The 72089-nt window shown below is 37.0% G+C and overlaps 1 protein-coding gene and 1 pseudogene across 1 annotated transcript; both read right to left on the reverse strand.

Moving 5' to 3' along the window:
• Positions 1-9666: 9666 nt before the first annotated feature.
• LOC110884055 lies at positions 9667-25316 on the reverse strand (annotated as a pseudogene).
• Positions 25317-50948: 25632 nt separating this feature from the next.
• On the reverse strand, positions 50949-52050 carry LOC110884054 (zinc finger protein ZAT10). Its single transcript, XM_022131726.2, has one exon. It carries the CDS (start codon positions 51970-51972, stop codon positions 51244-51246), a length of 729 nt encoding a protein of 242 aa, XP_021987418.1. The 5' UTR covers positions 51973-52050; the 3' UTR covers positions 50949-51243.
• Between the last annotated feature and the right edge of the window lie 20039 nt (positions 52051-72089).

The raw sequence follows: 72089 nt of genomic DNA on the forward strand, positions 1-72089 counted from the left end.
GCCGAAAGTAAAAAGAGTTACCATCACTCATGTTTGTGTCAGAAATTACCAACCGCCAGGATCTAACAGTTCTGTTTTCAGTAACTAAATCTTGGGCACGGGGGAGTGTTGAGTGAGCACGGCCCCGTGTTCAGCTTACTGTCTAACTTAAAACAAGATTGCCAGTTCCAATGATTGGGCACGGGGCATGTTCAGCGGGCACGACCCGTGCTGAGCTATGCAGAAGCTGAAAAACTAAGAAAATCCTAAAAAAATAAAAAGAAAATAAAAAAAAATGATTAGGCCGTTGATTCCTAACTTTCTTAAAATCCTTGTGTCCCCGGCATCGGCGCCAAAAACTTGATGCGTGCAAGTGTGTATATATTATAGGTATATATTTTAAGCCCTTTTTACACTTTTTAGCCAAATTTTAAATTTATAAAACACGATATTTACTAACACTACACACACATATGGGCAAGTGCACCCATCGTGGACGTAGTATAGTGTTGGTAAGATACCGAGGTCGTCCAAGGACACAAGAGCTTTTAGTACCGGTTTATCCTCAACGTCTAATCAAATCAAAATGTTAGAAAAGATTTTTAAAAATAAGAAAATAAAACTAACTAAATGCTGAAAAATAAAAATAAAAATAAAAACAGATAGACAAGATGAATCACTTGGATCCGACTCGTGTATAGTGTAACCTTTGATTATTTTCGCACTTTTGCATTTGTTTAAGAGATTATCTTAGTTATTGTAGTAGGCCCCTCTTTTGAAGGTGACGTTACCCTCAACCCAGTAGTTTGAGTCAGCAAGGATACAATCCTAAAGGGTTGGATTATTGAAAGATAATTAATTAAGTTATTAATGCAAATTATGGTAGGCCCCTCTTTTGAAGGTGACGTTACCCTCGACTAAGTAGTCTGAGTCAGCAGGGATACAGTCCTAAATAGCCGGGTTATAGTATTAATAGTAGTTTAACTTATGAGGGGGTCAAAGAGTTTGGATCCCCGCCATCCAATACCTTTGGGTATTGAAGGAGATCATACTAAATTTGACCCAGGTCCCTTGCAGGACCTCTAAACGCTGAACAAGGGCAAGACTCTTACCAAACCGTTCCCTTAACCCCCGACCAGGTAGCCAACATACCTCCATATAGACCGTGGAGATATGAATGGTGAAAATCTTTTATTTTATATAGACAATAAAATAATGTCAAGACACCACGGACAAACGATAAGGAAGAATCACCTTCAACATAAAAAAACTAGTTATTAAAGTCATTAATACAAAACCAAATAAAAAGTGCAAAAGATTAAAAATAAAAAGTATTACACTAGACACTTGTCTTCACCAAGTGATGTAAGAGACTTAGGCAAACATGGCCTTTGATTGTCAAGAACTCTTACGATCAATTTTGGATCCCGAGATGACTCACACACTCTGTGATGGACAATGGATGATGGTGGTGGATGATGGTGTTATGGTGGTGTGGGTGGTGGGTGAAGTGTGAGAGAGGTGGTGTGCCAAGGGATGAGTTGAAATGGCTCCAAGCACTCCTATTTATAGGCTGAACAGAAGCCTGAGCACGGCCCCGTGGCCGTCTGACACTCTCTTTCTTCATTAATTGTAGTTCACAATTACAATAAATGCGCCTGCAGTACTCTGACCACGCCCTCGTGTCCGCTGGGCACGGCCCCGTGGTGGGCAATAGAAGCTTCTATTGGTTTGTCTTTTCTGCTGCTTCTTGGGCACGGCCCCGTGCTCGCTGAGCACAGGGCGTGTTTAGTCTTCTACTTTCTTTGTTTTGCTTGGGAGGATGCTGTCGAGGGGTCGGGCAATCCACTTTTGTCCCTTTTCCTGTATTTATGTTAGATTTTGGTGTCTTTTTGCTTCTTTTGTTAATTTGAGCTCATTTAATCCTGAAAATACAAAAGGAAGACAAAAACACACTTTTTCCAACATTAGTACTAAAAAAGGGTTAGTTTTATGCCATATTTGATATAATTTATATGTTGTATTTTGCGCGTATCAGTGTCATTGATTATGTCGACTTTCCTGTTTAGTTCTTCGTTTGTTCTTTGTTCTTTGAGTGACCACATCGAGAATTGTGTTTTAACATCGCTGGTGTCTGACCAGTGGTAGAAGCTCAAGTTTGCCATGTAGATTTTTTATTGGTTTTCTTATTTGGAACAATTTTTGACAGAAAGTGATTTGTAGGACAATTTGTTGATGTTTTGAATCAAAAGTAATCATCGGTCTTAGATAAAGTTTAAAAACGCGTCTACATGGTAAATCAAGAGGTTAATTGTAATTGTGATAATCTGCTTTTGTTCTTTGAATTTCGAAATTTTGTCCCTTGGGTTTCTTGGTATTTAATTTTATAGTTTTCCCATAAAAGTTGGGGTTTAAAAAGCTTTTTGCATTAAAAGACTGTTGTTTTGAAATATACATTAATATGTTTATATTAAATGTACACGTTATTCCAATTACAAATTTCAGTATATAAACTCATAGTCATTTCACCTGTTTTTTAGAAAATCTTACTACGAAGATATCATACTTTCAGGAATGTCGAGTAATATAGTTTATTCAAATGGCGTCATTCACAAATGCAAAATCAGATGATTTAAAGCAGCGTTTTGTCAGGAAAATCGAGGAACAGGTGTATGAAGATAGGGCTACTCTTCAAGAGCTGAAGAAATATTTTGATGGATTGCAAGTTGGCCTGTTCACTAGAGAGCAGGTTTCCAGAGATCTTATGCGGATGCCTTCAACTTCCGTTCGTGAGCTTTGTGTTGTTAGTAATATAGAGTGCGGTGATAGAGACGTAGAGTTCATGGCGATGCTGAAGGACATACATCGAGAGGTTCAGCAATCGATAGAGTTGAAGCTAAAGTTTCTTAATTCTTGTTGTTATTGTTAGATTTGAACTTTAATGTTGTTCAGTATGTGATGTAATTATTCGACTGTTAATGTCATGAATAAATGAATAAATTTTAATCTTATGAATCTATGTTGCGTTTTAGTTTTACTTATTTAGTGTTTGAGTTTGATTTAGATTATGTTGATGTTGAATTGTGCCTAAACATCTGTTTGGTAAGTCAACAGAAGTTTAATAGTATCAAGGGTTGGTTTGATGGTGAACAGATAATGTTGATGTTTAATTGTGTCTGAACATCTGTTTGGTAAGTCAACAGAGGTTTAATATTATCAAGGGTTGGTTTGATGGTGAACAGATTATGTTGATGTTGAATTGTGTCTGAACATTTCTTTAGTAAGTCAACAGAGGTTTAATCTTATCAAGGGTTGGTTTAATGGTGAACAGATGAATGCAAAGATAAAACAAATGTTCAGAATTTGATCATTGATAGTAGTTTTTTGAAGTATCTGTGCTCCTGCAAATTACAGAGAGTCAATATTTGGAGTTGTAAAAGGTCTGTTGTAGTTAAATTTTAGTAAAAGAGAACATCTGCTGATGATGAAACAATTGTGTACGTTAACGACTGTTTGATTTACCTCTGTTGACTAAATGAATAAATTTTAATAGTATTAATCTTTGTTGTCGCATCTTCATTTTAATTATTTCAGTCATTCCTAAGTATTATTATATAATTTTGTTTATCAATAACAGTTTTTTGGAAGAATTTACCGTATATTTTGGTGTTGTAAAAGGTGATGTGTAGCTAAAGTCTGACAAAAGAGAGCATCTGCTGATGAATAAATGTCTGAAGAGAAAGGTCTGCTATCGGTCGACAGATGTTAACTAACAACAGATGATATTCAATCTTAAAATGCTTAACAGAGGATTTGATACTAACAGTGGTTGGGCTAATGATGAATAAGTATTATTATATAAGGTCTGCTATAAGTATTATTATATAATTTTGTATGTGAATAACAGTTTTTTGGAAGAATTTAAAAGACAAAAGACAACAGAGGTTCTGACGTGGACAGTTGTTAGCTAAAAATAAAACAACTGCTGAAAGTTATCATCTGTTCTCATAACTTATGTTTATCTAATGACTGTTTGACTCACACTGTTCCCAACGACCAACAGACGTTTCCAAACACATTTTGTTAGACATCTTTTAGATCTCTTTTATTAAGTTTCTTAAATATCTTTTAATGTAAATAACAAATTCAATAAGGGGTGTATGTGTAAATTTTTCATCTGTTGAAAATATGGGAAAACGAAAACACAACCGTCATTATTTCTTTAGCATCATTACACATCAAACATCTATCATCTGACTTCTTTCAGAAATCTCTTCTTCCCAGTCATTTTCTAGGGTTTCAACGTTCTTATTATCCGTCTTCTACACTTCAATTACTGGAGGTTTTATTGTTTTTTCTTCAACAACTGGTATGTACATTCATATTGTAATGAACTTTATATTGTTTAACCGATTTTAATTTAAATCCTATCTTGCTACAAATACGATTTTAAACGTTTATTGCTATATATTCAAGAAGGGTTTAGTTAGGTGTTTGATTAATTTGTTGAGAACATATTAAAATAGTTATTATTTGCAGAAAAATTTTAACTCATACTCTGTTTCTAAGATTAATTTCAGTAGATACTCTGTTAATACAAAAAGTTAATGTTCATCTTCGAAGCCAACTTTTTTAATTTCAATCTTTTAACATCTTTACTGATTCAGGTTTTATCATGTGTGCTACATTTGTCAAGTTTCTTGATAACCCAGAATCTTTGAAACTGGTATAACATGTTTTTATATACATAATTTATTTTTATTGAGATATATATTTAACAGTTGTTATGGTTTATATTTTCTTACACTACTTAAAAATGATATACAGGGGCCTTTGCTAATCAAAAGTGGGGAGATTGTTGGCAAAAAAATAAGTTGCGAATCTATCATGAGTCTGGAAAAAAATGGGTTGTGAGGGTCAGAACAGAAAATTCAACGCCAATAATAACTGACGGTTGGGACAGTGTTGTTAAAGATCTCAATTTGTCGAGGGATACTTTATTGGTTTTCAGACCGTTAGGTATTTTGGGCTTGAACTTTCATGTTTTGTTGATGGCATGTGTGGTGAATCTTATTTCACGTTTAATCGTTATGCAAGATTTGGTTTTACGGTATGACTATTGATCTTAACTTGAAACCTTTTGCATGTTAAACGTGTCAACACTTATTCTCATAAGTTACCTACTTCACATATAGTATTCATTATTTTTAATTTTATGCAGGTAATCGAAGACTGCTTCATTAAACAATTTTACGTGAACAGCCCACCAAGTGGCAAATTTCAAATCTATTATAAGGGTTCCTATTGGAATGTTCAGGTGTCTAAGGTTGATACAAACTTTGTATTTGCTAGAGGATGGCCTGAAATGTTTAACGATGTTGGGATAGTTGAGGATGATTTGCTTGTGTTTAGCATAATTGATGATGTTGTTTTTGAGGTCGTAGTTTATAAAGATGAGACAGAGATTTGCTTTTCGAAGAAACCTGAATCTGACGATGATAGTGTACTTGAGATATCGAAGGCTGATTATGTTGAGAATGTATTCAAGGTACGTATGTATTTAGCATTAGCAGTGAAAGTTTTAATTATTTTAGCATTATATTAATTATTTTATTAATGTTGACCAGGACATCTATGAGGATGAAGAAGTTGAGTCTGTAGGTGAAGGAAGAACCATTACTCAGGTACTTACTAAATTATTAAAATTATTTATTTTTAATTTAACACATATAAGAATTTAATGTTTTTACAACTATTAGTAATGTTGTTTACTGATGTTACATTTATCCAATAATGTATTATTTAGAAGAAGTTACCAACCAATGCCGAATGCACGTCGAAGAGACGCATGTCTTCACGATTGAATAAAACACAAGATGTAAGTTTACCATCTTAAAGATTGTTATATTACTATGGTTATTAAAGTTACTCTATTACAACAGGTTAAGAAGAAAGGTAAAGTTACTTCTGAGAGAAAGGAGACGGTCAAGAATAGGACTAAGGGAAATGCTGCCTTACCTGTCGACACAAGTGATCATATTGGATGTTCTTCATCTGCTCACAAAGTTAAGGTATCTATACTCGCCACTGAATTAGTATATCTTATATAAACTGTTTTTTTTGTGCATATATTCAACATTCCTTTAATTCACATGTATATGTTTACTTTTTCATCATGGGGAAGTGAGCCGCCAACGTTCAGAAAAAGCTAAACTGTAGAAATAAGATTACGAAGACTGCAAAAAAACATTCTGGACATCTTCTCGATCCTGAGTTCTTTCATTTTGATCACAAAGGCGACTATAGGCTGGTATACCATTTTTTATAACAAACTAATGATTTATGTTTATTTGTCTGACTATTATTTTTTTCTACACAATACATGTAGCGTCTTCCTGTTGAAGTTGCCAGACGAGTAGGTCTTTCTGTTGATCTTCATCCTTTGAAAGTTCAAAACATGGTTGGAGTTGTGGAGGTTTATAATGTTAAGTCGGAGTTAAATGAATTGAAGCCACGTTATGCGTTGGACGGTTGGCAAAAGTTTATGACTGAGAATAACTTGAGGTTTGGTGATATGTTGCACTTCACATATGTGTCTTCGCAATAGAAGATCGTGTTAAATCAAGTTACCTCACTTTAACAACGACATTTAAGTATGTTCTGATATCAGATATTATAACTATGAATTTTTTGATGGTGATGTTGTATGTTTTTTTTTTAAATTATTAACTTGATGTTTTGTTGCTATGTATAGCTAACATGATAAAACAATGTTATTAGCTCTTTATGTTTTATATATAGATGATATCATGCTTCTTTTTGCTAATAGTAACTGCAATTAGTAGAAACTTGGTTTATTAATCGCAAATGTGACATTCTTATGCATTTATGGGTTTATGAATTCAGAATAATGGATGGATATATATGACTGTATTTGGCATGATGATGTTGTGTTTCATGTTGTAAAAACTAGGGAATTGTCAGATAATAGATTGCTTTGCCCGATTAGATTATGTGTTAAATTATAGTTCTTTAAGTCATTGTTTTGTTTTCTTGAATTTTATGTAATTTTGTAAAGAAGTATAATAACAAACGGTGGTTTGAACCCATATTTGGCTTTTGGTCAATAGTTAATGGAAACCCATGTTAGGTTCAACAGTGTTTTGAAGAGGAAAACAGTGTGAGAAGACCGTAGATCTGATTAAATTAAACATCTGTTCTGTAGGATCGAATTTTGACCCGAATGAGTCGTTCAGAGGTGTTCTTCTCTGTTTCAGGTGCGGAATAACAAGAAACGGAGGTAGAAATAGCTGAATCTTTACTTAATCTACTGATTTTATTGATTTGACAACGTTTACAGCTCGATCTTCACACCGGCAGCACCTCGGTATGGAATTCAACAACGTTACAACTGAGTTCGCTTATAGGGTATATATAGGGTTGAAGGTTCCGCTTATACGTACATGTCCACAAAAGCGGAACCTCATGTGTACGTATAAGCGAACCTAACTAGTACACATAAGCGGAACTATTCTAATGACCCTATAAGCGAAACTATTTCTCAAAACACATACATTCTCCTGTTTTCTCGTATATTGTGTCCTAATCTATACAATACAACATATGACTCGATCCAAGACGAAGTCGACAGATGTAGTGCACCAACAGACTCCCCCTCAGATGTTGACGAAGTCGTTCATCGAGTCATGACAAATCCGTGTCTTCACATCTTCAGTCTTGATCAGTCTCTGGGCTTTTCTTTCTCTCTATCTACAGACTCCCCCTCTCGATTTGCTGGTATTCCTTTGTTCTTCAGCACATCTTCAGGATCGTTGTCTGGCCTTCACAGGTTCTCAGGATTGATCAGCCTGATTCAAACAGAGGTCTTCAGGAATAGAAACCTGGCACTTTATCTTCAGATTCAAGATCAAAACCTGGCTATACCTGCACATATTCTTATCCAAGCAATAAGATTTCTAAATTTAACAACTTGAGTGCACCAACACTAACTCCCTCTCAAATAACTCTTCCTCAGACTATGATGAACCACTTGTTGATTTGACAACTATATTTTGATGATTTAAAGTACTCTCCCTCAAAATAATGTCATCATGTTTAGCACTCGGAATTTTGAAAATCAGCTTTCCTACATCAGTTGTCGAAAATCTTTTTGAATTTTTCAAAAGATTTATGCTAAAACACACCCAAAATCTTTTTGAATTTTCTAAAAGAAAGTAAATGACACCACTTGGAAAAGCATGAGGATGTAGAAATGAAATATTTACAAACATATTTTTGTGAGTTCGTGTAAAAGGATCATATCAGTTTATGAGACATGTCACTAACACCGTTAAGATTGACTACATTTTCAGTTCAAAACAATTCACCTAGATTGTCAGTATATCGATCCACTGAAATTTTCACACAAAGTTCAATTAATCCAAGATACGATGTTAATGTCTTAGATACTGACTTATTCGTGTGTCTCACTACTTGAATATACTCCCGTATCCAGATCCCAATATTCAGTCTTACAGGTGAGTATACCACAGCTGATATCTGTATAGGGGTTAGATGCGAGGGCCGTGAGAGCTCAGGTCGATACTTTCGTATGCGCAGAGAGATGACGGCTTCGACTTTTCGGTGTGTCCTCTTTAGAGGATCTTTTTTATTTCAACAGCAACGACTATCAATTTTATTGTTTCATCAGCTTGCTGAGGGCGATGCTATGTTTCAATCATTTTGCGGAAAGCATTATCCGGGGACTAGGTCAGTACTTCCATACAGCAGAAGTCCCGGGATAATACCCCAGATATCACTGAGCATAAAGACCTTGTATCTCAGAATAAGGGACCTTTCAAACAAGATTTCAGGGGTTACCTATATATCCAAGTTTGTGTTAACCCACAGAACAAGCAAGTTTGAAATTTAGTTTATATCTCGTCACAACTTACTAAGTGTGTAAAAACCTACTGGCACATCCTCAGTGAGATTGTTTATCACATTTTATCTTTACATTTCTTTAGCATGTTGTGACAGCCCACTGATATACTATAATTTCCTCTTTTCACAACGAAACTCATTTTTAATTTTTTCATGTTTTTGTCTTTTTCAAATTTTCAAATGTTTTTGGATTTTCTGAAATTTCCCTACTCCCCCTAAAATGCAAACACATTTCAAAGGAAATTTGAAAACTACTAGACTTTTGACCCACTTGAAAAATAAAAAGTAACACAAACTGTACAGAAACTTGACAACTGACATCGAATCACATCAAATCACCATTCACTCGCATAAACAATCAGAACTTCCCCTATCAACAAACCATTTTCTCATTTAGATCTCAAAACACTTAAGTTTGTTTTAATCAAAATGATTTTTCCGGAAAATGAGTTTGTTTTTACCACTTGTAAGTTTACCACTTGTTTAAGTACGGGAACATGGTTCATCATCTTGTCAGTTTTATCCAATGTAGTAAATCAAGTACAATTTAATGTCCTTGATTCACTGTTCACAGTTCAGAAACCTCTGTACCACTTGTAAAAAATGACTATTTGTAAGGTCACAAACAATACCACTTGTAGGTATGGCAAACCAATACCACTTGTAGGAATATTACGTCTACATTTTACCCATCAAAGTGCCGATTCCTGCTTCGCACTTACCAACCTGGAAGCTCCGGCGTAGTCATTCAACCTGTAAACATTCAAATATTATCAAAAATTTTCATACACAATCATCAAAACATGAATGATGCCGATTCATGATCCACGATATAAACTTGGGATCTCCGGCGTAGTCCTAAGACTTCTATGGGAAACAAACTTCCATCCAAGTCTTTTCAGACTTGATGGCTTTCAACTCTTGTGCAGTGGGGTTGTATGTTGCCTTTTTAGTCGCATAAAAATCTTTAACCCCCTTTGCTTTCCCATTCAACATTTTACCAAAAATTTTCTTTACACTTCCATTAAATGTTTTCTCGACATCAAATTCTTTTTTCTCAGTGTAAAACTGTTTTGAAATATCAACTTTTCCTTTTTTCTTTTTAACTTCTTCAAATTTCAGTGATGGAAACTCATCATCAGTCACTGAAATTTTCACCTCACCTTGTGGCTCTTCTGGCTTTGTGGAACCAGATTCATCGCCGACATTCACATCAACTTTCTTAACAACCCACATTTGGTTGTTTTTTCCTTTCTTTTCATACATATTTTTCTTCGAACATTCACCAACCTCATACGTTGAGTTTTCAAAAATTTTAAGCCTATTGGTTGGTGGTTCAACATCAATAACTTTTTCTTTTAATTTCTGAGAAACTCCCTGTTTTGTCTTTGCATTCTTTGAACAATTCCATGCAATGTGACCAGCTTCATTGCACTTGTAACAAATACGAGTCTCTCTTTGATACAACACTTCAGTTCCATTCTTTCTCTTCTCAGCAAGAAACTCTTGATTTGACTGTCTCCAAAATGGTTTCTTCTGTTCCTCATCTGAGCTTCCTCCTGACACAAATTCTGTTTTTGTTTTAGATTTTTTATCATTTTTATAATTTTCTGGTAGAATAAAACCAAGACCTTTCTTTTTGTAGCTACGATTTTGGTTAGGTTTCTTTTGAAAACCAGAACCAGATTTGTAACCTTTTTTCTTGTTTAACCGTTGTTGAACTCTTGAAGTATATTTTTTAGATTTTTCAAAACTTTTCAAAACTTTCAATTCAGGAATATTAATTTCAATTAGTTTGAAAGTTTTGTTAATCAATTCTGTTTTAATACTCATTATTGGGAACTCTTTGTTGTAATATAATTTGTCAGAACCATTCAAAGTATAAACAACTTTGAATGTTTCATCATTCAAATTTGCTTTTGATAACAAAAATTCTTTACTATAAGACCGTTTAACCGACGAATTTTGACTGTTGACTGACGAATTTGACCCTTCAGACCCAGATTTTGACTCGGACTCCTCATCAGTATCCAACACCTGATCGACCACCTTTTTTATTAACTCAGACTCATGATCGGTATCGGACGAGGTAAACGTGACATCAGTGTTATCTGGTAAAACGTTAGTTGTGTCGGTTTTTAGCTTTATATTGACTGCTTTCTCAAGTTGCTCCTCGTTTGGTTTTCTAGGAGAATACCCTTCCCAAATTGGAGGCGGGCACTTGTTATAGCTAACAGTCAGTTTCTTACCACAATCTTTCTTTTTCTTTTGCTTCTCGTCTTGAAAAGCTTCCATTCCTGCAACAGTTGGGTAAATACGATCAATGAGATAATCAGAACTTGAATAACTTTGTAATAAACGTCTAATTCTCTCATTCTCGATCTTCTCAGTCTCCAACTCTTGCTTCCACTTAGCACTTTCTTCAATGTAAAAATTGATGGCTTTTTGCTTTGTCATCATTACAGCATTCATCATCGTCAGTGCTTGTTCTCTCTCTGAGTTTGTCTTTTGGAGACCAGTTACTATTTTGTTCAAGACATCATAAGATTCTTTCACATAGTTGAGGTTGAACAATAACTGCTCCTTCTTCTTCTCATACTCAGCAATGATGTCGTCTTTTGCAACACATTCCTTGCAACCTTCCAAACATTTCATGCAAGGCTTGACGACTTCAACAATCTTCTCAACCTCGATTGTTTTCACCACTTCTATCACTTTTTCTTCTTCTTTCACTTTCTCAGCTTCAATTACTTTCTCATCTTCAGCAATCTTCTCAGCAACACTTTCAACATTCTGAACATCGTCTTCAGATTTCTTTTGTTGTTCTTTAGCAGCTCTTTTCTCCTTCAGTTTCTCCAAGCGATCTGCAAAATAGAAATGAAAACTTTCAGGAGAAAGATGAGATTTTGCAACATTTATATGTTTCTCTTCCTCATCATCACTGCTACTATCAATTGTTGATTGATCAAACTGTACAGATTTTTCAGAATCAGCATCTGATACACCAGAATCAGATGGTGTTTGATCAAATACAAGTTCTTTTTCCGAAGTAACATCATTCTGAACACTCTCATCTGCACTCTGAGCACTCTGAGAACTTTCATCAGCACTTTCTAAACTTTCATCAGACATGACATACTCCTCTTCCTCACTCTTCACATTCTCACCAATAGACTTCATCCAAGTAGCAAACATATCTGGTTCTCTGACAATCTTTGTAATGAAAGCTTTGAAGTCTCCTTTTTCATCAACAAACATATCCCAGCTGAAACCTTCAGGTAGTTGTTCATCATCTTGATCAACTAAACAGGCTTTGCTATCAGGAGATATGTAGTTGCTCCAGTTGAAGTTCACCAAGCATGCTCTCTTTGAATCCTCAATATTTCTACCATGAGCCGTCTGTGAATCTTGTGATTGACCAACCTGCTGATAAATGGCTTTCCGGTAGTAGTCGTCTTTTCCGAACGGATTCTGAGCACCACTAGCTTCTCTGTTCTTGTATTCCCGTTTGAAATGGCCTTTCTCCCTGCATCGAAAACAAGTAACTTTAGATTTATCAAAACCTAAAGTAGATACATGAGCATCAAGAAAGTTATTTCTCCCGGTAATAGTCTTGAACTTTTCAGCGCGCCTAAGAACACTAGCAAGACACCATTTGATATCCATTAGTTCCATCTCTTCGGCGTCTATTTGATCGTAATCCTCTTTGGTGAGCATATGATTTCTGATCCGACCAGCTACAAGACCCTCATATGATAACAGTACAGAACCAAGTAGAGCCATGTGGCCATGTGGTCTTTAGCAGTGTCTTTTGAGAAGCTTTGACCTTCTGGAAGATTTAGAGCAATGTTGCATTGAATCACGTAGCCATTTCCTGTTTTTGTGCTTTGAGACTGAAAGCTTGTGTTTGACTCTTTAGGATTGACACTCGGATATGATGAGAATCCACTGCTGCTTTTGCCAGAACCCTGATCAGCCTTTTCTGATGAATCCCCAGCACTGAATGCAGTTTGGATTTTCGGACTTCTCTCAGCTTTAGGAACTAGAATACTACCTTTATAGTACATCTTCACATCCTGTTGACCACTCGGACTATTCATCCTCGCGATCTTTTGCTGTTCTAACTCCTGACTCTCAATCTTTTCGATAAACTGAGAAATCGTTAACCCATCATAAACACCCGTTTTTTTTTAGAATCATCAGATATGTTCCCCACTCCTTCTGTGGTAACGCATCAGCAAGTTTATCTACCCACTCTTCACGATCTTTAGTAATACTCAACATCGACATTGATCGTACAAGGTGACAGTATCTCTCAATCAACTTCTTTGTGTCTTCACCCGGTAGACTGCTGAACAGATCAAATTCTTTCTTTAGCAACGCTTTCTTGCTCTTTATCATGTTCTCGCTTCCCTCAAATTTTACTTTAAGAGCATCCCATATCGACTTTGCAGTTTTGTCGTGCTGTAGCAGAATGAATATATCTTCTTTGATCGCTTGCTGCAATAAACCGATCATCATCTTCTCGGCTTTGTACATCACCCGTTCTTGATCTGTGAATTCTGATAACTGTTTGATAACCTGCAACTCTATTCGAGGCAACACGTATTTCTTCAATATGCATTCCCAAGACCTGAGATGATTTGCCTGAACCCAGTTCTCGAATCGATCTTTCCACCCATAGTATTCTTCGATACTCATCAATTTTGGGGGCTTTTGAGTGGTTCCTGTCTCGTTCTCTAAGTTCATGGCTTGAGCAAACGCAGTTGGAGCAGACGGTGTTGTAAACGCGTTGTAGAACTCGGTATCCATGACTTTTCAACACATATTTCAATATCAGTGACAAATAAGCGAAACTAAGTGTTCTGTGCACTAAAAGCGAAACTCAGATGACCAGAAAAGCGAAAATAATCCTTAATCAACCTTTGAAGCGAAACCAGGAACTACAAATGTTCTTAGAAGCGAAACCAATAAGCAAAACTCCAAATCTGTCCTTTGAAGCGGAACCTTTCAAGCGGAACCCTGAAGATTTTGGAGCGTAACCTTACTCATTGTGACACACGAGCGGAACTATCAAGTAATTTGGAGCGGAACCTCTGATAATTGACCGAAAAAGCGGAACTATGATGTACAGAAAAGCGGAACTACACTATGTCCGAATAAGCGGAACCAAGTTCGAAGGTAATTTCAACCATTTTTAGTCCGTAAATTGATCTGAAACTTTCCAGGGTTTGTTAATGTTCTATTGCGCACAGTCTGTAAAATTTTGAACAATATCCGACCGGTAAATCTTGATCTGGTGAAGAAAGAAGATGTAGAAGTAAGAAATGATGATGAAATCCAGCTAATTTCTGTAGAAAACCTCCTCCCAAGCTCTGATACAACTTGTAGGATCGAATTCTGACCCGAATGAGTCGTTCAGAGGTGTTCTTCTCTGTTTCAGGTGCGGAATAACAAGAAACGGAGGTAGAAATAGCTGAATCTTTACTTAATCTACTGATTTTATTGATTTGACAACGTTTACAGCTCGATCTTCACACCGGCAGCACCTCGGTATGGAATTCAACAACGTTACAACTGAGTTCGCTTATAGGGTATATATAGGGTTGAAGGTTCCGCTTATACGTACATGTCCACAAAAGTGGAACCTCATGTGTACGTATAAGCGAACCTAACTAGTACACATAAGCGGAACTATTCTAATGACCCTACAAGCGAAACTATTTCTTAAAACACATACATTCTCCTGTTTTCTCGTATATTGTGTCCTAATCTATACAATACAACATATGACTCGATCCAAGACGAAGTCGACAGATGAAGTGCACCAACATGTTCAGACTTAAACAGATGTTTGGCCTTAAACAGATGTTTGGCCTTTTATATCAGAGGTTTGGACTTAAACAGTTGTTTGACCTTAAACAGATTTTTAGCCATAAACAGATGTTTCAGCTTAAACAGATGTTTTGCCTTAAACAGATGTTTGGCCTTCTATATTAAATATTTGGACTTAAACAGATGTTTTACCTTAAACAGATGTTTGGCCATAAACAGATGTTTAGCCTTAAACTAAACATCTGTTTAAGGTTAACATCTGTTTGACTATTGGTCAACATCTGATTGAATTTTGGTTAAAATTCTTTTTGAATTTTGGTCAACATCTCATTTAGTATTCAACAGAACTTTGAATAACTCAACATCTGTTTAATTCATTGTTTCGTTTTCTTGAATTCTATGTAATTTTGTAAAGTATTACAAAAACAAACATTTTTACAAAATCCCAAATCACCCTATCATTTAAGAGCATTGAAGTAAAAGTGGAAATGATGTTATTCATGCGGTCCTGTTGTGCTTTTGTTTGACCTCTAATATGGGTTCATGATCTAATCCGGTGATTTGAAGACATTGTTGTTGAATCGAATGAGATGCTTGATGTAATGTGGTCGTATTAATAACAAATAGTAATTAATATAATAAGTTTCCCGAGCCCGAGAAGCAATCTCGGGTAATAACCTAGCTAAATAATATTTTATAAGGAGCATTGAATAAACCTATTGATCATTAATTTATATCAATTTTGTAAATCTGCACTAATTATTTTTTTACTCTCTATCAATATGTGTTATGCATGGTTTTCTAAGAAACGACTCGTGTTTGCACACGGGTCTTACCGCTAGTACTATATAATAAAAGAAACCAAGTACACATGTCATTTATTAAAGTCATCTATTTTTATAGATAATTAATATCAAATAAAAAATAATTATAAAATTAAATTTAATATAAATTTAAACAATTTATATAGGAGATAATATAATATTTTATAATATTTATAACTTTGTTATAGTTTCCTTCTTAACCCAAAACTTTATCAAATTTTAACTTTACCTTTTCTTAGCTCTTAAGTTCAGGAAATGCAATTTTTAACCACTTAATTTTTTATGAACTTTGTAAATGCCACTTTGACCCCCTCAAGAGTTTTTGCCTTAACGATATAAATTCGAGTTAGTCGGGTCGCGTATAATACGTTATGATTGTACGATATAAATTCGATTTACGTTACGTTTTGATCCAATCGCAATGCAACTATAGGATATATTGAGTTCAATCGGATACGTCAAAACGTGTGTTTTCATATGGTTAACACATCACATAACGCTTGGACTAATCCTTCCGATATAAACTAATATAATGTAAATGATTTATTTATTTTATTAAACTAAAGTAGTTAAGGATAGAACCTATTTCAAAAATGTTTATAAGGGGTAAACAAAAATATTAATCAATGTTTATTGGTTCTATACTTTTATTTCCGTGTTCAATTCTCAACTCAAATACGGTAATCACTATGTTTACGTGACATTTATAAGAACCATCACCGCAATCACCCCATCTATCGTATATCGAGTATATCCGTTAGTTTTTTTTTAAAGATATTACTACACAAAATTACATTTATACAACTCGTGTAATACACGAGGTTTTTAAAAAATATAACTTTTTTATTATGTAGTATATAAAATTAGATTTATTCAATCCATATAATACATAGGGTTTATAAAGATATAACTTTTTATTGTTTGGTATATAAAATTACATGTGATTAACCCGTATAACACATGAGGTTCTTAAAAATGTAACTTTTTTCATTATTTAATATATAAATTAAATTTACTCAACCCGTACAATACACGGGGTTCTCAAAAATATAACTTTTTAATTATTTAATATATAAAATTACATTTATTCAACCAGTGTAATACACGGGGTTCTAACCTAGTGACTATATATTTGTAAGTTACAAAATCATTTATAAAATAAATCGTATGTGACTAGCTATTGGGTAAAATATTGGGCTAAGTCAATTCATCAACGCGGCTTACTCATGTTGGGCCAAAGAAGAAAAATAATTGACGAACCAGTCATGGGCTTTGAATTGTTTACCTTTTTGGTAAGACGTAGACTGTTACGTGACCGATTTATTTAGATAGAGAAAGACTTGGTTATTTTATAATAATTTTATATATAATAACTTATATATTCATTGTATATAAAAAAGTTATGTGAGTTAGAATCTACTGTAATTTGTGCTTTAATGACTGTGCCTGATTTAATTAAAAGATGAATAATTTCCTGATTTCTGTCATATATATACAAGGGCATTTCATGTTGCAAGATTGTTTGCCTTCATTAAATGCAACACAATAATGTACAATTAGTGCACAGAACAAAGTTAGCACAGTTATCAGACAAACTAGAAGTACTGACGGGAGTTCAGCACTCAAATAGACATGATGATAAAACACAGAATGAGCCCCGGAACCAAGTGATAGACTAGAATAGTGTGTAGGGAAGTAGGGATTACAAAACTGCATACCTAGTGATAACTTAGGTGCCGGAAAGTGCCAGAAACACATTAAAACTGTAGAATTCTGCAGAAAATAAACAAATTCAGCAATTTTTAGCATTTTAACATCTAAATATAATGCAGAATTATGGTTTAATGATCCAGAATACCTTCCTAGGTGTCGGGAATCAAAAATTTCATAAAAGGGTAACGTAAAGCACACTAAACTGCGTAATTTAGCACTTTAACGAACCGATAACAAACCGAACAACCAGACACTACCCGAAACACCAAATTTTTACTAGGAGCGTTGTTTTAGTGTTACGAAGCTAGTTATAGTCACCGAACATCATATTACATCTCATAAACACTAAATATATAAAATACCTGACTAGCACCATTAAATCCTAACTAAATCATGTAACTTACAATTGAAATGTTACACTTTACCCCCTCCCCTTCATAACCGGTTAGGGAACATGGGTCCCACATAAGATTTCCTTGATATATTTTATTTGATATGTTAAGAATATACTAAACACAAGATGCCTTATGCTATCCTAATGTTGGATGAATTACATAAAAACCACTAGAACATTACCCATAAGCATTTCACCATCTTCAACTCACAAACACATCTCCCTCTCTCTCAATAAGCTACGACCAAGAACCCCCACACACCAACATTCATTTTCATTCAACTATCATGCATTCTAAGGAGATTCTAAGGTGCAAGGAGCTTGATTAAGAAGCTTGGTAGCCTTGAAACTTGAAGGACCTCTCCCAAGTGCTTTTATCCACTCTATTTCTTCATCATCTTCATACATGTTGTTCTCTAGCCTTGTGCTAGTAGTAAGACTCTCATGATCTCCATTTACTTCTTATTATGTTGGTTAAAAGGTCATGTAAAAGATTAAACATGAAGAACACTATGAATCAAGAACATAAATCTTAAACATAAGACTAAAAATCATAAGAATACATGTTGTTTATGTGTTGTTATGCTACTTGATTACTGATTGTTTATGTTGATGATGTTAAACATCATATGATCTTGCTAGATAGTGATTAAAGACATAATCTAGCAAGATGAGAGGATGATTATGTTGCAGATCAAGAGATCATCCTTATGTTAAAGCATGAAGTTGAAGTATAAATTGTTTTCTTGAATAAAGACGATCAAAGTATAATGAGAATCTTGTAAGTATGTGATTTCAAGAAATATTTTTCAAGAAACCAAGAATAAAATATAAGATTTACATAAACTTGGTTCTTAAAGAATCTAACCACATTTTTAGTAGTTAATCAAGTGTAGAAATATATATTTAACAAGAAAAATTCAAGAAGAAATATTTTTAGAAAATCACTTTACTAGTTGTGAAGATCTAAATTCTTCAAGAATGATATTTTTAAATAAATAACCACACTTTAAAGGGTAACTAAGCTTACGAAATACACTAGTAAGTTACTACGAATTTTTATAAGAGTTAATTGCCAAAATCGTCCCTGAGGTTTGGGCAGATTTGCCATTTTCGTCCAAAATGACACTTTTTTACCAAATTGCCCCCAACGTTTGTAACTTTTTGCCATTTTCATCCAAACCACTAACTTAGTTTATTTTTTCTGTTAAGTTGAAGATACTTGGATAAAACTGGCAAATACAAAACCACAGGGACGATTTTGGCAATTTACTTAAACTCTTTTAAATTTCTTTTATTTAATTAATTATGTTACATATATAACAAAAAAGAATATACATGCATTTTTATATGAAAAAAAAATAATAGCTTTGTCACATAATTTTTATAAATTTTCATCCAACCACTAACTAAGTTAAGTTTTCTATTAAGTAGAAGGATGTTTATAAACTAATACATAAACTAATTTCTAATTTTTTATATAGATCAGTTTTATAAAAATAAAATTTACTTAAACCTCTAAATTTTATAAAACTAAAATGCTGGTGACCTTATTGAAAAAGGTTAAATAAAAAAATCTTATCATATGTACCAAGTTTGTTATTCATCTTCTACTCTTTTAAATTCGCTCCAAAGGAAAAACAGAAGCCAGTGCCCCCCCCCCCCATCAAACAACGTATCGTTACCAAACCTTAAAATTACCCACCAAATTGTAATTGTAATGCTATGAACTAAAAGTTTCTTTACTCAAGCCACTCATAACAAATATTAGTTAGTTACTCTCATAATCTTAATTAAATAAATATTTTATTTCTACCAACATATCCTATGTGCTCAACACATTTAAAAAATATGTAACATTTTACAATTTTTTTCTATCTTTACAACTGATAAATACTAAAAGTTGTAATCGATTGTTATGTGTTGCACACCAATATTGTTTTCTCTTTATAAAACTGATTAATATAAAGAAGCTGTGTCACACCCCCAAATCCACAAGCGTTGTCCGTTTACAGCCAACTGAAGTTGGCTGTAAATGTTACTCAGCATGCTTTTTATCGCTTAAACGTTACTAAAACGCACACATATGATCACAACACCTTCTAATAATGACCAACATCAGATAATAAGTCATTTACAGCAGACGCTTAGCAAATTTAACATGCTCGGGCATCAAGATCCTAATCCCTAATCCACATTCCTAGACCTATATGACATATTTGACAAAGCTACGCATTATAACTTCATTCACATGAATACTCGACCACAAGTTATCATCGCAAGACACCAAGGTCATTATCTAAATACAACGCAGCTGTGACCACTTAACATAAATCGTTCTCAGCAGGTTTTTGGTTACATATATCAGATTCATTGTACAAAATCGTCAATCATGGTAGCCCTAACCCAGCTATACATACCCATACATACATAAACCGTAATACTAACCCTCGTATTTGTTTTTCATGAATTCTACACTACCAGTTTACATCATAACATCAAGATCATCAAAGACATTTATAAACACAGCCATGAACACAATTGATTAGCATGATCATCCAGACATACCAAAAACGCAGCCATGATTTTCATGAACACTAGACTACGAGTTATCATCATACGCACCGAAAATCCAGAAAATAAACCAAAACACAGCCAAGATATATAACTAAAATCATGCAAAATCATGTATAATCATCACGAAACACAAGATCCATCCCCTAAATAAAACCCTAGTGGCTTAACCGAACTCACCAACGATTATCTAGCGCACCCGTGACCCTCAAATATTAATCACATACATCAAGCATCAATTAAACGACAAAACGCAGCCAAGAAACAACCAACTAAAAATCAAAACGACATAGAATACTAACCGTAGAGACAGGCGAGAGGGAGAGGGATGCGAACGAGAGAGAGTGTCGAGAGGAGGCAGGGGCTACGACCGGGGGGGAGGTCTCTTGCTGTTGACGGTCACCAGTGGAGATGGGAGGAGCAGTGCGACGCATGTAAATTAGGGTTTAAGTGTTTGGAGTTGTGATGACATACTAATGCATGTACGTAATTACAAATCAGGGATAAAGGGAGGTGGGCGGTGGGCGGTGGTCTTTAGTTGGGCCGCAGGTATATAAAAGAAACAAAAGGATCTTTGTTTGGGCTACGCACAACAACCGCAAGCAAGATTGAGGGAGGGGTGGTCTATTGGGCTTCTTATAGGCCGGTTATAAAGTGAGGGATAGGGGATTGTGTTTTTTGTTTGGGCTCCACGCAATACTAGGGATCGTAAGTATAAAGAGTATGCGGGTTGGGTAATCGGGCGACTTGGGCCGTGGTGTGTCAAGTTCGGAATTCGGTCACGAGCATATCAATTCGAGTCACGGAACCAAGTAGAGACATTCGTACATAATTACGGGAACGTCTAAGAATCTTTTACGCCAATCGCTTTAGTTTAGCTATTTAATATAGTGTGGATATATTAAATTAAATTTAATATGTGACGCAAGATAGTAACGTGAAACGAAACGTAGATTTTTGTTGCGAAGGCACGCAATACTAACCTCGGAAGTGTGGGTTGTCACAAGCTGTAAATTAATTTCTGTCTTAATTTATAAAATATAAAACATCATTCACCTTAACAGAAAAAATAAACTGAGTTAGTGATTTAGATGAAAATTTATAAAAATTATGTGGCAAAACTAATAATTTTTTTCTAAAAACTCCATGTATATTCTCTTTTTATTATATATGTAACAAAAATAATTAAATAAAAGAAATTAAAAAGGGTTTGAGTAAATTGCCAAAATCGTCCCTGTGGTTTTATATTTGCCAGTTTCATCAAAATATCCTCAATTTAACAGAAAAAATAAAGTAAGTTAGTGGTTTGGATGAAAATGGCAAAAAGTTACAAACGTTGGGGGCAATTTGGTAGAAAAGTGTCATTTTGGACGAAAATGGTAAATGTGCCCAAATCTCAGGGACGATTTTGGCAATTAACTCTTTTTATAAATTTTCAAGTTAATGAAGTAGTGATTAATGCTTGATTTATGGCACTTGGTAAGTATTGTTTGGATTATTGTTGATTGTGATGATTTATAAAAGAAAATAATATGCTTTGAAAGCATGGAAACCTCCATTTTTAAGGGGAAACTATGGCAAATTTTTTCTAGAAATTACTCTACAAGAACATTTTACAAAATTACTCTACAAAAGATCAAAATTACTCTACAGTATCATTTGTAGAGTAATTTTGATAATCACCCTACAAGCAGATAATTACAAAAATACTAACGCGTGTTTTTTTTTTCTTTCAGTTTGTACATTTGTAAGTTACAAAATCATTTCTAAAATAAATAAATCGTATGTGACTTATTGGGTAAAATATTGGGCTAAGTCAATTCATCAATGCGGCTTACTCATGTTGGGCCAAAGAAAAAAATAATTGAAGAACCAGTCATGGGCTCTGAATTGTTTACCTTTTTGGTAAGACGCAGACTGTTACGTTTATTTAGATAGAGAAAGACTTGGTTATTTTATAATAATATTATATATTATATATAATAACTTACTAGTAATTAGACCCGCGCGCGTTGCGGCGCGGATACATCGTAAACATCAAAGGGATAACATGAAGATACACGCCCTTACTCGAAAGCCGAACAAACTATACCGCAGCTGCTTGCATCTAAGCTTGTGCAGGTCTAACCGCAGCTGATTATGCAAATTTTTGTTGCCTGCAAATCCAGTCACCATAATATTTCAAAACAAAGTCTATAATGGGTTTGATAATTAAGGCTTGTAATGATTTTGGATGTGATCATGTATTTATATTATGTTTTAACGGTCTAAACCCAAATCATCCAAATGTTAATCGGGTTGGTCATTTGATACATTTGCACATACGGAAAAACAACTATGTAAATAAGTGTAGTTTATGGTTTGTCGAAACAACTTCTTTATTTGATTTGGAATCTGCAAATTTGTAAAAGCATGTAATTTTTAAAACTTGAAAAACAGAGATGCAAAATGTTTCATTTTTCAATGAAGTGACAAAAGTGGTCTAAACCTATGTTGTCAAAAGCGCGTCGGGGGCGCGCCTAGGCGCTCAGGCGCAGCGAGGCGAGGCTATAGGGCCTGGTGGTAGCTTAGGCGCAAATCTGGGTTTTTTCTTTTTTTTTTTTTTTTTTTTTTGTAAAAACGGTGCTCAGGCGAGCACCCGGAACCAGGCACAGCGAGAGAAAAATGTGGGCTTAATTCTGTCAGGCGCTCCTTTCTTTTTTTATGTTATTTTTTAAAGCTTTTTACAGCTTTTTCACAGCTGTAAACCATTGTTTCAACTGACTTGAAAAGTCAACCTTTTAACCATTGGATAAAGATGTGTCTGTCTGTCCTTTTTAATCTAATCCACCACCACCAGACCATACTCATCTTTTTTAAAAATTAAAACACCAAAATTCAATGGCTTTTATAATAGTTTCTTTATTTTATATGTGGAATTGTGTTAATTTTCAAAGTATAATATATCTTTTAATTTTTTTCCTCTATAAGCCTCGCTTTTTTTGCGCCTTGCGCCTAGGCTCCAGGCGAGGCCTATGCGCGTCGCCTACGCCTTGCGTCTTTGACAACATAGGTCTAAACTGAGATATCATTTTAGCATTTTACTCTATATTTAATGTAAGTTAGTGTGGATTATGGATTAGTATATGCAATGCAATAAAATATGAAAATTGAAAAGGACAAATATAAAGACAGGATTAAATAAAATATGGAGCCTAGATTATAGATTAGTATATGAACTTATGAAGCAACAAATCAGATCCGGGAAAAATAATAATTAACAATGTTTCGATACTAATGGGGTGGTGGTCCATTGGCAAAGGCAAAGGTTTTAAATATCTTGGGAGAGTGTGCTCTTGGGTTCAAGTCGCACAAACGACAATATTAAAGAAATTTGCCGTTAGATAGCAAACCTGTGTACAATAGTCTATTGCAGCTTTGAACTCTTTATGGCGAAAAGCAGAGTCCCCTTTTTCTTGGAGTTCAATGTGTCATGTATTTGATTAGTCCACATCCCAAATGACAACTGCAATCCATCAACACAATCAACATTCATAACCAACTTCGAACCTGTTAAACATACCCTTATTAAAAAGAACAAAAAATTACATTAAAAAAATTCCTTAAACAGACCTCAGTTGCAGCACCCTCATCATCTTTGTACCCCAATTTTTCCATAACTCCATATGTATGAACGTTAAATTGGTTCTTAAACATGCTTCTCCAAGTGTGGTCAAAGGCATAGCCGACCCACCTTGTGCGATGCCCATTAATACATGAGATGGCACCTGCATATACATATCTAAAAAGTAATAGAAAAAAAAATCAAAGTTATAGTTATTATTATAATTTTTGTGTGTGTGTGTCTTTAAGTATGAAAAAACATATATTACCTCGTTTTCCTTTTGTACGGGAATTAAAGCAGAAACCAATGATCTTGGATTTCGGCGCTCATGTGGCTGATATTGCAAACACCTTGAAGCCAACCGTACTAATTTGGTTCCATCGTCATTAGAGAATTGACCTTCTAAGCATGAGTCAGTAAGCATTTGAAGATTTCTGTCTCTTATCATATCAAGAGCCTGATAATGTTTTGAGTATTAGATAAGCACTTTGACTATTGGTTAATACGCCCTTTAATGATTACAAAACGATATTAATATGCTCATATAGTCAGCCAAGAAGTAATGATAATAATAGACAAACTGATCATTTCTAATGTGCATGTAAATAAAGGTGAGAGCACATACATGGGTAGGTGGAATATGTTTTCTGCTTAGAAGGTCAAGCAAAAGAGTACCAAAACTGTACATTACACTTTCTGGTCTTTTATATAGTCTTAAGTTAAATGCAATTGTTATGCACTTTATCTCACATAGCCTAAAGTTGCAACTTTTAAAACTTAAACCCCAAACATGTGACTTCGGACAAACCAAAGCGATCATCTATGCAATTAACTCAAATAAAATTAGATAAACATGAGAGAGTTTAGAAAAGAATACTATGTTTCACGTAAACCCATCTAAAAAAAACCTTACCCGCACCAACCAACAACAACCTTCTTCTACTCAAGCACATACTATCACCTGCTCGACCCATTTTCACCATCACATCCACAATCGCACCCCCTGATCAAACCCTAACCGCATAAAATTGAACACTAACCCCTCTGATCTGGTTCATCTACAGCTTAACCCTTTTAATCGAACCCTAACCCCTTGAAATCGCCATCTACAGGGTGCTTATTTAATGGAAACAGCCAGATGGGTTGAAGGAGTTCAAACGCATCAAGTGGTGGCAGAGGTGCCGAAAACCTACAAGTCCATATATGAAATCGAAGGGGTCGTGCAGGGGTGGCGATATCATCGTTGAACTAATGGAGAAGAGATGGTAAATGGGTTGTGTTTTGAGTAGAATCAGCCACCGGTTTCGAAGAAGGAGAGGAGGGTGGCCGGCGTTTCGATTAGGGGATTAGCCACCGGAATCGTCGCAGACGGTGGTGGTGGTGCACTGGCGAGAAGACGAACAGTTTTTAATTAAGTATGAAATTTTTGAGAGTTGTCGGTGGCAAAGGCCACCGACTTTGTAATTTAAGATAGTATATAATATAATATATTCGTTGTATATAAAAAAGTTATGGGGGTGTTTGGGGTTGAGTTTTGAAAATAGATTATGCGTTTGAATAATCAGAATCAGATAATTAGCTGTAACAAAACGTGCTGCAGAAAAATAGTGTTTGGATTTGATTATGTTGTTTGATATCACAATAATCAGATAATCAACATTGTTTGTATTTGATTATGTTGTTTGATATCACAATAATCAGATAATCAACTATTTAGTGCTTGGCAAGTATATATATATCTAAAAAAATAAATAAGTGAAAACGTAAAAAACCAGTTTTTGGATTATCACGTTTTCCTGCAGCAAGGGGTAACCTACTTATGGATTATCACGTTTTGAACTCTACAAAACGTAAAAAATCACTTTTTATTAATTTTTTACCAAACACTCAAAATAGATTTTTTGCGATTTCAAAACACAATAATCCAATAATCAGGTTGAAAACGCAATCCCAAACACCCCCTATGTTAGTTAGAATCTACTATTCAATTTTGTTTAAGTTGTTATAGCTTTGTGTACAACTAGTTGATGCTCCGCCCGTGTTGCGGGGTGATGGCCGAATAATTCTCAATCAATTAAAAAAACATTATTATAGTTTTGTTAGGAAAAAAACTAAAACGATGATAAGACCATAGTTCTGAGCTCAGGGCAAAACTGTAGTTTGTCATGATTAATGAGCGAGTGTTAGAAAGCTTCTTGACATGGAAAAAATTAAATCCAGTCAACCAATTAAAAAAACACTTTTATAGTTTTGCTAAAAACTAAAACGATAGCAATACTTAATTGGAAGTGAGGGTAAAGTTGTATTTGTTGACTTGGGTAAAATCGTAATTTGCCAAAAGTTAAAGGGATGGCAATACTATAAATTTGAACCAGAGACAAAATCGTAGTATAACTTTGCACTAAGGACAAAATCGTAAATTTAAGTTGGGGAAAACTATATTTTTAATTTGAATTGGGGCAAAATAAAAATTTTTAACTGAGGGCAAAATCGTAGTTTTGGATTGGGGGGCAAAAGCATACGTTTATTTTGAACCGGGCAAAAACATAATTTTAAACTGAAGGCGAAATCATAATTTTTTAAATGGGGAGCAAATGCAAAATCGTCATTTTTAGTTTGGGGCAAAAGGAAAAATTTATTTTGAACTGGGGTAAAAATTGTAATTGTAATCTGGGGATAAAATCATAATTTTGAATCGAGGGCAAAATCGTAATTTTGAGCGAGGGATAAAAACATTATTTTATTTTGAAGTGGGGGCAAAAACGTAATTTTATTTTAAATTAAGGACGAAACCGTAATTTTAAAACGATTATAAAATAGTAAAAGGGTTAGTCTAATAGGGAAGTGCCACGCAAGCTGCGTAACACTATTCCCCTATGTTGGTTTTGTATATGTAGGATAATTGAGTAATGCCCAATATATTTTTCTTCTTGGTTTATTTGTTCACCGATCCATTGAATGATATGTTTATACTTTTACCAACTTTTAGTTTATGAATAAGAGTACTTATAATTTATTTTTATTTTTTTAATAATTTTTTCCCTTATAGTTATTTGTCTTTTACAACTTTATCTTAAAACATTTCTATTTTATTTTTTACCTTAATATTTTTCCACTTTCAACTTTGGTCCTATATACTTTTCATATTTTACAAATTTGTCATTTTACGTTTTGGTCTCAATTTTACGAGTTAACACCATATAACATGCGTGAGTGGTTCAAAGTTTTTACTTTATTTTGTTTTGCAGTTTAACAGCCATGTCGCAATGCACAGGTCATAAGTCGACTTAGTTATTCTTTTCTATGTTTTACGTTTGCAAGCTAGCACGCTGCATCGGGCATGCGTGGTTCAACGGTTTTTACGCCTACTTTTTATTCGGTTTAATAATCATGTCGAAAAGCGCGGGTCCTTAACACTAGTACATATATAAATTACACGGCTCGCGGGCCTAATCAAACTCGGTATACATATGAAGCTTGGACTCAAGTTTGTTTTATTGATTAAGCACCAATTTAGGTTAGACTTTGGGCTTTTTATATTTATATAAATAACAGGCTTTTTAGGCTCACAAGCCTAGTCAGCTCGATATGTAAAGCTGAGACTCAACCTCATAAATTAATTAAACTCCAATTTAGGTTTGAATTGGGCTCGAGCTCGTTCGACAGTTCTATTTCCGGATTTTAGGGAGTCAGCTTGAGAGTATCATCAGCGACTCAACTTATTTACACCTTTCATTTACATTTTACGTTCTTAAGTTTGTACTATCCAAAGGGTTTATCCTTCTATTTTTGTTTTATAGTTTATCATTCCCCAAATCGTTTATATACATCTTAGTTTGCATTTTTTACTTGTTGATATGGTTATGTTAAATATTTAAAGTAGACATAATAAACTAATAACACATCTTTGTTTTCATTCCTTTGTATTTTTATATAACTCTTTTCAAATTGAACATTATGAACATATTTTATTTGCTAATATATGGTTATTTAAAATATGTTTGAAGTGGAACAAGTATGAAATCACTAATCATCTTTGAATTAATCCACCCTCACCCCACCCAAATCCTCCACTACAAACAAGATTTGGTTAAATAAAATCACCATGTTGCTAAATGACATTAGTTAAATGTGTGTAGTTAGTTATCATTTCATTCATCACTATATTTATTATATAAACATATAAATTTGAGGTGCATTCCGTATTTAAGATGCTTAACAATGTTCAAGATAATGACCATTGTTTACACATTCTCTGCTTTTCGGCATCTTCCATTTGGTTTCCATGTTCAAAGTTGGTTGAATGGTTGCTAAGACAATAATTTTAATTTTACTTATTATTTGTGCTGTATTTTTTTTAAATGTCAACTAGTTGTTTAAAAATGACTTAAGTCACTAAACCATATTGTTAGACAATTGAATACGACTATGATGACGGTGATAAATATATATAAATTTTGAATATATTACATATTTACATCTGTCTTATCTAAGTGACCATTATTTAACGGTGTATTTTTTAGTATATAAATTTAGGAAGCGAAATGACATGTATTTCAACCTCTATGAATGTCAGTATGTCACATAACTGAATTGAAGATTGACTAATTATTTATACTTTGTATATTATCATTGATTAATTATTTATACTTTGTATATTATCATCAAGAAATTTATGTCTTGAACTGATAGGTCTGAGCTAGTGAACATTGCTTATATATACAAGTTTCAATTTTAGGGGCTCATCTTTACTAGTTGTACAGGGAATTCAACATCTCGGAAGCGAACCCGAGGATAATGAACATGCATTCTCGACAATTGCTGGCATAACCGATACCCGACGTGTAATTAGTAATTAAGTACTAGACGGGTATGAGACCGTGTAGAATCAAGTTATGAGACTAGCATTACCAATACTCGTTTCGTTTATATCCCTACTTGTGTGTGTGGTTAATCCGTGATTTAAGTTGATGTTCGGGTGGTTTCGCAGTCATCGGAATATGGGTTTAAGAATGCGAAGGGGAAGCGAGGGAGATGGTGTGAGGTCTGAGTAGTGGATGTCAAGCAGGATAAAGAAAGCAGATCACTGAAATGAATGATGAGATTTGGTTAATGATTTCCGGGATTTTGCAACTTTAGCCGTAAATCTTGGCCATCAAACAAGCAGGAGGCAGGTCGGGTAGTTAAGTGGGTCAAAAGGTGCGAGTCATGTGAATGTGGCTTGGGTCAAACGCTAGTCATGGTTTGTATTCAATAATTATACCTATATGTTATATTATTTGTAATTATAGTTTCATATTTTAGTTATTTTTTAGTAAAGTATTTTATAATATAAATAAAAATAACCGTATTAATTATTATTATTATTATTATTATTATTATTATTATTATTATTATTATTATTATTATTATTATTATTATTATTTTGTTATCATTGTGATAATTTTATCTTTATTATTTATGGTTTTGGATTTACTTTATTTTTTAGATACAAAGGCACTTAAATGGAAATTATGGTCATAGAATGAAAACAATCAAACAAACAATAGTAAAACTAGAACTAGACATTGGTCATAGAATAAAAACAATCAAACAAACAATAGTAAAACTAGAACTAGACGTGTATGTATCTACTATGAAGGATAAAGATCAAACCCTAGATTGAGGCATGTGAGAAGGAATCATGTGTATCATTTCCGTGTGTAATTCTCCTCGCCGCATTAAGAATGAACAAGAGATATTAGGTTAAACCTAATTTTCGGTTATCTAGAGTTGAGGTCGTGCCTCATAGCGTGTAGACTTCACAGATGTGTAAATGAGCCATAAAAAAACTTTAAATATTACCCATGAAATTTAAATCTTTGTTATTATCTCAACAAATCTTTATGGTTGTGCTCAGGGTTGTGAACATGAGTCGTGAATAATAACGAATTAAGTACCAATAAAATGTTTGCCTAACAATATTACATATGAGGACATTGTATGTATAACTTAGGAGGTATCACTTAACACGTCCTATGGATTGCCATCGACATAACCCAAATGGCTCATAAAGTACCGCACTTACGAAATAATAAGAAATACGTCATAATGATAACAGAAACTAAAAAAAATCAACAATTAAACTATACATGAAAACGATCTAAACGAACACGATCTTGGGCTAGTTTGTGTTCGTTTAACTTCAACCAAATGCACACGAGTACATAAACAAATGAAGTTCGTGTTCGTGTTCGCTCGTTAAGAAAATGAATGTGCTACGGTTTGTTCGTTAATAATTCAAAGCCAACATATACGAATGTAATTGAATGAACATAAACAATAACAAATAAACGAACATGAGTAAAAGCAACGGAACGAACATAACCTGAAATAATGAACGTGCCCATGTTCATTCATTACTCAATAAGAAAATGAATGTGTTCATTCTCGTTCGCCAGTATATCAAAACCAACATAAACAGACACATATGAATGAACATAAACACGTCAGAAGAACAAGGATCAAACTCAAGGGTTTAATTCGTCTTTAACAAGAGACCAGGAGCCACATCTTGTCTTCATCGTCTCAATCCAGATTTGTAAAACAATGAAGATCTCGATAGAAGAGGTCAGAGATCGAGGTCTTTGAACCACCTTCCGACGCATAAGTTAGTATTTGGATTGCCATTGATAAACTTTTGCATTCTAGTATGAGAGTATACACTATTAAGGAAGAAGTGGGATAGAGAGAAGGTTCTTTTACCTTGGAGGTAAAGCCTCTTTTATATAGAGAACTTTTAGGATCTTCATGGGCTTCAATATCTTTGGGCCCAAACACATTGGGCCAGAGCCTATTTAGGGACAATGCTCTACAACACGCAAATGAACAGACGTAAATAACAACTAGAGTAAAATGCAATTTACGTCCTTATGGTTTCAGAGCGGAGTCAACTTGAGTCCCCACTTTGGATTTTAGATGTCTGAGTCCCCAACTTATGAAAAGCGCTACACTTCACGCCCCTAAAGCCAACTCATTTAGTTAAGCAAGTGAAATGTTTATTTTACCCTTTTTCCCATATCCACCAGCGCGTCCATATGGTTTAAAACCTATTATTCTTTGAGTCCATGCACATGTCCGTTTTTTTACCTTCCAAATTCAAATAAAATACTTTATTCAGTGTCCCTATGGTATTTAATACCTAGCAATAACTGTCCCTATAGTTTTATAAAGCATATAATTTGTATTTGAAATACGTAGTTTGCAAATATTAACGTAAGATTAACATAAACATCTATCATAACATACCAAAAGTCATAAAATATTCGACACCAAAAGTCTTAAAATTAACATAAAACCTACGTTAAGTTAACATAATAAGTCATATACAGTAAAACCTCTATAAATTAATAATGTTGGCACCGAGATATTTTATTAATTTATCAAGATATTATTATATCGATAAATTAAGAATTTATTAATTTAGCGAGATTTTACGTATGACCTTTAAATTTCTAAGTCCAATATACATTCACAAATTAATTGAATTTGTTAAGTTCATTGTTTTTAATACAAAAAGTCAATTCATGGTACCAAAAAATAAATTACAAAAACAAGTTTCAATGCATATTTCTTAAATGCATTGCAAGCGGCAACAACTTTTCACAAATTTTTGTTGTAATATGAGAAGACAATGCCCCAACTCTTATGTGTAATGAGGAGATTTAAAGATGAACTCAAGATAGGTTTGAAGTTCAACAAAAAAAACAAATAGATTCTTTTTTTACTAGATAATCTTATAATTTGGAATCTGTAGGATTGGTTTTCGACTCCGAACGATTGCGTATCGACGCGTGTGACGTGCGGAATCCGTACATGTGCGTGGACCGAACACGAGAAATGTACTAAATCTGTGATTCGATTAAAGATCTGAAAACGTACAAGAAACGTGAATCACCTTGCCATTTTCTCTCTCTACTTTCTCTCTCTAGCTCCAAGCTCTCCAAGTCTCAAATGTGGCAAAAGTTCTAATTCTAACACCTAAGTGTTCTATTTATAGGCCAAGGTGTTTAATGAGATTTCTCATTAATTTCATAAACGCCACCTTGCCTTTTCCCTAAATATTACAATATAAGCACTAGTTTTCTTCAGATTCTGCTACGAACTGGATTGACGGAGGCGATAGTCATAACTGCACTAACAGACTCCCCCTTGGATATTGCCGCAGTCAATCTCGTAGCATCTTGTCTTTCTCTCTCTCTTTATGTCTTCTTGAAACTTTAGCACATCTTCAGCAACACAGACTCCCTCTTGCTCAAACCGAATCCCCGTGGACCTGTCTTCAACTTCAGCTCCCCCTTTCAGTAGACTCTTCCTTCAGGCTCCCCCTTTCGCCAAGCTTCCGTGCTTTTGGGATCGACACCTGGCTTTCTGGTTACAAGCTCCCCCTTGCGATGAGCTTGTCTTCAGACTCCCCCTTAGGCTTGGCTATCGGAATCGTAGTCTGGTACAACATCTGCAAATTCTCAAACATTTATAAGTGAAAACGTTTTCAATATCCAGGATTCGAACCTGGTTCTTTCAGCATAAGCTAAAACATTTCAAATATGCGACAGTGAAAGCTTTTTCGATTGTCCAGGAATGATGACCTGGCTCTCGAACACTTTTAATCAAGATCCTGGCTCTATATTATAATAATATGAATATATCCATGAATACTTGATTCTCTCCCCCTATCAAAATGCTTTATAGATTTGACAATTTAAGCAACCAAAATCAAAACGTAGCTCTTTACAGCAGATTTTAACAATTTAAGAATCCAAATCCCTCACAGTTAATCATCCAAGTCCAATTTAATGACCTTGGAGATTTCACAAACTGTTTTTTGATTTTTGATTTTTTTTAAAAAGAAACTTCAAGTTTCAAATTAATGAACTTGTTTATTTTCAGAAACACGATCAGCATACATAGATTTTGAAACTCAGCTTCCCAGACATCGGTTGTCGAAAATAAAGTGAAATCAAAATCTTTTTGTATTTTTCTAAAACAAAAGGCAGTAAAGAAATATTTACAAACAATATTTTTGTTTGAGTTCGCGTTAGAGGATCATATCAGTTTATGACAAATCACTAGCACCGTTGAGCTTTAAACACTTTAAGTTCTAAACGATTCACTTAGATTGTCAGTATACTGATCCACTTAAATTTTCACACAAAGTTCAACTGATTCGAGATACGAGATTAGTGTTTTAAGGACTTAACTTATTCGCGTGTCCCGCCTCAGAATATACTCCCGTATCAAAATTCCCTAGATTCAGTCTTACAGGTGAGCATACCAATTTGATATCTGTTCTTTGGGTTAGTGCGAGACCTTGAGAGCTCAGGTATGAACTTCCGTTCAGTCAAAGAGATGAAGGCTCGACTTTAGGTGTGTTCCCTTTAGGGAATCTTTTCTTCAACTGCAATTGATTCATATCTTTCGATATTTTTCAATTTTTATGCAGAGGGTAAACTTTTTAAAGCGCATAAAGTATTATACGAGGTCTAGACCATTGCTTCGCAATATCAGAAGACCATGTATAATACCCCAGATATCAAACAGTATAAAGACCTAGTATCTCAGAATCAGGCAATCTCTCAAACAATATTTCGGGGGTTACCCATATATCCGAGAGATGTTTCCCATGAGATAAGTAAGTATTTGATATTTAGGTTTATATCTCGAAAAAAATGTACTAAGTGTGTAAAAACCTACTGACATATCATCACTGAGACCGTTTATCACATTTTGACTTTCCAATTCTTTAGCGTACTGTGATTGTCTACTGATGTACTATCATTTCCTCTTTTTGCACAAAACTCTTTTTGATTTTTATCTTGTTTTTGGCTTTTTCAAATTTTCTAATGTTTTTGTATTTTCTGAAATTTTCTTACTCCCCTAAAATTCAAAACATTTAAAGAAAATTTGATAACCGATTGCTGACAACTTTGTCTCGCAATCCATTTTCTGCATCTCATGCTCTGTTTTGCAGAAAACATAACATGTAAAGCAGTAATTACCCCATGATTTACAACACATTGATATTTTACTGTTTAAAAACCGTTTTTCAATCTTGTGAAATTAATCATGTTTGTTCCGCCGTGAGGGTTTCGGCATATTCACTCAACATATTTTTGAATTTTTGATTTTTTCAATTTTTGAAAAAAAATAAAAACATATTTTTGGATTTTAAAAATTTTCAATTTTTAGGGTTTTGAAATATGGTTTATTTATGTACAGAAATGAACAAACTCCCTGTTTTCAGACGCAGGGACCAGCAGCCTCCTCCTCTCGTGCCAGGCTGCTCTGACACTCCTCTAGATGATATTCAGTTGTCTTCAGGAGCACCTGCACATTCAAGCTATTCAATTACTTAAACAAGTTAGCCCAGGTCTGTTTGACCTTAGGCATTTCAACACAATAAGTTTCATTCAATCTTGGAAAATTATCGTCATTTTGAACAAACAACTTTTCATCTTTTACTTCATCCTTTTTGATTGAATCAGTTTTCTGTTCCGAAGTAGGTTGTGTTTTAACCACCCAGCTTTGACCTTTTGAAGCACTTCTTTTGTAAAAATGTGAATCATTTTTAGTGTTTTGATTTTCAACAACTTTTGTTTTCCAAAACTGATTTGGTTTCGTTGCATCGACAGTTGTTTTCCAGCTTTGTGTCGTTCTAAATCTGGGTATGTTAGAATTCCAGGTTTGTCTTGAATCAAACCTATTTGGATTTGATTTCCAAGTTTGATTCGAAGCAAACTTGTTTGTGTTGTGCCTCCAAGTTTGTTTTGAATCAAATCTGGTTGACCTTTGTTTCACATCCTCAGATTTCTGTTTCGTACCATCATCAGACTTCTTTTTCATCTCAACACCAACAGGTTTCAGATTTGAACACTTGCGTGCAAGATGTCCAGTTTGATCACATTTAAAACATGTTCTTTTTGAGACATCTTTGACCTGTTCTTGTTGCTTTTTCTAAGCATAGAACTCTTCATTAGACTGTCGTCTAAATTGGAGTTCTTTCTCTTCTTCGGAACTTGTTCCGTGAACAAAGTTCATTTTTTCTTGATAATTAGGAGTTTCATTTCTCTTCCAATTCTGTTTCTTTTTATAACCCAACCCAGCCTTCATGTTTTTCTTTTTGAAACCAGGTTTATTATAAAAAGTTCCGTGACTCTTTCCAGCAAACTTTAGAATTTCTGATTTTTCAATTTCAATCATCTTGAAAACTTTGTCAATCTTTTCAGAAATCACATTCTGAATCGGGACTTCAAGATCTGAGAATAATTTGCCCGGTCCAATCATGGTATACACCAATCCTTTTGAATCATCATTCGCATTTTTCTCAGATTTTGAGTTTTTCAGATAACCTTCATGAAAACTACCTTCATTTTCATCCTGTGATTCAGATTTACCTGTTTCAACCAACTCTTCTTTCAAAACACTTTCAACGACCTTACCTACCACCTCTGAATCACTAGAATCATCAGATTTGGAATAGGTTACGTCAATGTTATCTGGCAATTGATCAACCATGTTGAAAGCTTTTTCCAGCTTCTCGTCATCATAGAACGTGAACTTTTCCTCAAACGGTGGTGGAACTTGATTATACTCTGAGCCAATTCCTTTCTTGTTTAGCTCAGAATCTTTACCATCCGGTTTTAGATTGAAAATACGTTCAAGAACATATGATGAAGCGTGATAACTGTGTAACTTGTTGTTATGTTGTTCTAAATCAGCAATTTTACGCTTTAGCTTAGCAACATCTTCAATGTAAGAGTTTACAACTTGTTGCTTAATTTCATATTGTCGCTTAAGCGTATCAGATGTTTCAGAACAATGTTTCAATCTTGATTGAACAAGTTTCATTTGACTCTTCACGTCATCATATGATTCTTTTGTGATATGATATGCAAGTTTATTGAATCGTATTCCTTTTTCATTTCTTGAAATGCACTTTCTTTTTGTGAACACTCTTCAGTCATTTTTGAAACCTTTTCTTTCAAAATTTCATTTTCTTTTTCTAAACTTTTGCATTTTTGTGTCAATTTTTCATCATTGTCTTTCAAAACTTTATCGTTTTCTAACATCTCTTTGCATTTATTTTTGAAAACTTCTTCGATTTTAGTGAATTCTAAGTCTCTTGTTCTGAATTTTTCATCCTTTTTAGTACAAGCACTGCACGTTTCCATGCATTTCTTGCACTGTTCAACAGTTTTATTTATGACTTCAGAATCAGTTGAAGTATTTACCTCAGTGATTGGCACCTTGGTTTTCTCTTCCGTTTGTGTCTGATCAGTTTCACTCTTCTTCTGTTCCTCACCAACACCAACACCAGCACCATCATCCACTTCAACTGAACTTTCAACCTTCACATCATCTTCTCCTAACTTCTTCAGAACTTCTTCATTCTGATGTTCTTCGGTAACAACTTCTTTTTCTTTCACATCTTCTTTACCAGTTGCTTCTTCTTCTTCTTCCTTCACATCTTCCACCTTCTTTTCCTCAACAACCTTCTTTAAATCAACAACCAATTCATTAACATTCTTCTTCATTCTTTCTTCATCCCTCTTCTTCAGACTTGTTCTCATGACATCTCTAATGATTTTATTCAGCTTTTTCTTATAGTTTTTATCTTTTTCAACATTTGAGTAGTACTCGCGGATAGTGAATTGCTGCAAGAACATCATCAAAAACCACATCTTTTAGATGAACAACTGGTTCACCATTGCTGTTGACATAACGCTCTCGTTTCTTGTCCCATCTTTTATAATTCCTAGCCTCTTCATATTCCTTCTCCATCTCTTCAATCCGATATCCTGCAATACACCTCTCTCTGTATGTTTTCTCCTTCAGAATTTCTTCTCTCGTTTTCTCTTTTATCTCAGCAACAAATGCGCGATGTTTATTTGTTGATATAGTTCTGCCATGTGTTGTGAACCGATCATCAACAAGATCATCTTCTAGAAGAAATTCGCTCCAGTCAAACCCTTCATCATCTTGAATCACAACACAAGCTCTTGATTTCTCCTTTTCAGGATTATCTTCAATTTGTTTTGTGACAACTCGTATTTCAGAATCTATCTTTGTGCTTATTGAAACTTGTATGAACGTTGCGTGACTAGTTGATATGTGTGATTTCGTTGAATGTTATGAATTTTATTATGTTACATGTTATCAAATGTGGGCCGCACACTTTGTTCTTAACCGCATATCTTTCTCTAGGCCCAACCCCACTCGCAAACCAGGTACCCAACTCGAGACCTCAAGGGCGGCCCAATGATGGGTTCGGCCCACTCCAATTACACGCATAACACTAGGAGGTTGGGGTATACTCCTCATTGTTGCAAAACACTTTACACACACCAAACCCTAAGCTCTCTTTCTCTCTCTCGTTTTCCCTTGGAACCCGACGGCAACCTCTCAACTCTCGAAGCTTTGGTTCGGATCATTCTATTCCTCTCAACCGGTTAGTGTTTGTTATTTGTTGATGTTATGTTATGTGATTATACATGTCTCACGTGATGGATTGTAAAGGGTACATGATTGTTGATAAATGATTGTGTTGTCATATGATGATCTAATCCGGTTAGGGTTCTGTTATTAATATCATTGTCAAATATTCGTTGCATGATGCTAAGGTTGTACGATTGGAACGGATGTAGTAATAGACTAATCGGTTTGGGTGTATGCATGATAACCGGCTGTGAAGTGTTGTTAGGATTTGTGGTATTGATTGGTTTGTTGTACATATGACTTAGGGTTACATGATAGTCCTTGAATTCGTTAATCACATGATCCGATTATATGTTTCATAGGATATTGATTAGTGTTCTTGAATTGATAATAATATGAATATGTTTGAATGATGATTAATGATTGATTTGATCCGTTTTGAAACTGCCAAAACTGTTAGCAATTGTTACGGAAATCATGAGCTGCAAATCAGGAAATCTGTTACACATGCATAGTCTCGAGACAGATTGCGAGTCGAGAACTCACAGTCTCGACTCGAGACCACAGCACCGACACAAACAGCACAACTCGAGACCAGGGTTGCGGGTCCGGTTGCGACTCGAGACCGCCTAGTCTCGAGTGATGAACGTATGACTCGAGACCTCCTTTGTTCCGACTTGAGAACTCCCGGACTACAACTCGAGACCGCACTGTCTCGACTCGAGATCTCTAGTCTCGACTCGAGACCATTTACACGGGCACACTATTGGACTTGCACACTGTTACGGGCCCAAGTAATTGGGCCGCACTATTGGGCTTTGTTTGTTTACGTGATGATACTGTTGAACTTGTGTTGTTGTTGAACTGCCATGATCATACGTGTATGCTATGATCGTTACTTGTGTACAATACGTGTAGAACATACGTGCACTACTTGAATACGAACCTAACTTGTATGGTAACCATGGTAGGACGTGGTTGACCACCATATAGCTTAATTGAACTTTTCTGTGTATCTGCCGAGCAAAACCAAGGTGAGTTCACACCCTTACTAAGGCATGGGTTCCCAGGGTCGGGAATGGGATTGGAAGATTTCTTGTAGCTAAGTTGTTATCGGGATTACGTACTATGGGCCTCGTGAGAGGGAGGATTATTGATAGATACTGCTAGACTAGTGATACAAATACTTCTCTTCGCACACACGCCGGGAATGGCTGCGATAATAGAACTAATCTGCGCATACCTGCCTGGAATGGCCGCGAACCATACACTAAACTTCGCACACATGCCGGGTGGGCTGCGATACAAATATACCTAGTCTAGAATACTTGGGAAACTCCCACTAATCTTCGCACACATGCCTAGAGGGGTGCGATACAAATGCATACAATACATGGCTTACTAACGAACATACGATTTACAATACGATTAATATAACTGAACAAACCACTGTGAACTCGCTCAACTAGTTGTTGACTCTCTCTGTTACATGCCTTGCAGGACCTTAGGTATACATGGAGCTTGCACGGGAGGCACAGTCGTTGTGGACATGGATCGTGGACGTTTTGATAAACACTTATGACAGTTGAAAACTTATTAATTACGTTGGATTTTATACTATGCTTCCGCTACTTAAACTATGTTATTTGAACACCTTTCATATTGCGGGTTGATATACATTTATGTTTACTATTCACTTATATGTTCGATATGATTGGTAGCTTGATCCTGGTCATGTCACGCCTCCAAGCGGTGGTACTCTGCGTGTGGATTTTGGGGGTGTGACAGATTGGTATCAGAGCCATTGGTTATAGAGAACTTGGTTTTAATATGGGGAAAACGTTTTTATTAAAACCAGACTATAACCAGTACAATGCTCTTAACGATCCACAACGACGCTTCGCTCCACGTGCAAGACTCAACATCCTAGGTAATATGGTTTATGTTTATATTGCCTACTTGCTAGACATAGAACTTTGCTCAGGGTATGCTTAGATACACATAACCACTATTGCTTGAGAACACTTGTGTGCTTACTCTCTTCTGTCATCGCACTTTTCGCGAACCTCTCTCACTTATGTTACCTTTGCTATGAAGATCATGTCTGGACGTATTAACATGACTCAAGCCCAGTTGACGGCTCTCATTAACGAACAAGTTGCTGCGGGACTTGAAGCCGCACAGGCAGGAGGTATATCCTGCAGTTATAACTCACACTAGAGTCTTTAGATCCTACACTTCTAGGCCAACTCTTGTGTTTAACTTTGTCCTATTCGTACACAATAGGTCAACACGTACAGCAACCTGTTTGCACTTTCAAGAACTTTATGGACTGTCGTCCAAGCACGTTTAGTGGCACTGAAGGAGTAGTGTGACTCATCCATTGGTTTGAGAAGCTCAAGTTGGTGTTTGAAATGTGTGAATGCCCTGAGGCTCGCAGGGTGAAGTACGCCACTGGTACTTTGGAAGGAATTGCGCTGACATGGTGGAACACGCAAGTTCAGATTTTAGGGTTGGCAGCTGCTAACGCCACCCCTTGGAACGATTTTAAGGAACTCATCAATCGAGAATACTGCACATGTGATGACATCCACAAGTTGGAAGTGGAGCTCTACCATTTGAAAATGACAGGATCGGAAATCGAGGCTTATACGAAACGGTCAAACGAGCTGGCCATCTTGTGTCCAACCATGGTGGACCCTCCAATCAAGCGCATTGAGTTGTATCTCAAGGGTCTAGCGCCAGAAATCCAGAGCCACGTGACATCGGCTAACCTCGACAACATCCAGGATATTCAGCGACTCGCTCATCGCCTCACGGATCAGGTAGTGGAACAAGACAGGCTGCCTAAACGTATCGGCGCTACTGCTATCACTACCACTTCTGCTACTCCCGCTACTCCCAATGACAACAAGCGGAAATGGGATGGGGATTCCAGCAAGGGTTCAACTACCGTTCAGTCTCAAGCACAGCAGCAATGCAATAATAATGAATACCAGAGCCTGGGTCAGCAAACTTCTGGTGGTCAGGGACAGGGTGGATATCAGGGAATTCACCCACTGTGTAACAGGTGCAACAGACACCACAGTGGTCAGTGCCGCAAGGGCCGCTGTCAGAGATGTCTCAAGGTAGGGCACGAAGCTAAAGATTGCAGGAGCTCGCGACCTGCGAATCAGAACCAACAACAACCACCAACGCCTCAAAACCAGCAGCAACAGCAACAGCGAGGCAACAGGGGATGCTTTCAGTGTGGTGCTGAAGGCCATTTCAAGCGGGATTGCCCCAAGTTAAACCAGAATCGCAACAACAACAACAATCAGGGGAATGGTAACAACAACGGTGGAAACAACAACGACAATGAAGCTAGGGGACGTGCATTTGTGCTGGGGCAGGGAGAAGCAAGGAATGATCCCAACGTAGTCATGGGTAAGTTTCTTCTCGACGACTTTTATGTTACTGTTTTGTTTGATTCGGGTGCGGATACAAGTTATATGTCCTTGAAAGTTAGCCAAATGTTAAAACGTGCACCAACTCCCTTAAACACCAAACATGTCGTAGAGTTAGCTAACGGTAAAAGTCTAGAGGCCACATACATAGTTCAGGGTTGTAATCTTATCCTCGCTGGTCAAACTTTCTCGATCGATCTCATTCCCATAGTTCTGGGTAGTTTCGACATTTTCATTGGAATGGATTGGTTATCCCAACAGCGCGCAGAGATCCTATGCAAAGAGAAGATAGTTCGTATTCCTCGTTCTAGTAAAGAACCCCTCGTGATTCAAGGCGACAAGAGTGGTGCAGTGGTTGGCATCATCTCCTTTCTAAAGGCTTAGAAGTGTTTGCGTAAGGGCCACACTGCCATTCTGGCACTTGTTACCGATGCTTCAGCAAAAGAAAAGAAATTGGAAGATATTCCAGTTGTACGCGACTTTCCTCAGGTGTTCCCTGTAGATTTACCTGGTCTACCGCCTCATCGCCAGGTCGAATTCCAGATTGAACTAGCTCCAGGAGCAGCACCTATAGCTCGTGCACCGTATCGCTTAGCTCCATCAGAGTTGGAAGAACTCTCTACACAGCTACAAGAACTCTTGGATAAGGGATTTATCCGACCTAGCTCTTCGCCTTGGGGAGCTCCAGTATTATTCGTGAAAAAGAAGGACGGTACCTTTCGCATGTGCATTGATTACCGTGAACTGAACAAGGTGACAGTGAAGAACCGCTATCCTCTTCCACGTATTGATGACTTATTCAACCAGTTGCAAGGGTCGAGCTACTACTCCAAGATAGACCTGAGGTCAGGTTACCATCAGCTGAGAGTCCGGGATGAGGACGTCTCCAAAACCGCATTCAGAACCCGTTACGGCCACTACGAGTTTCTTGTCATGCCATTCGGGTTGACAAACGCACCGGCAGTCTTCATGGATCTTATGAATAGGGTGTGCAAACCCTACTTAGACAAGTTTGTGATTGTTTTCATTGACGACATCCTGATCTACTCTAAGAGTCAGGAGGAACACAAGCAGCATCTACGACTTATCTTGGAACTCCTTTGAAAGGAACAACTGTACGCCAAGTTTTCAAAATGCGACTTCTGGCTTCGTGAAGTCCAATTTCTAGGCCATGTGGTAAACAAGGATGGGATCCATGTTGATCCATCTAAGGTAGATTCGATCAGGAACTGGCCTGCACCACGTACACCAACGGAAATACGCCAATTCTTGGGTTTGGCAGGTTACTACAGAAGGTTCATTAAAGATTTCTCAAAGATTGCACAGCCGCTTACACTACTGACACAGAAGGGTGTCACCTACCGTTGGGGTAATACTCCGGAAACCGCTTTTCAGCATTTAAAGGATAGACTTTGCAGTGCACCTATCCTCTCATTGCCAGAGGGCACAGACGATTTTGTGGTCTATTGTGACGTATCGATACAGGGGCTTGGTTGTGTATTGATGCAACGGGATAAAGTTATTGCTTACGCTTCGCACCAACTTAAGGTTCACGAACGAAACTATACCACGCACGACTTAGAGCTGGGAACTGTTGTTTTCGCGCTCAAGATATGGCGACACTACCTGTACGGTACCAAGTGCACTATCTACACCGATCACAGGAGTCTTGAGCATATCTTCAAGCAGAAGGAATTGAACATGCGTCAACGTCGATGGGTTGAACTACTAAAGGATTACGAATGCGCCATCAAGTACCATCCGGGCAAGGCCAACGTTGTGGCTGACGCTCTCAGTCGAAAAGACACTCTACCTAGACGCGTACGAGCACTACAGCTTACTATTCAGTCTAGTCTTCCTGCACAGATACGAGATGCTCAGGTGGAAGCATTGAAACAAGAAAACGTAAAGGTTGAAGCCTTACGTGGCTCAAGGCAACGATTAGAACAGAAGGAAGACGGCGCCTACTACGTGACGGGGCGTATTTGGGTCCCACTATATATGGCAACTTACGGGAGCTTGTAATGGACGAAGCTCATAAGTCTCGCTACTCGGTGCATCCAGGTTCGGATAAAATGTACCACGATCTCAGGATTACGTATTGGTGGCCTAGCATGAAGGCCCACATAGCAACTTACGTTGGCAAGTGTTTGACCTGTGCGAGGGTCAAGACGGAATACCAGAAGCCATCAGGCCTACTTCAGCAACCTAAGATACCATAGTGGAAATGGGAGGAAATTTCCATGGATTTTGTTACTGGCCTGCCTAGATCACAGCGTGGAAACGATACCATTTGGGTGATCGTGGATCGACTCACAAAGTCTGCACACTTCCTGGCTATTAAGGAAACGGACAAGTTCTCCACCCTAGCAGACGTATATCTCAAGGAAGTTGTCTCAAGGCACGGGGTGCCAACCTCTATTATTTCGGATCGTGATGCATGATTTACTTTAGAACTATGGCAAGCAATGCACAAATCTTTTGGCTCTCGATTAGACATGAGCACAGCTTATCACCCTCAGACGGATGGGCAGTCTGAGCGCATGATTCAAACCCTAGAAGACATGCTTCGGGCATGTGTTATTGATTTCGGCAACAGCTGGGAAAAGCATCTCCCGCTAGTGGAGTTCTAGTACAATAACAGTTACCATACCAGCATCCAAGCCGCTCCATTCGAGGCATTGTACGGACGTAAATGCCGGTCACCTCTCTGTTGGGCAGAGGTGGGGGATAGCCAAATCACAGGTCCAGAAATGGTAGTTGATGCTACTGAACGGATTGCTCAGATACGGCAACGCATGGCGGCGGCTCGTGACCGTCAAAAAAGTTACGCTGACAAGCGCAGGAAACCACTCGAATTCCAAGTTGGGGATCGAGTGCTACTCAAGGTTTCGCCCTGGAAGGGTGTAGTTCGTTTTGGCAAACGAGGCAAACTCAATCCGCGGTATGTCGGACCATTCGAGATCATAGAAAGAATAGGCAAAGTGGCCTACAAACTGAACCTGCCAGCAGAACTCGGTGCAGTTCAATACGTCTTTCACGTGTCGAATCTGAAGAAGTGTCTGTCAGATGAGACCCTCATAGTTCCTCTGAAGGAACTCACTATCGACGAACAGTTGCATTTCGTGGAGGAACCAGTTGAAATCACGGACTGGGATGTTAAGGTCCTCAAGAACACGAGAATCCCTCTTGTTCGAGTTCGTTGGAACTCCCATCGTGGCCCAGAGTTCACCTGGGAATGAGAAGATCAAATGGAACAGAAGTACCCCCAATTGTTCGCGAACAGTATAACCACTACTGAGGCTGAAGCTACCACAGAATTTCGGGACGAAATTCCAGATCAACGGGGGGAGGATGTGACACCCCAGGAAAAACCAGTAAACGATGCAACTTAACTAGCTTCCTCAGTGAGTACATACCAAATTTCGGGACGAAATTTATTTCAAGTTGGGGATAATGTGACAACTCGTATTTCAGAATCTATCTTTGTGCTTATTGAAACTTGTACGAATGTTGCGTGACTAGTTGATATGTGTGATTTCGTTGAATGTTATGAATTTTATTATGTTACATGTTATCAAATGTGGGCCGCACACTTTGTTCTTAACCGCATATCTTTCTCTCGGCCCAACCCCACTCTCAAACCAGGTACCCAACTCGAGACCTCAAGGGCGGCCCAATGATGGGTTCGGCCCACTCCAATTACACGCATAACACTAGGAGGTTGGGGTATACTACTCATTGTTGCAAAACACTTTACACACACTAAACCCTAAGCTCTCTTTCTCTCTCTCGTTTTCCCTTGGAACCCGACGGCAACCTCTCAACTCTCGAAGCTTTGGTTCGGATCATTCTATTCCTCTCAACCGGTTAGTGTTTGTTATTTGTTGATGTTATGTTATGTGATTATACATGTCTCATGTGATGGATTGTAAAGGGTACATGATTGTTGATAAATGATTGTGTTGTCATATGATGATTTAATCTGGTTAGGGTTCTGTTATTAATATCATTGTCAAATATTCGTTGCATGATGCTAAGGTTGTACGATTGGAACGGATGTAGTAATAGACTAATCGGTTTGGGTGTATGCATGATAACCGGCTGTGAAGTGTTGTTATGATTTGTGGTATTGATTGGTTTGTTGTACATATGACTTAGGGTTACATGATAGTCCTTGAATTCGTTAATCACATGATCCGATTATATGTTTCATAGGATATTGATTAGTGTTATTGAATTGATAATGATATGAATATGTTTGAATGATGATTAATGATTGATTTGATCCGTTTTGAAACTGCCAAAACTGTTAGCAATTGTTACGGAAATCATGAGCTGCAAATCAGGAAATCTGTTACACATGCATAGTCTCGACACAGATTGCGAGTCGAGAACTCACAGTCTCGACTCGAGACCACAACACCGACACAAACAGCACAACTCGAGACCAGGGTTGCGGGTCCGGTTGCGACTCGAGACCGCCTAGTCTCGAGTGATGAACGTATGACTCGAGACCTCCTTTGTTGCGACTCGAGAACTCCCAGACTACAACTCGAGACCGCACTGTCTCGACTCGAGATCTCTAGTCTCGACTCGAGACCATTTACATGGGCATACTGTTGGACTTGCACACTGTTACGGGCCCAAGTAATTGGGCCGCACTATTGGGCTTTGTTTGTTTACGTGATGATACTGTTGAACTTGTGTTATTGTTGAACTGCCATGATCATACGTGTATGCTATGATCGTTACTTGTGTACAATACGTGTAGAACATACGTGCACTACTTGAATACGAACCTAACTTGTATGGTAACCATGGTAGGACGTAGTTGACCACCATATAGCTTAATTGAACTTTTCTGTGTATCTGCCGAGCAAAACCAAGGTGAGTTCACACCCTTACTAAGGCATGGGTTCCCAGGGTCGGGAATGGGATTGGAAGATTTCTTGTAGCTAAGTTGTTATCGGGATTACGTACTATGGGCCTCGGGAGAGGGAGGATTATTGATAGATACTGCTAGACTAGTGATACAAATACTTCTCTTCGCACACACGCCGGGAATGGCTGCGATAATAGAACTAATCTTCGCATACATGCCTGGAATGGCCGCGAACCATACACTAAACTTCGCACAGATGCCGGGTGGGCTGCGATACAATTATACCTAGTCTAGAATACTTGGGAAACTCCCACTAATCTTCGCACACATGCCTAGAGGGCTGCGATACAAAAGCATACAATACATGGCTTACTAACGAACATACGATTTACAATACGATTACTATAACTGAACAAACCACTGTGAACTCGCTCAACTAGTTATTGACTCTCTCTGTTACATGCCTTGCAGGACCTTAGGTATACATGAAGCTTGCATGGGAGGCACAGTCGTTGTGGACATGGATCGTGGACATTTTGATAAACACTTATGACAGTTGAAAACTTATTAATTACGTTGGATTTTATACTATGCTTCCGCTACTTAAACTATGTTATTTGAACACCTTTCATATTGCGGGTTGATATACATTTATGTTTACTATTCACTTATATGTTCGATATGATTGGTGGCTTGATCCTGGTCATGTCACGCCTCCAAGCGGTGGTACTCCGCGTGTGGATTTTGGGGGTGTGACATGTTTCAACCTTGGTGTTTCCTCTCTGTTCTTATGATAGATCGCCTTTTGATAGTAATCTTCTTTAAACGGATTAGCTCTTTCTTCAACAGCAGAGTTTCTGCATTCTCTTTTAAATGACCCTTTTGCTTGCATTTGAAGCATGTCACTTTTGATTTGTCGAATCCCAGCTTTGTTGATGGTCCACAGATTGATTGTCTGCCAGTAATATCCATGAACCGCTAAGCTCTTCGAATGCAGCTTGCTAAACACCATCTCAGATCAATGAGCTCCATCTCTTCTGGATCGATCTGGTCGTAATCTTCCTTTGTCAGTTCGGAATTTCCAATTTTCGCAGCTACCAGATCTTCGTAAGATTCTAGAATGGATCCAAGAAGACTCATTTGCTGTTTAGCAGCGTTGATGTTCATTGACGGAGAATTCTTCAGCTTTAAAGCGATGTTGCAAAGAATCTCTTCAGGTTCTTTAGAGTTTGATGTTGTTGACGATGAATCGTAGCTTGACAAGCTTTTCCATGAGTCTTTTGTCTTTTCAACACTGTATGCAGTCTTTATCGGTTCACTAACTGTCACCGAAGGTACACTTCCCTTGTAGTAAAGACCGACATTCTAGTGATGCGAAGAACTGCTCATCTTGCTTTGCTTTTGTAGCTCAAGCTCATGACTTTCTATCTTTTCTATCAAAACATCAAGAGTAATTGTATCAAACAGCACATCATTTTTCAAAATAAACACAAATGTTTGCCACTGACTAGCTCGTGGTAACGCTTCAATGATTTTATCAATGACTTCTTCTCGTGTTTTTACTATACCAAACCTATCAAGCTCAATTTTTAGGTGACAAAATCGCTCAATCATTTGCCTCACAGACTCTCCTTTTAAACCGTTAAACAAATCAAATTCTTTTTTAAGTAAAGCTATTTTGTTCTTTTTGATTTGTTTACCCCCCTCAGCTTTAACCCGTAAAGCTTCCTACACTGATTTAGATGAACCGTCATGATTAAGCAATGCAAAAATGTCATCTCTAATCGATTGCTGGATTAAGGAAATCATTCGTTGGTTGTATGAAAAGTTCTTTTTGTCGTCACCGGATAAGCTTTTGAGTGGAATCTCTTCGTTTTTGTCGTTGACAGGTCTATCGTAACCAAACTCCATACAAAACCAACTTTCGTGTGCATAGGCTTTGGTCCAGTTGATGAATCGTTCTTTCCACCATGTGTAATCTTCAATACTTTCGAGCTTTGGTGGTTTTGAATGGGTTCCGTAGAAGTTATCATGCTTAATATTATCACTGATTGCTTTTGTTATGGTTTTTCTGTAACTGTTGAAGTTTCCGAAGATTCTGATGTGAACACATTGTAGAACGTGTTATAAAATTCTTCACCCATGACGTTCCTTATTTATCACCTTGAATCACCTGCAAATGTACAAACAAACAATCAGTTTAAAAATGTACGGACAGTTGGATCGGATGAGTGACCGATCGAACGGGGTCAACGAAAGTCAAATGTATGACTTTGGATATTTGGAATCTGTAGGATCGGTTTTCGACTCCGAACGATTGCGTATCGACACGTGTGACGTGCGAAATCCGTACACGTGCGTGGACTGAACACGAGAACCGTACTAAATCTGTGATTCGATTAAAGATCTGAAAACGTACAAGAAACGTGAATCACCTTGCCACTTTCTCTCTCTACTTTCTCTCTCTAGCTCCAAGCTCTCCAAGTCTCAAATGTGGCAAAAGTTCTAATTCTAACACCTAAGTGTTCTATTTATAGGCCAAGGTGTTTAATGAGATTTCTCATTAATTACAAAAATGCCACCTTGCCTTTTCCCTAAATATTACAATATAAGCACTAGTTTTCTTCAGATTCTGCTACGAACTGGATTGACGAAGGCGATAGACATAACTGCACTAACAGAATCTTTTAGTAATTATTAATTTATAGTTTCGTTGGGACCAATTTATATACACTGGGATTTCAAAAAAGTTATTATCTTATTATTATATTGATTGGGGTCCATTTTTGTACCGGTCCTAAGTTGGGACTGGGCATATTTTTAATTTTATCGAGGTTATTATTTTATCGAGTATTAATTTATAGAGGTTTTACTATAATTAACATAATAAGTAATAACATATGGGCATGGGGTTGGGGCCGCGGATGAAACATATGTGTTTGCTCCAACGTTAAGTTGTTCAAAAACCTTAAAACACCTTGAATGTGTACCGTCAGGTGGGTCAGGGTATTGGTGACCTTGATCCCGACTACAAAAGTGGTAGTGTCAAATTTTATTCCGACTACAAAAGTTAAATTAGTTGTGTCAGGTTGAATTGTTCAAAATATTCCCAGTAATAAAAAACTAATCAACCGATTTTAACCAAAATACGTAAACTAATCAACGGGTATTAACCAAAATAGCTCAAATAACAACAATAACTACGAAAATATATTTATTAATAAACAAGTATTAACCAAAATAGCTCCAATAACAACAATAATTACCAATATGCAGAAACTAATCAATCGGTATCAACCCGTATTAACCAAAATAAGTAAACTACCTCCATACCATCATGGTAATCGTAGCTAGCTTGAACTTGAATCGACATCGATGAGCGACGGGTGCATGGATCGGGTACAATGGGTTTGGGAGAGCTCCGACAGGTGTATGGTGGTGGTTTGGGGGTTTGAACTAAGGTCAACGGTCAGAGACGGGATTTGGGTTTGGTGGGTTTGGTTGCCGGCAGACGAGATCGGGTACAATGGGTTTGGGACACGGGTGTACGATGGTGGTTTGGGTGTTTGAACTGAGGTCAACGGTCGAAGAAGAGTTTGAGTTTGGTGGGTTTGGTCGCCAACCGGGATCGGAGGTGGGTTGGGTTTGGTTAGTTTGGGCGTTGAAGACGAGATCGAAGGTGGTCATGGTGGTTAGGGGTTGGCAGTTGTGGTGAGACTGTGTGGCAGTGATGGTGAGACGGCGTGGCAATGGTGGTAAATGACGAGACGGGAACGGCCGGAGAACAAGAAGTCACCGGGGAAGAAGGAGAAGTGTGTGGGAAAATGTTGGGGACTCAAGTAGTAACGAGGAAAATATAGGAAGGTGTGTGGTTGTTAATGGTATTAAGTAAAGGTTAAATGACAACTTTGCCCCCATCTAGTAATGTGAATTTATGGTTTTGTCCCCATCTTAGTTAGGTTTTAACTGAAAAACTAACCCAGTTAGCTTTAGGGGTGCGAAGTGTAGCGCTTTTTATAAGTTGGAGATACAAACATCTAAAATTTCAAAACGAGGACTCAAACTGAATCCGCTCGAAAACCACAGGAAAATAAATTACAGGTTACTCTAAAGTGAAAAAATGTATTTGTATTTATTCGTTCCTTGGTCGATTAGTCAATGCTTTCTTTTTTTCTTCTAAAGTTTGATAGGGATAATTCATGATAGGTCAATTAGTAATGCTACTAGGTAAAATATAAATCCTAATGAATATGTATCCAAATATACATGAATCTAAATCTAAATCTAATCAAAATAAATAAATATAAGAGGGGTAGGGACGTCCATCACTTATCATTCATAACAGCCAATCAAGTTTCGTCATATCATCAAACATTATTTCATCACTAGTGATGGATTTTAGTGTAAATGTCCATCACTCACCACATCTAACAATTTCCCTCACAACCCAACAATTTCCCTGACATAACATTCTGCAACTTCTTCACGTGATAATGGCCACGCGTTGTCGGATTCATTCGTGAAAACAACCACCGGCGGCGGTGTTCCACGGTAATCCACGCGTGGTGGATGGATGATAACAGGGCGCCCCATCTCCCTCAAAGAAACGCATAGTAGATAAAAGAACAGGCAATGTTCATATGCATTCACTTAAACGAGTACTTTTTTATTTTTTGCTGAATGAATATTTTTTCTAATGTCTTTCTATCTTTTAAATAAAAGAACATAAATGTCTTCCATTCTCAATTTTTAACCAAAACTTTATCTTTTAACATAAACCCCGTTGAATTGGGAAATTACTTAGGTTATAGGGTGTGGTCATGATCCTCATGGTCTTCATGATCCTCCACATTAGCGCCATGTCACTTACTTTTAATTCATCATTCGAAACCACTACCCTAAGCGTATGGTCATGACCCAAACCCATTATTCTATTATTTTAATTTATTTGTAAAAAAGGAAAAAGGAATATTAAAAAAGGAAAGGAGGGTCATGGTTGCCATGGTTTAATCCATGCCAACCATGGTGGATGAAACAAGGAGATGGTGTAGCAATTTACTAATGATCCTACATGGCAATTAATGACTCAACCATGTCCCCACACCTTTTAGCCTTAAATTACTTGGGATAGACTTTAGCAGTCCCCAGTTTATTCAGGGTCTGATTAGGTAAGATTACAACACACGTTAATCCGTTATCCTTTGACCTAAATTTCTGTTGCCGACCAATTATTACACGCCACGCATTCTACATATTGCGTAAATCACAAGATTCCGGCGAATCGGAAAACAATCATTATCAACCAACTGAATTACACAAAAAAAAAATCAATCAAATTAAATTCAACAATTATTTACAAAGAATCAATATCTCTGTATCAAAGAACTCGACTAGACAGATTTCTAAACATAAATTCCCTAAACTATAAAACAATAATTCATAATCGTAAAATTTAATAGTGCGTGTTGATCTGTGGTTAGGTTTTGAAGTCAAGTCTTCCTGAAAGCAGCGTCTTTGTCCAGATAAAATATCGGTTTTCCCACAATAGTTTTACTTTTACTGTGAGTAAAATTTTACTGGGTACTGTTGTTGGTTTTCTCCGTCTTCACCGCCAGAAACATTCTTGACTTTTTGGCGGGGTGCGGGCTCTCAACCTCCTCGTCAGCAAACCCAGGGAGAAACTCGGGCATGGCGGGGAGGTTGAGGTCAAACCCGCGTTGACTATTGGTAGACCCAACTCCTTCGGATGATGTCACCCCACTGCTGGCACGGCCGCCACCGATAACCCCTTCATAGTGGCGCCGCTTGTGTCCCCCCAACGCCTGTCCGGTGGGGAAACACCGGTGACACACGGAACACTCATGACTCCTCCCAGTTCCGTGTGTCCCGCTAGTAGAAGAGGTTGTCGGTGCGGTTGGTTGCTCAGTAGTTGTTGTTCCCTCATGTTCGGGTAGATTTTTTCGGTGGCTCGCTTTGTGGCCACCGAGCGCTTGGTAAGACCCAAAGGTCTTATCACACACGCTACACTTGTAAGCACCTTGTTGTTGTGGTTGTTGCAGTTGCAGTTGTTGTTGTTGCGGTTGTTGCGGTGGTGCAGTAGGAACCGTGTGTGGGTTACCGCGAGAGAGTAGCATAAGGCAGAACGCAAGATACTCTTCCTCGGATGGTTGTTGGTCGATACGAGGTCGTTTTGATCTTTTGCCTTTGGTCCATGACTCTAAATAAGCTAAATGGTTGCCGGAATCTTGTCGGAATAAAGGAGTGGTGGCTGTTGTTGGAGAATTCAAAGCTTCAACTGCCATTAGAGTTGTTGGTGAGTGATATTTTTAGAGAGAGAAAGTAGGAGAGAGAGAGAGAGAGAGATGGGAATTGTGTTGAGTGAAGAGTGTGGGGTGAGTGAGAGGTATATAAGGGAGGGTGGCGGTGGCGGGTGGTGGAGGGTTGAAGGAAGTTGCGTGATAAGTTGAAGGAAAGTAGGCCATTTTTTTTCATTTTTATTATTAAAAATGGGTTTTATTTTCTTAAATTAGGGACTAAGAGTATTTATTTAAATAAGGGTGTGATTTAATATATACGTCACAAATAAACTGAAAGAAATCTACTACGGAAAGTTATGTACTTGTATGCAATCTTCTTTTAAGTAATGAATTTAAAAGTTTACTTTTTATTTGTATATACTTGATATATTTAGGGTCTAAGGAAACGCCTCCTGATAGAGTTAGGGGCGGAGGTAGTGCATAAGGAGAGGTAATTTGACTTATCTTTTAACACCGTTTTCGTAGTGTAAAAATAGCATTTAACTCCGTCTATAAAATGTAAAATTATTATTTTTTAGAGTAAATTTTCGTTTTGCTCCCTGTGGTTTGGTCACTTTAACGATTGTGCCCCAAACCTTTAAAAATAGTCATTTTCCTCCAATAGTTTGCTATGGTTTTTCCATTTTACTCCCTGCGGGTAGCAAAATGGAAAAACAGACAATTTGGATGGTGTTAGAGGCGGGGAGCAAAATGGAAAAACCATAGCAAACTATTAGAGGAAAATGTCAATTTTTAAAGGTTTGGGACAAAACCGTTAAAGTGACCAAACCTCAGGAAGCAAAACGGAAGTTTACTCTTTTTTTTATACAAAGGATACCTCTCCATCAGATTTACATAGTTTAGAGTGTTAGCTTTTCGATGTACATTTGGGGACACAACGAAAGGTATAATCATGAATCTCACAATTAATTAAGAGCATGATTAAGTAATAAAACGACCATCAGACTTACATAGTTCAGTGAAAAAAGTTGACATTGTCTACGACCACACTAGATGGCTAGTCATACAATACACTTTATCGTATTCAGATATGTTCAAGCTCCTTGTGAACATACTTGATCTATATGAAACATGCAATTTATGGTCAACTCAATAATTGTTTAAAATACATTATTGCAAAAATAAAACACACAATATTGAGAACTTTAATACTATTAATTTAATAATTTTAAATAAATGTTTGCTTCTTTTTAAAAAAGTATAATTTAATTAGTAATATAACAAAACGGATATAGATTGGAAGTTAGGGGTTGATTGTTTCCTGAGTGCCAAGTGGTGGAATATCTTGGAGTTGTGTCAGCTCAAAATAAAGAATGGACTAGAATCGGCATTGAAGCTTTTCCATGTTGTCCACACCTTCTAAGATACAAATATGCAATATTTTATATTTAATTTTACTTTTCAAATAATAAACTATGTTCATATTACATGAATTTAATTGAAAATAATATGTAATTTCTTTAACATGTTGTTCTCTGGAAGCTAGAGAAATACAAAAGGAACTTTGGATAGTAAAGGACATATTCAAAGAAGATTCTAAAGACTGTTTGGAAAAGTCTTATGCTATAAAGGAACAAGTGGAATTGAACAATCAGTTGACCGATAAACTATGATTTGCTAGTAATTTGGCAATATTTGATTTCATAGAAGTTGCTATTGAAATGTAACCCTATTGAAAACCGGATGATATATTAAACCGTTTGACATTTAGTTTATTGGTTAACCGTAACCATTTTGAAAATTGGATGTTGTATTGAACCGTTTGACATTTAGTTTACTGGTTAACCGGTCTAAAATAAGCACCTATTTTAAGTTTCATTGTACCCATATTAGTTATTTTTGTTATTATTTTTAAAAACTATGTATGTTTGTTTTCCGATCATATGTTAATACATCATGCATAAGCGTGTGCGTGCACACTTGATTATAGACCATATTTAATAAGCATACTTTATATGAGAACACAAAAAATTCGTTAGATTAGTTGGTGAAGGTCATACAAAATTCCATTACATTGCTTTCATAACTGTAAACACTACATAACATAGAATTCATGGTTTTACAACATGAAATGAATTTGTTACACACAAGTGATTGTAATTATCACCTAGGTGATCCAATCATTGGTGTTAGAGAGGGAGGGTGTCACTCAGAAAAAGGGTGGCAAAGTATGGATATGAACTAGAAAAATATCATGATTGTTGTAACACCTGAGAGGCGAGAAGGAGTTGTGGGATCTTAAGGCCGGACTTTCACAAAAACTAAATCGGTCATACTTACTGAAAACTTATTATCAGTAGTAAAAATGGGATACGAACACTAGGTTTTTATTAAAATGGGAGTGACATGAACATTGATAAGGTGAAGAGATGACATGGGCTAGACTAGTTGATTAAAACACAATTCCAATTATGAAGTGTTGGATGGTGTTGGGACAATGTTTGTCTATTGGAAAACTTTGACAAGTTGATTAAAACACAATTCCAATGATAATGATAAGGCTTTTTGTCGCTTGATTTCGTGCAATAAACTATGATCTAAGAAAAACGGATTCGCGATGGGGAAAGGGGATTAGAGATATTTGTTTGTGTGAAAGTTAGAAGAAGGGTAGAGTATGAGCTCTAATACAATAAAGGTTTGAATTTTTCTCATTTAAAAGTAGAACATGTAAAAGAAATTTATAAACCAAGGAACATTGAAACCTAGGGCCACACTATTCAATGGTCCATCCTATAGTGATGTTTAAGTTGGGAACAAGACTCTTTAAATAGCGCCTCAAGTTTGGTTCTCATAAACATCAAGTCCTTGAGGGACCTTGCTCATAAAAAGAGGCTCATGGTTAGGTCGATTAGCTGACTAACATGAAATACACCATTTCATACAATATAGACACCCCATTTTAACATCACTTTTTTCCAACAATAAGTACACATGCTATACTTCATTCATCACATTTCAAAACGAACAACTGTAATTTGAATTCAATAATTAAATATTTGTCTTTAAAACTTGAAATTCACAACATATATTTGGTGTCGAAGAAACGACCGTATGTGTATATATACTAGGTTAAATACCATGTAGCATAGTGGTTGTAAAACACATATCCTAAAATGTGAAAAAGACCTATAAAATTAGGTATCTTTTAAAAACACTTAATAGATACATGTAACGGTTTAACTATTTGATAAAACACACCATACTGTAATTCAATTAAAATGCATACAAAGATAAAAATAAAATATTGTATTTATATGGAAATTACATCGAAACAGAAGATAAACAGACAACAAGTTGTGCCGCTAGATAGGGAAAAAATATTGAAAACGATATATTGTATACATAAATAACTAAATTTTTAAAAACTTTAAATATTCAAATAGGTTTGATATCTCTATTTGAAAAATGATCCCTGAGATAGTGGTCATTTATTTGGAAAAAAAGAGAGAGAAGATGAAAACGAAGTGAGAAATTAGAATTTTGCAATCATAAAAATGTATCACATGGCACAACATTTATTTATTTATTAAGTGTATGTATATGTATGTTAAGAACTAATAAAATCAATAAGTTATTATACATTTATATTTTAGTAATGTATAATTAGTTATTTATAAGATAAATTATTTTAAAGATATTTTAACATTTATTCATTGTGTATAAAATCCCAAAAAAGAATTTATACATCACAGAAAAATTAAATTAAAATTAAAATTAAAAAGCGATTACAAAGAGTATCAAGTAATAATAGTGTGTCACAAGCATTTCGCGGAAACCGGGTTCGTGACTTTGACTGAAGACCGGGTCGAAGTCAAACACAGGAAACCGAGTAAGCCGACGCCAGGATAGAGCGCAGCCGGCAGCAACTATGATACATGTACCTAATTTTGGATGTTTTTTATGTTTTGTGGGGTTGTGTTGGTCAACTACTTTGTTCACATTATTTTTTTTTTTTTTTTTTTGAAAAGTGAACTTCATTAACCGCAAAAACTACCTCAAACTGAGGCAGCCAAAGACAACACTACAGAATTACACATTTACAAACTTACACCAATCACCCCAAGACGTATCTACATTTTTATTCCTAGTCTTATACCACAAGAAACCTAACTTCTTAACTTCACCAATAATGAACTCAAGTTTAGCCTCTTTATTCTTGAACCTCGCTTCGTTTCTCGATCTCCAAATGGACCAACATCCAATTCTAATGAGACCCTTTAAAACCTCTTTTTTCTTCCCGTCCAAACCCGCATGATTGTGGACCTCAATTAGATCCCTAAAGGAGAACACTACCAAAGGCCGGCACTTACACCAATTGCCGATCCACGACCAAAGCATTGAAGCAAAGAAACAGGACGTGAACAGGTGTTCGACGTTCTCATCTCCATCACCACATAACCTGCAAATCGGACTCCCAACATCGATGTTTCGTTTGATTAAAGCATCAACCGTGGCAATCCTATACATATCCGCTCTCCAAATGAAAAAGTTGCATTTTGTGGGAATCCACTTGCAACGTTCCGGCACGTAATTATCCGTAGTGATCCTGCTTTTATCGAGTAGACTCCTCACCGACTTAACTGAAAAAACTTCCTGTTCCCCGTCTTCAGAACCGACCCAGAACCATTTATCGCTATTTTGATTTAAACTCACCTGTAACAACATTGTACACAGCTCAGCGAGTTCATTTACTTCAGTTTCAGACCCAACCGGGCGCTTCCAGCTCCAATTAAAATGGTTACCGGCATCCCAATTACCGACACGGCTTATGACCTTGCAGTCTTTGACATCCTCGAGCCTGAAGAGGTTAGGGAATTGCTCCTTCAGCGGCCTGTTCCCGATCCAATTGTCCAGCCAAAAGGCTGTGTTACATCCATTACCCACTGATGCTTTGAACCTCAATTTTAATGCGGAGCCGTTGATGATCGGTTTATTGATAACCTGCACTATGTTAAACCAAACCCCACCAAGAGACCTTTTAAACGGAATAGACTCACCATAGATTCTATTTCTATGTAATGCCTCGATAGTTCTACACCACAGCTTGTTCCTGTTAGATAAAAACCTCCAACCCCACTTGGAAAGAAGGGCTATATTGACGTTAATAAGCTTGCTCAGCCCTATACCACCGTTAATTACAGGAAGCGTTACTCTTTCCCAAGCCACCCAGTTTAACTTTTTTAAGGATCCGTCTCCACCCCAAAGAAAGTTCCTCATTTTGGCTTCTAAATCCTTGATCACTTTGACAGGCGCTTTATACAAGGAGAAGTAATAATTAGGCAAGCATTCTAAAACCGACTTGATGAGGGTAATTTTCCCTCCAAACGACAAAAGACTCGCCTTCCACTTAGCTAATCTCGAATCGAACACATCATACACAGGTTTCCAGTTTGCAATCCTGTTCATATTGGCTCCAACCGCGAGACCAAGGTATTTGAAAGGAAAAGATCCAGCTTGACAACCCACAATACCGGCCATGTTCGAAACCGCAACCGAATTAACACCAATAGCATACAAATTCGATTTGTTAATGTTAATCTTAAGGCCCGAGCATATATAAAAAACCCGAAGGATGCGAACCACATTAATAATATTCTCAGACGACCATTCCCCGAGGATAATGGCATCATCTGCATACAACAAGTGGGAAACACACGGGCCATTTGGGACTTGAAAACCCGAAAAAATATTTAAGATACCAGCCTTATCAATCAAACAGGAAAGAACCTCCATAACCATAAGAAAGAGAAAGGGAGAAATAGGATCTCCCTGTCGAAGACCTTTATGGCATTGAAATTCGAAAGTAGGCGACCCGTTGACAAGAACCGACGACCTCGCCGACTCCAGAATTCCTTTTATCCAGGAGCACCACCTACCCGGGAACCCCATTTGACCCATCGTATCAATTAAAAAGTTCCAATTTACGTTATCATAAGCTTTCTCAAAATCGATCTTCAAGAAGAAAGCTTTCTTTTTATTCTTTTTGCCCCAGTTAGTAATCTCGTTGATTAAAAGAGGACCATCAAGAATATAATTACCTTTAATAAACGCCGATTGAGATTCCGATATAACAGACCCGATTACCTTTCTGAGCCGGTTAGCTAAGACCTTGGAAACAACCTTGCTGATGACGCCAATAAGATTTATAGGACGGTAACTGTTCAGGTCCGAAGCATCCTTGGTTTTAGGGACAAGAGTTATGAAAGAGCTGCCACATCCAATGTTGATCGAGCCGTTCACATAAAATTCATCCATAATATCTTTAAAATCCTTTTCAAACAGCTCCCAAAAACTCTTCACAAATTTCATATTGAAGCCATCCGGCCCGGGCGCTTTATCGTCTCCACACTCATTGACCGCATCTTTAATTTCAGACAAAGAAAAGGAAGCAGTGAGCAAGTTCTTCTCCTCCTGGTTCAGCTTCTTCAAGTTGTCACACACCAGATTAGGCCTGAGACGGAATTCTTCTTTAAAGCGGTCTCTAAAGAACTTCATAACTTCACTTTTAATTCTATTCGGTTTTGTAACCCAGCTGCCATTAAGGTTCAGACCCGGAATCTGATTGGAGGCCCGTCTCAAATTAACATGAGAGTGGAAAAATTTGGTGTTTTCATCCCCGTCAAGCGCCCACCTCGTTCTCGATTTTTGTTTCATGTCCTCACACTTATTAGAATCGAACTCCAACAGCACTTTTTTGTTTTCCACATACTCCCATTCCTCAACTTCACTTAGATCACGCTCCTCCATAATTTTTTCAAGAACCTCTAACTCTTCTTCCGCCTTGAAGACTGATTCACCTTCTTTTTTCGAGATTTCTAACCTCCAATCCTTGAGAGCACTCCTAACCGCGTTGAGTTTTTTCATCAACTTCAAATCGGCACTACCACCTACCTCCTGAACAGCCGCGGCCTTCTCAACCGTCTCCTTAAAACCACTTTTCCCCATCCATGAATTATAAATTCTAAACGGCTTGGCTCCATAATTCTTTTTATTAATCGTGAGCAACAACGGGCAATGGTCAGAATGAGAGAATGGTAAACCCCTCAGGCACGCTTCCGGCCACTGATTAAAGAAGTTAGGACAAACCAGAAATCTATCAATCTTGCTAAGTTTCCTGCCATTATCCCTAACACACGTGAACTTCCTTCCTTTTAGCTCGTATTCCAACAGATCACCGTCGTAAATAAACTCATTAAAATTCCTGGCGCAAGCCGATTTAAAGCTCGAGTTTTTGCGTTCATCCTGACACCGCACAGCATTAAAGTCACCAACAATAACCCACATCCCTTCAACTCCGATCATAGCCTCTCTAATCTTATTCCATAGAGCCAACTTGTCCGCGGTTCTTTGAGGAGCATAAACGTTGACTATGTTGAGCTTCTCCTGAGACCCTTTAATTTTTCCACTCACCAAAAGGAAGTTTCTTTCCTTCACAGAGCTACTGACTTCAAAAAGCCCTTTGTCCCATAAACATAAGAGACCCCCTGAGAGACCCGACGCCTCTACACTTTCCACACCAAAATCGATATTTCCCCAAATTTTTGCCAAATTAATTCTACCCAGATCTGTAGACTTCGTTTCTTGAATCATTAAAAAATCAACCTTATTTTTCAGCTTCAGATCCTTAATCCACATTTCTTTGACAGACCCCCCAATTCCTCTCGCATTTAGAGAGAGAAAATTCATTTACGAACCACATTGATACCTTCGTTAGCCAAAGCCTTGTTCACCATCACGCTATGATCAATAAGATTCACCCCCACCATGTTCCCGATACGAATCGTCTCCTCAAATTCGTCTGGAATAACCTCTTCGTTATGCTTTCTGACCTGAGTGTCATCTACCAGAGTCTCCCCCGGCGAGTCACTACCTTCGTCTTCGTTAGAAAGGGCTCCCACATTTAGGTCAAAGATAGAATTCAATTCCTGCGGCCTATCGATCTGAATATTTGCCTGGTTATTGATAACCCCACTGATGGGCTGGGCTGGGAGAATAAAAGGTTCAAAAGGGCTTTCCAACTCTACTCTTGATCTCTTACAGGGCCTTTTATTACTAATTGGGCTAGGAGGTTTAGGAACTTGTTTATGTTTGTCTTTAAATAAATTAAATGGCTTTTTCTTTTGCACGTGTGACTGATCCTTGGGCCCCTCATTTGCACCGAAAACTCCTTGGGAACATAACATACCTTTAACATTACCAGCCCCCTCATCATTTACGGCGGAATTAAAGCCTTCTCTCACCTCATCACGCGTGCATGGCTTCTTACCTTCTAAATCATGACTTTTCGATTCCCCGGTACCGACCACTGGATTCTGAGTTCCAACCTTATCTCCGACCACCGTCGTCGGTCGAAAATCTTCCACCAAGCACCCCGGCATCCAGTCGTTTTGTTCTTCTGAAATCCACACCTTGTACCTCCTGCCTTTCCAACTAAGAAAAGCGGTGTCCTTAATTCGATCCCCATGTTCCACCAATACTCCAACACGATTTACCGACAGATCTCTGATATCTGGGGACAAATTAGATATATGAATCACCTTCCCATAAGCTTCGGCCAAGTCATTGAACACCTTGTTTTCAGCTAAATGAACCGGCACCCCATCAATTTTGATCCAAGCAATTCTCTCATACGGAAGAGACTGTCCTTCCCACATATCTAAAAACGAGAACCAATCATTCCAAATGTTATGGTTGTTCAAGAACTCCACAGCCTCATAGTCTTCCGGAAAGACAATTAAAACATGTAAACCGCCTAGGTAATAAACCTTAGCATTTGGAAACCCAACCGAACTTAACAGAACGTTCAAATCCGATAACGACTTGATGTTCCTAGTTCTCCCAACCACCGACTTCTCCTGGAAAGCAAAGAAGGCACTTGTCTCCTTGTGAACCTTAAGAACTCTTTCTGGTTTTTTAGACATCTGTTCATCGGTCTCAGAAATATGAGAACTATTAGGCGCCAACATATCCCTATACGACACACCTTCCATACGGAATTTACCTTTGTCTCCCTTCCCCACATTGGGGTTCATATTACCGCCTGGTCGATCAAAGTTCTCATGTTTCTTCTCGTGCCTCTTCTCGTTAACCTCCCTGAGACTTGCATTTTCATTAGCAAATCTTGCCACATTTACCTTGAGTTTGCATCCACCCAACTTAGAGCCGTCGAGAGCCGATTCAAGTTGTTTCACGTCTTTTACGTTCTTGAAACTCAAAAAACCAAATCTGTTTCCTTTCTTGTCTGCCTTCCTAGCAATATACATCCCGGTAATCTCTCCCAAACCTCTGAAGAAGTCCGCCACATCCCAAGGTCTGCACCCCGGTGGAAGATTGGATAAGTAGAACTTAGTGATTCTACCACCACTGAAACCTGCTCCTTTATTGTTAACGTTCGAATTCCTCCGCCGATCTGGGACATTATTCCATCCACCGTCTCCACCGTTCTCCCCCATAGCTTAAAGAAACTGAGGAACCCTAAGAGGCGAATGGATTAGGCAGAAACAGATTAGTTTGAAAGGAAAGATCAAAACTTGCAACAGATGCAGGTCGAATAATCCTCGCAATCTAACCGGATTAAGCTTTCATCGTCGAGCACTCTTCGCGGAAGCCACAGCCTACGGGAGAGAAAAAGATTTTTACTTTGTTCACATTATATGTTGGGACTTCACTAACATGCAAGTGGGCTAGAGTGCCAACTAGCCAGATGTGTATTTAGTTTTATTTTTTTAGTAAATTGCCAAAATTATCAATTAAGCTTTGAGCTTTTCTCAGCTTCATTCAAAATAACTTTTTTGTATTATATTGTTATTTACTTTAAGATTTTTTTTGTCATTTTTATTTAAACGTCTAACTTTTTTTTTTTCAAAATCATCTCTGAGATTTTTTGTCATTTTCATCCAAATTTCTAATTTGCCTTTATTTTTTAGTTAAATGTCATTTTAGTCCCTGTGGTTTGGGTCATTTTGCCAGTTTAGTCCAAAGGTTTCAATTTTAACCTGTGGGTCCAAAAAGGTTTCACAGTTGCCATTTTAGTCCACTGAGTTAACTTCATCCATTTTTTCTGTTAACGAGAAGACCAATTCGGTCATTTTATATGGCTGAATTGCCCTTTTAATTAACAGAGTTACATACAAAATGATCGAATTGGCCTTCTCGTTAGCAGAAAAAATGGATGAAGTTAACCAAGTGGACTAAAATGGCAACTGTGAAACCTTTTTGGACCCACAGGTTAAAAATAAAACCTTTGGACTAAACTGGCAAAATGGCCCAAACCACAGGGACTAAAATGATATTTAACTCTTTATTTTTTATGTCAGACACTTGGATGAAAAAGTTAGACGTTTGGATAAAAATGACAAAAAAATTCAAAAATTAGACGTTTGGATAAAAATGACAAAAAATCCAAAAGTAAATGACAATATGGTAAAAAAAAGTTTTTTTTTAATGAAACTGACAAAAATGACTAAATCTTAGAAACGATTTTAACAATTTACTCTTTATTTTTCTAGTAAATAGTGTGTACTTTATTTTCGGTGTTGACTTTTTTTTTCTCTTCATATAGCTAAAAGTTGCTTAAATTATGTGTAAAGTAAAAGTTACTTGGTCGACTTGTTGAAAACAATTAAAATAAAATGATATAGGTTTTTATAGTTATATATAATACAATGATTATGTATAAACTTTAGGGTAAGATAAATGTAAGTTTACTGGTCAATGTTCAAGTCCTTTTCTTTTCTTTTTTATTGTTTCATTTGTTTGTTTATAACGAGTTTTGTTTATTAAGCTTTATAAAAGTTTAGGAAATCATAATAACATTCATAGAATGGTGTATAAAATTGTTTGTAATTAGGGAGAAAACCATGCTTATTTGTGATAATTAAGTTGGAAATTTCAATGCATGTGTTTTGAATCTTTGAGAGTGTTTAGTTTTTTTTTTTTTTTTTTTTTACATATTACATAAATATTGATTTTCAACACAGCCGTCATCACCACCCAGAACCAGAGTCATGACACGAAAGAAAAGTAAGGGGGAACAATGGTGGAATCAAAAGGAGACGTCTTTCTATGTCACAAACTTAACTGAAGGGAGCTCTAATTCAACACTGTGGAGGGTGTTCAAAAGTTTCGGAGTAATTTCTGATGCATACGTGGCCAAGAAAAGAGATTCAAGGGGGGAATATTTTTGGGTTCGTAAGATTCAAAGGTGTCCAAGATGCTAGGAGGATGGCAGATGAAATGAAAATGGTGGAAGTTGAGAACAGGAAGTTGCACGTTTATGTGGCAAGGTTCGAAAAAAACCAACATACTAACGAAATTCCGAAGGGGAAGGAGGCTATGCATGAAAATAATCGTTGACAAGAACAACCGGAACGCCGCCATGTGTTCCAAGAGCAAACTGGTAATGGTGAGATGGGAACAAGATATGTCCATCGAACTCTATCGTACGCGGCTGTGACCAAAAATGCGGGATATGGATCCACCTCGACAAGGTCTGTGGAGTTCGAAGGGGATGTCGCGCTATATCCGAAACACTGTAGGGGGAGGGCGGTTTTGGGGGAAGCAATCGATGTGGAATCACTGTGCAAAATTCGTCTTCTGTTAGATGAAGGGAGCCTTCAAGATGCAGCCTTTTCCTATGTTGGGGGATTGAGAGTTCTGATTATCTTAAAAGATCAGGCTCAATTGGATGATTTTCTGGCCGAAAGATCAATTATGTGGTCAAAATTCCTTAAATCGGCTGAGGCTTGGAGGGGTCAAAACATTCCGTTTGATCAAATCGCTGGATTAAAAATGGTTGGAGTGTCGTTTATGTGAAGGGATAAACCCGTTTTTGAAAAAATTGGGGAGTTATTCAGAAAAGTTATTTGGCCGGCATCAATTTCATGGGAAAAGATGGACAATTCTGCTGGTACCTGTTATGTTCTCACGACTAGAGGTTTCAGAATAGAAGAGGAGATTCGTTTAAACTGGAAAGACGCTTCCTTTCCGGTATGGGTTACTGAAGAATCAAACTCATGGGTGCCAAATTTCTTGGGCGAGGTGGAATCTTCACAATCTTCGGCATCCGAAAACGAGGAGGAGGATTCCGAAGACGAGATGGAGGAAGGTGAAATCCACCAGAAATTGTCGGAACTGGAAAAACCAATGGCCCCGGAGTTGGTGGAAGAGGAAACAACTCCGATAGTCGATAAGCCGCCAAATGCTTTGGGTGGTGAAAAGTCGACAGAAGGATTGCATGGGGGAAGTGAAACGGTTAACGTAAACGTGAAGCATGGGAATTCTTCCCAATGCATTAATGATGTCCATTGGTTTACGGCTTCACACTCATTACAGAGAACTAGGGTCTGGAAGCCTACGTCACCTGTGGGCAGGGCATCAAATGAAAGAATCAGGAAAAGGCCCAGAACATATGAGGCCCAGGAGAATGAGGATAATGGTCCAAATATGAATAACTCATCTGGGCCTGAGTGAGTGTTTAGGCCTGTTTTTGACCTGAATAATCCTATTAACCAGGAGTCTTCAGGTATCAACGATACAGAGAACAATTTAGCATCTAATACGAACTCGCAAGAGGTGATTCAAGATACTCCGATAAAAAATCAATCGGAGGGCGTGCGACTTCAGGATGAAGAGGAATAAGAGGTTCAGGCTACTATTATGGTAGGGGCGGTTACTAGGGTTGACTTAGTCGGTAGGGAAGATCAAGTGAAGGGTGGTATTGATGGTGAAGCTGGACCCTGTGACACCTGTGCCTCCACGACCATCAAACAAATACCAAATCAATGAAATATTGTGTTTCATACTTGGGATTTGTAAAAATATGTGTATCGTTTGCACATATCAATTCTTGTTCGATTTCGGGCTTTAAATTGCTTTCTGGAAGGTTATACACGATCTGATGCGTAAATATAATCAGTTTAATGCAACAAACACTCCGGAACAGTGACATAGGCTTAACATACCTTAAATAACCTTTACATAACTTAGAAATAAGTTTTGGATGGTTTGGTATGCCGAAATCAAGTGTATTCGCTTACAGGGACTAATTTCGACAAACTGTGAAAGTATGCCGATTTGTGCTGTAACGAACATTCCGGAACATGACCATAAGTTAAGCATACCCTAAATATCCATTACATAGCTTAGAAATAGGCTTTGAGGGGTTCGATGTGCTAAAATAAACTTTTTGGTCATTCAGGGACTAAAAGCGTCAAAAAGTGCATAAGTTTGCATTTTCGCGCATATCTTACGTTCTGATTACATCCGGACATCCAAAACTTTATGTAATCATTAAAATATTTTATTTTAGTGATTGGCATGATAAAATTCCATTCGTCGCGTAATTTGGATCGTTTTTCGCATTCGTTTGTGTTTCGTCGTAATTAACCGAACAAAGCAACCGTACGACCAAACGAACCGACATACGAGATATTTTTGAGCATGTTTCATGTTCCCTATACTTTAACTTCATTTTAGAGCCTTGAAATGGGATTAACGGGGCTTAAACGTGTCAAAAATGCATCAAAAACCATGTTTTGCACATTCAGGGACCAAAATTGACATTCTGCCATAGTTATCTTAGGAAGGGACCAAAAGGAAAAATCTAAATTCAAGCTTGTTCCATCTGTTCCCCTCATTTGCACATGGTTTTAATGAAACTAGGGGCTCCCATGGTTTCACAAAACCATGGGCACATGTGTACGGATGAGATCGAAGCTCGTTTTTCAAGAAACGATCCTAACGGTTCTTGTTTTCCTATAAATACCCAACCCCATTTGCTTCAAAACCCACACCTTGATCTGATTGCTCTCTAAGTTGAAGTGCTTACACTTCGTACCTGAGAATAATCGGGTCAAACTTCCGTTCTTGGACCTTTTGTAAGTATTCTTTCGTTCTTTTACGCGTTTTTAGCGTGAAAGTCAAACTTTGTTTGACTTTCTGCATTGACCAGTTTATGGTCAACACGAAGTTCGTTTGAACTTTATAACGTGAGCGTAATCACGATGGTTATTGTCCCTAGTGACTATACCTACTGATTACCACGTTATCTAGGCTTAGTGACGATTCGTAGTTTCGACCAAAATGCGTATTCTTGCGTATTTTGTAACCAAACTACTTTTGGGTATCAAGACCCTTTGTCTTGATATCAAACTTCTTTTCAAACCTCGTTAAACATGTTTTTAACATGTTTAACTCGTCACTTTTAGATTTGTGCTTATGTAGGGTCGTAAGGTAAGCGATCTAAACAATCGCTTATACTTTCGAACCCGACCCGTTTTGTCGATCCTTAGGTTCCGACCAAACAAATTAGGTGACCATAGTTGTATAGGGAATAACCTTTGAGGTTATACCTTATGGTCACTTCGTTTAAGTAGTTGTATGATAGGTAGTTTATATGCCTTAGGTAAATGACCAAAACACCCTTTTTTACGCATAAATTCATTTTAAGCATATGTAACCTAAATTTTGACATCTAAACTGATTAGGCAACATTATTAGACATATTAAGGCACATAATACTTGTCATAGGGCTAGTTAGGCGGTCCGAACGCGTTTTACGCGAACGGCGCGTTAAAGTAGCGTAAGCTACCTAAACGAGTCGTAATGGGTCGTAAGCACTTAGGATAGGTTTCCTTTTTGAATGTAGGCTTTGTTAAATCATATTACATGAGTTTCTATACTCATTTGGTTTACGAAACCTCATTCTATCCGATCTCCCGATTTAGGTCCAGTTATTTACATAGTTACCTATATTAGGTGCCGTTTGATTTCCGTGATCCCTCTAGCATTGCTTGGTTGTTGTTCAAGACTTCTAAGCACCCTCAAGTGAGTACATAGACCCCTCTTTTATTGTTTTCCAAACGTTTTGGGGTGAAACACATGTGCCTACCTGTTACTTTCGTGCTTTCTATGTTTTCATATCATATACTTGTTATGTTCATTAGTACACTATTAGTACATGATTTCATTATGTTTTATGCTATATATGTCCATTCAGTGCATACTTAGTACATTAATTTACATTACATTTTTGCTATGTATGTTGACTGAGCATGCGAGCACATTGTTTTACATTACATTTTTATGCTTTGTATGTTAACTTAGCATACTTAGTACATTGTTTTATACATTTTGAACCATTTGAAGCTGATTGATTTATGTGAACCATTTTTAACCTTTGATCTATGTGAACCATTTACTTTTTGAACTGTTTGAACCATTGGGATTAAGGGAAGTGATTAGGTAACGAGGCGGGTGTAATGTATTAAAAGCATGGTGGATACGCCGCTGGTACTTCATATATATAAGTGCTTTTAACACATTATATATCGTTGCGTTATCTGGATCACTTGGGCAAATATTATCAAAACAAAGTTATAATACAAGGTTTTTTTCTATCAATATATATACATACCTTTTGAGTTTTATTTCAATAACGATTTACAATCTGGGTTTAATTAAACAAATATTTTGGAGTTAAGAATCATGGCTACGAGATTTTATGAATTATAATCAACTTGATTTGAGTTGGTTAATTATGTCGCGATGCTATACTTTTCAAAATAAGGTTTTTAAATAAGTATTGCAACATGTAAAACGAGTCATGAATCTGACACTCACATAAAACCTATGTATTCGCCGACATTTTTATGCTGACGTATTTTCACATGTGTTTCAGTTACAATAGTTGGTGATATATGATGATGATATTGGTGTATGCTCACATAGGAATGGGCGAGGCCTTAGTGACATTAAAAGTTGCAAGACTAGATAATTATGTTATGTTTCTTTGTTGTTATGACATTGTAACTCATTTAATTCAATAAAACGAAACTGTTTTTAAATCCATGGTTGTGAAACAATGATTCTTTTACAACACTCCCCGACGTTTCCGCCACGTTTTGTTGTTTTACGTGGTCGGGGTGTGACGGAAAAGTTGGTATCAGAGCCAATGGTTATAGGGAATTAGGTTATTAGTAATGCTTTGACCTAGACTATAACCTTCCTTGGTATGCCGAAATCAAGTTTATTCGCTTACAGGGACTAATTTCGACAAACTGGGAAAGTATGCCGATTTGTACTCTAACGAACATTTCGGAACATGACCATAAGTTAAACATACCCTAAATATCCTTTACATAGCTTAGAAATAGGCTTTGAGGGGTTCGGTGTGCTAAAATAAACTTTTTGGTCATTTAGGGACTAAAAGCGTCAAAAAGTGCATAAGTTTGCATTTTCGCGCATATCTTACGTTCTGAATACATCCGGACATCCAAAACTTTATTTAATCATTAAAATATTTTATTTTAGTGATTGGCATGATAAAATTCCATTCGTCGTGTAATTTGGATCGTTTTTCGCATTCGTTCGTGTTTCGTCGTAATTAACTGAACAACGCAACCGTACGACCAAACGAACTGACATCCGAGATATTTTTGAGAATGTTTCATGTTCCCTATACTTTAACTTCATTTAGTGCCTTGAAATGGGATTAACGGGGCTTAAACGTGTCAAAAATGCATCAAAAACCATGTTTTGCACATTCAGGGACCAAAATTGACATTCTGCCATAGTTATCTTAGGAAGGGACCAAAATGAAAAATCTAAATTCCAGCTTGTTCCACCTGTTCCCCTCATTTGCACATGGTTTTAATGAAACTAGGGGCTCCCATGGTTTCACGAAACCATGGGCACATGTGTGCGGATGAGATCGAAGCTCGTTTTTCAAGAAACGATCCTAACGGTTCTTGTTTTCCTATAAATACCCAACCCCATTTGCTTCAAAACCCACACCTTGGTCTGATTGCTCTCTAAGTTGAAGTGCTTACACTTCATACCTGAGAATAATCGGGTCAAACTTCCGTTCTTGGACCTTTTGTAAGTGTTCTTTCGTTCTTTTACGCGTTTTTAGCGTGAAAGTCAAACTTTGTTTGACTTTCTGCATTGACCAATTTATGGTCAACACGAAGTTCATTTGAACTTCATAACGTGAGCGCAATCACGATGGTTATAGTCCCTAGTGACTATACCTACTGATTACCACGTTATCTAGGCTTAGTGACGATTCGTAGTTTCGACCAAAATGAGTATTCTTGCGTATTTTGTAACCAAACTACTTTTGGGTATCAAGACCCTTTGTCTTGATATCAAACTTGTTTTCAAACCTCGTTAAACATGTTTTTAACATGTTTAACTCGTCACTTTTAGATTTGTGCTTATGTAGGGTCGTAAGGTAAGCGATCTAAACAATCGCTTATAGTTTCTAACTCGACCCGTTTTTCCATCATTATGATCCGACCAAACACATTAGGTGACCATAGTTGTATAGGGAATAACCTTCCGAGGTTATACCTTATGGTCACTTCGTTTATGTAGTTGTATGATAGGTAGTTTATATGCCTTAGGTAAATGACCAAAATACCCTTTTTACGCATAAATTTATTTTAAGCATATGTAACATAAATTTTGACATCTAAACTGATTAGGCAACATTATTAGACATATTAAGGCATATAATACTTGTCATAGGGCTAGTTAGGCGGTCCGAACGCGTTTTACGCGAACGGCGCGTTAAAGTAGCGTAAGCTACCTAAACGAGTCGTAATGGGTCGTAAGCACTTTGGATAGGTTCCTTTATGAATGTAGGCTTTGTTAAATCATATTACATGAGTTTCTATACTCATTTGGTTTACGAAACCTCACTCTATCCGATCTCCCGATTTAGGTCCGGTTATTTACATAGTTACCTATATTAGGTGCCATTTGATTTCCGTGATCCCTCTAGCTTTGCTTGGTTGTTGTTCAAGACTTCCAAGCACCCTTAAGTGAGTACATAGACCCCTCTTTTACTGTTTTTCAAACGTTTTGGGGTGAAACACATGTGCCTACTTGTTACTTTCGTGCTTTCCATGTTTTCATATCATATACTTGCTATGTTCATTAGTACACTATTAGTACATGATTTCATTATGTTTTCTGCTATATATGTCCATTCAGTCATACTTAGTACATTAATTTACATTACATTTCTGCTATGTATGTTGACTAAGCATGCTAGCACATTGTTTTACATTACATTTTTATGCTTTGTATGTTAACTTAGCATACTTAGTACATTGTTTTATACATTTTGAACCATTTGAAGCTGATTGATTTATGTGAACCATTTGTAACCTTTGATCTATGTGAACCATTTACTTTTTGAACTGTTTGAACCATTGGGATTAAGGGAAGTGATTAGGTAACGGGGCGGATGTAATGTATTAAAAGCATGGTGGATATGCCGCTAGTACTTCCTATATATAAGTGCTTTTAACACATTATATATCGTTGCGTTATCTGGATCACTTGGGCAAATGTTATCAAAACAAAGTTATAATACAAGGTTTTTTTTTCTATCAATATATATACATACCTTTTGAGTTTTATTTGAAAAACGATTTACAATCTGGGTTTAATTAAACAAATATTTTGGAGTTAAGAATCATGGCTACGAGATTTTATAAATTATAATCAACTTGATTTGAGTTGGTTAATTATGTCGCGATGCTATACTTTTCAAAATAACGTTTTTAAATAAGTATTGCAACATGTCAAACGAGCCATGAATCTGACACTCACATAAAACCTATGTACTCGCCGACATTTTTATGCTGACGTATTTTCACATGTGTTTCAGGTACAATAGTTGGTGATATATGATGATGATATTGGTGTATGCTCACATAGGAATGGACGAGGCCTTAGTGACATTAAAAGTTGCAAGACTAGATAATTATGTTATGTTTCTTTGTTGTTATGACATTGTAACTCATTTAATTCAATAAAACGAAACTGTTTTTATATCCATTGTCGTGAAACAATGATTCTGTTACAACACCCCCCGACGTTTCCACCACGTTTTGTTGTTTTACGTGTTCGGGGTGTGACAGACCCCATGTGGATAGATGAATCTTCTCTCAGCGAATCTCAGGGGGGAGGGGTAAGAGAATCCAGGAAAGTTGATTGGATTCGAGGCATCAAGACAAGTCACGGGGTACATTTCATCTCCATTCAGGAAACAAATTTGGGGTTAGCATCAAAGTTCCAGTTCAATCAATTCTGGGGTAGGTCTGCTTTCGAATTTGATTTAGTAGAGGCAGTGGGGAGGTCTGGGGGTTTGCTTTGCTTCTGGAACCCAACCATTTTCTCGAAAGCTGGGGTTATAAAAAATAGGTTTTTTAGTTATCAGTGGGTTTATTAAAGATTCGGGGGAACGTGTAAACTTGGCAAACATTTATGCCCCAAATGATCCCACGGCTCGTCGGCTTCTATGGTCGAACTTGGTTGGGGTGATACAGTCAATACCGGGTTTGTGGGTATTGATGGGGGACTTTAACGATGTTAGAGAACCTTCGGAAAGAGTTAATTCAGAATTCTTTCCGTCGAGTGCGGAACATTTTAATGATTTTATTATGCAGGCGGATTTGGTGGAATATAACATGGGGGGATTTAAGTTTACATATATGTCTGATAAAGGAGACAAGTTAAGTAAACTTGACAGATTCTTGGTTTGTCGGGATTTTATGGAGAGATGGCCGCTAGCAAAGCTGACAGCATTAGCGAAAGAGGCGTCGGATCACAGGCCTTAATTATTGTCCTTAATTGAAGTTGATTTTGGGCAGATACCATTTCGGTTCTTTAATTCATGGCTTGAATTTCCAGGTTTTGTGGAATTTGTTGGGGTCTTGTGCAAATGTTTCATATTTAGTGGTCCAAAAGATTTGGCATTGGCAACAAAGTTGAAATGGCTAAAAGGTCGAATAAAAGACTGGATAAAAGCTGGGGAATCTGAAAGGGCGGGCCAGTATAAAGAAATGAAAGAAAAGGTAGAGACTTTTGAAAGGATAGCTGAGAATAGAAACTTAGACGAGGAGGAGATAGAGAATTGGACAGAATGTAGAAAGTTCATTCAAAGTTGGGACCGGATGCGCCAAAGTGACTTAAAACAAAAGTCAAGATCGAGGTGGGCTTTGGAGGGGACGAAAACACCAGTTTTTTCCATGGGGTAATGAACGAAAACACTAGCAATAATCGAATAAATGGTATTATGGTAGATGGAG

Source organism: Helianthus annuus, chromosome 2, assembly GCF_002127325.2.
Source record: "Helianthus annuus cultivar XRQ/B chromosome 2, HanXRQr2.0-SUNRISE, whole genome shotgun sequence".
Lineage (NCBI taxonomy): Eukaryota > Viridiplantae > Streptophyta > Magnoliopsida > Asterales > Asteraceae > Helianthus > Helianthus annuus.

Bases quoted from the DNA above. Each gene is read 5' to 3' on its own strand.
- LOC110884054 (XM_022131726.2), bottom strand. From the start codon at position 51,972: ATGGCAGTTGAAGCTTTGAATTCTCCAACAACAGCCACCACTCCTTTA.